This window comes from Medicago sativa, chromosome 3 (genome assembly GCF_051527215.1).
Source record: "Medicago sativa cultivar Bolivia chromosome 3, Bolivia_mono, whole genome shotgun sequence".
NCBI classification, from domain to species: domain Eukaryota; kingdom Viridiplantae; phylum Streptophyta; class Magnoliopsida; order Fabales; family Fabaceae; genus Medicago; species Medicago sativa.
Window position 1 is genome coordinate 96,801,923 of NC_140751.1, and position 51,633 is coordinate 96,853,555.

At 33.7% G+C, this 51,633-nt stretch overlaps 7 protein-coding genes across 12 annotated transcripts in view; 4 read left to right on the forward strand and 3 right to left on the reverse strand.

Moving 5' to 3' along the window:
• Positions 1-866: 866 nt before the first annotated feature.
• On the reverse strand, positions 867-5,778 carry RDR6 (RNA-dependent RNA polymerase 6). Its single transcript, XM_085756456.1, has 3 exons — positions 5,627-5,778; positions 2,379-5,108; positions 867-1,928 (listed from the first exon to the last, which is right to left on the reverse strand). Exons 2-3 carry the CDS (start codon positions 5,094-5,096, stop codon positions 1,035-1,037), a joined length of 3,612 nt encoding a protein of 1,203 aa, XP_085612582.1. The 5' UTR covers positions 5,097-5,108; positions 5,627-5,778; the 3' UTR covers positions 867-1,034.
• A 5,683-nt stretch (positions 5,779-11,461) lies between these two features.
• Positions 11,462-12,973, forward strand: LOC146942496 (SPX domain-containing protein 2-like). The gene is made up of 4 exons (XM_085756458.1): positions 11,462-11,851; positions 11,957-12,086; positions 12,227-12,561; positions 12,653-12,973. The coding sequence occupies exons 1-4, from the start codon at positions 11,609-11,611 to the stop codon at positions 12,710-12,712; spliced, it is 768 nt and encodes a 255-aa protein (XP_085612584.1). The 5' UTR covers positions 11,462-11,608; the 3' UTR covers positions 12,713-12,973.
• On the reverse strand, positions 12,872-14,193 carry LOC146942497 (protein BUNDLE SHEATH DEFECTIVE 2, chloroplastic-like). Its single transcript, XM_085756460.1, has 4 exons — positions 13,894-14,193; positions 13,735-13,801; positions 13,431-13,527; positions 12,872-13,224 (listed from the first exon to the last, which is right to left on the reverse strand). Exons 1-4 carry the CDS (start codon positions 14,071-14,073, stop codon positions 13,146-13,148), a joined length of 423 nt encoding a protein of 140 aa, XP_085612586.1. The 5' UTR covers positions 14,074-14,193; the 3' UTR covers positions 12,872-13,145.
• Positions 14,194-19,640: 5,447 nt separating this feature from the next.
• LOC146942498 (uncharacterized) lies at positions 19,641-20,920 on the forward strand. Its single transcript, XM_085756459.1, has 2 exons — positions 19,641-20,287; positions 20,785-20,920. Exons 1-2 carry the CDS (start codon positions 19,764-19,766, stop codon positions 20,786-20,788), a joined length of 528 nt encoding a protein of 175 aa, XP_085612585.1. The 5' UTR covers positions 19,641-19,763; the 3' UTR covers positions 20,789-20,920.
• Positions 20,921-24,671: 3,751 nt separating this feature from the next.
• LOC146942499 (uncharacterized) lies at positions 24,672-28,431 on the reverse strand. Its single transcript, XM_085750039.1, has 3 exons — positions 28,294-28,431; positions 25,903-26,229; positions 24,672-25,824 (listed from the first exon to the last, which is right to left on the reverse strand). Exons 1-3 carry the CDS (start codon positions 28,429-28,431, stop codon positions 24,796-24,798), a joined length of 1,494 nt encoding a protein of 497 aa, XP_085606165.1. The 3' UTR covers positions 24,672-24,795.
• Positions 28,432-37,522: 9,091 nt separating this feature from the next.
• On the forward strand, positions 37,523-38,504 carry LOC146942500 (uncharacterized). Its single transcript, XM_085758049.1, has one exon. The coding sequence runs from the start codon at positions 37,524-37,526 to the stop codon at positions 38,379-38,381; it is 858 nt and encodes a 285-aa protein (XP_085614175.1). The 5' UTR covers position 37,523; the 3' UTR covers positions 38,382-38,504.
• Positions 38,505-47,919: 9,415 nt separating this feature from the next.
• Positions 47,920-51,633, forward strand: part of LOC146942501 (DEAD-box ATP-dependent RNA helicase 15-like) — a 5,877-nt gene continuing 2,163 nt past the window's right edge. For 2 of the 6 annotated variants that reach the window (XM_085756479.1, XM_085756477.1), the window contains exons 1-8: positions 47,920-48,102; positions 48,232-48,347; positions 48,470-48,570; positions 49,770-49,942; positions 50,031-50,262; positions 50,363-50,481; positions 51,096-51,152; positions 51,258-51,442. In XM_085756479.1, coding sequence (XP_085612605.1) covers positions 48,235-48,347; positions 48,470-48,570; positions 49,770-49,942; positions 50,031-50,262; positions 50,363-50,481; positions 51,096-51,152; positions 51,258-51,442 — 980 coding nt within the window. In that variant the 5' untranslated portion in view covers positions 47,920-48,102; positions 48,232-48,234. Of the gene's footprint in view, positions 48,103-48,231; positions 48,348-48,469; positions 48,571-49,635; positions 49,943-50,030; positions 50,263-50,362; positions 50,482-51,095; positions 51,153-51,257; positions 51,443-51,633 lie in introns of all 6 variants that reach the window. The other 4 variants (XM_085756480.1, XM_085756478.1, XM_085756475.1 and 1 more) reach the window with 3 other exon arrangements.

Genomic DNA, 51,633 nt, shown 5'->3' on the forward strand with positions numbered 1-51,633 from the left:
GTATATCATGCTATATGTCCTAACATCCTTCATTTATGATTGTGGAAATGATACAAGGTCATCTCAACAATGTCTTTCTCTATGTACTTTTGTGGGGAACTAGTACAATTTTTGGAATAATTGATTTGTACAAATTTCGTTGATGGCTATACATAATACATCAGTCTGTATGAAGCTTTCACTCTAAACTGTTATATCAGTCAACGGGAAGGAGTGAGTTTTCTTCAAAAAGAGCAGTAGTTACCAATTAATGTAGGTTTTCACTCTAAGCCGTTGGCACACACACATAGGCAAAGTACATCTTAACATATAAAAAAGTTCAAACTAAAGTCATTTAAGAAAGGAAGCAAAAATTTAAATCGAACGGTGAAATTACCTGTTATGTGACTCGGATTGTTTGCCATTAGAACGAGGGAACATAACGCTAAACCGGTCCACTTTATGCACAAACATGAGTCATGAAAATATCACATTTATATCAAGAGTAGTAGCTATTAACTCTTCAAGATGAGGTATAGCTGAATTACAATGGAGATATCATATCCAAGTTCACAAAAATACCATTTTCATTTCATATATACATTAAAGCAATATAACTGAATTACAATACAACTTCAATTATGTTTTTTAATGGAGGTCTTAAGGATTTGTTGAGGGAATGGAATAAACTGGGCTGTTGAAAGTCTTGATACTTATTGGGGAATAGGAATAGAACTTGGTTCGAATGATTTGACCTTTGTAAATTGCAAGGAAATTGTATGCAACTAGGCTTCAAGGTAACTGTAATAAACTTATTTTACATACTGAAAGTTTCACAACATTATACTTTCTACAATCTATATAATCACAAGCACAACAGGGCCAGATTACAATTAAAAGCACTGATTACTATATGCAGTCTCAAAAACAAATGAGGGTTTTTTAAGTCAAAATATAAAAAACTCGTTACAACCGAAGTAGCTTAACTAAATGCCAAAAGGAAAACTATTGACGGTGGCAGAGCGGCCTTGTGGCCATGATCAAGCACAAAACAACTATAACCTTTCGGATAGATACTTCGCCAGAGAATCAACTTGCTTGGTTGAGTCAAAATCTTTAACTCTCCTATGCCTTGTCTTTGTGCAAGCAAGGTAATCAACTGCAATCCATGGAAAACTCAACATCACCATATTCCCCAAACTATCTGCACTCTGGTTATCTGAGGATTTAGGCTGCAAATCAAGGGATTTCTTCACCCATTTAGGATGATATGTCACCTGATACCAGGCTGAAGCTTTTTGTTCATACAACAAATTTTTTTCTTTATCGCTTAATTCTCCAACATCTGATTTCAGTTTCTCAAAAATTTGTCTAAATTCTTTTTTCAGTGCACTGTAGGAGTGCTTCAGCCTCTCCTTAAGTTCCCCTTGCTTCCTGCTGTTGTATTTTGGCATGGACCAGATCTGTCCAGTGACAACTTCTTCTTCTGTTTTCACTTTGTATTGACCCAGTAATCCACTTAACTGGCCATCATAAGAGCACTTTTGCTCCCATGCATCAGCAATGAATTCAGAAGATCCTGGAACCTCAAGATCTGTATCATAAAGTATATCACTGGACACACAGTTAAACTCAGGAGCATCAATATCTTTATCATAGGCATCTTTGATCCGCCGGTAAAGTCTCCCCAGGATTTTCTTGGACTTGTAAGATTGGTGGTGCTCTTTCCCCATAAAATCAGGGTACAATTTCGGTTTCAAATTTGGAGGCATGGTGACAAGCTTGCCGGTCTTTGGAAAATCAACTGCAGTAGCTGCTAACTCAGCTAAGTGTACGCATTTCTCATCCAAGGCACCGTGGTCACTGGAATCAGCATGTACCACATGTGCATTGCAAATTGACCCCAACTGCTCATTCACCATGTTTCTGACAAAAAAATCTATAATGTCCTGCAGTGTGGAAGACAAAACAACTTAATACAGCTGACTCATTTTCACAACACATACTCAACAAGAAAATTCACTACTGAAGTTTGGTACATCAAGACAAGTTAAAAAAAACAATGTGCTGCAGAGTATATACGAAAACATGAGCAACATAACACAGTCACAACATTTAACTCAGATGTTATAATTGTATGTGTAGAAACAGTTCCTAATATAATCAAGTTAATGCGCAGAATTAGAAACAGTTCCTAGCATACTCAAATTGTATGCTCAATCAGAAGAAATGTTTGGCAAGTCCTTGTAGTAAACATATTGCTAATCAAAGGCATAATGCTATGAATAATTCATGCGAAAATCAACAGTCCTATATTGTTATTACCCATTTACATTCATATACAAAGCATATAGGCATTAAGTATGGAGCTACATAGATGACATTCAAAAAGCACACACCTGGACAGTGACTTGCCGTGTTTGAAGCCGGCTTTCTTGAGCAGCGTACTCCATAGGTGGCCAGCTCCTTTTACTTGGTGGAATGAGATTTCCATCCCAAGTGACAAAATATAAATCCCCGTCAAGGTCACTTCCAGAAGCTTCATCGGTATGGGGTCTATCACCCTTTTGAGGGAAAACAAGACAGTCATATAAATGATGCAAATCCGGGACATCAACTGCCTCCAAAACTCTCACATCTCCAGGGTGAAGACATGGATTTTTGGCTATAACCACTATACCTTTAATCACATGCACAGTTTTGGTCTCTGAAAATCTTGAGCCGTGCTTTGAGAAACAATTTTCAAGAGAAGGAGTAGACACTTGAACAAAGCATTGCCCTTGTTCAAGCACACCCAACTCATCTAAGACACCCATCAACCATCTGCCTGATGAAACAAAAATCCTAGACTTTTCTCTAAGGCCCCAAAGCTGTGCAGCACGTATAGAGTTTAGCATGCCTCTAAGATGAGGTTCTGTTTTGGGACTGAAGCCACAACTTAACATTATTGCTGCAGCATTTCCATGCTCGGCACAAGACTTGGTTAGAACATCATAGGCCACGTCTCGATCAACCAGCATTTGATTTAAACTTGAAAGCATTCCCTCCTGCATTTTCCAGAATATTTCATCAGGCACATCCAGAGCTGAAAGCAATGTTATAATCTGCCTGTTAAGAAAACCAGGTTGAAACCTAGTCCAGGCACAGATCTCCAAGGTAGTATGAGTGGATTGAAACTTGTTCATGCTGGGTCTCAAAGAAAGCTTTATTCCATCCCCTTTAGCAGGCCAACAGGCTACAACCCCTTTAAAACCAGCATACCTGATCTGGTAAGCCGAGGGTGCCTTATCCAATTTCAATTTTTCAGCAACTTCAACTGCAAGATCCGTAGTGATAATACCAATGCCATCAGAGAAAACATAATTATTCCTCTCCACATCAGGGAGCATCGAGTTAACTTCATTCGCAGGAACTTCTACTGATGCATATGTGGATGAGAAGCATTGCCCCATCCTAGCCGCACACTTTGCAACATTCTTCTGATTAAACCTACCCATCCAATTTCTTATAACATCACAAGTTATGTCCTTGTCCTCAGCAAAAAACCAAGCAGAACGATCTCTAAGTTGATTGGATGAAAAGGCTAAAAATGAATATTTTCGGCCACAAAAGTAAAACCCGTCTTCCAGGATTGTCTTCACCCTTTTATATATTCTCGTCTTCTGTGGGAAGGAGTTTGATGTGATTTCCTTCACAATGGGAGCAACATAATAGTTAAGAGCATAATTATTAAGTGTTTGCTGTCCTTCATCCATAAAGGTGACTCTCAAGAATCGGTCTGAAACGTCTCTAAATCTTCTGAGGACTCTATTGGACAATTCAACTTCTGGTGATATACAATAGGCTTTTGTTGGAGTAACAACTAGCCTTCTAACCTCCATAACATCATCGAGCTGCTTGGAGATCTGATAAAACTTTGGATTTCTGAGCAACCATTTTTGGACTGCTTCTAGTCTCTTAGCTGCATCAAACAGTGGGTGCTTGTAAGTACATATGTGCTTCAGAGCAGCCACATTGACATCCTTAGGTTGGTTTTTCAGCAATTCAAAAAACTTGTTTGATAAACTATACTGATTGAATATTCCTCTGTGTACAATTGCATTAATCAAGAACATTATATCAAAAGAAATGTCCTTCTGAGAATCTATGTAGAAGAAAGCATCTGACATGGGAACCCCAAAATCAGGTTCATTTTGTATCTTAGGTGGCCGGTTAAGCGGAATCTGTGGCACTCTTTGGCATCTCAAATATTCCAAGGCCTTGGTCAGTTTGGCACCATGACGAGGTGGGATTGATATTCTATAATAATTGCATCGTCCAATGGCTGCACTGGGGGTAAAGTCTGTGGTCCTGATCCAAGGATCGTCATCGTCTAACAAATCAATTATGACCGATTCATCAATGTCGTCATCGGCAGTTCTGTACCAAACCAACGGTGATGAAGCTAGACGTAATAAAACAACAAGATGGGATGTATCATCATATCTTTGGATCTCCTCTATGTCTCTAATCAAGAATCCCACCTTAAAATCACATTTTATCACTGCTTGTTTACCTATTCCTTTGAATGAGAACGCAGTATCCCTATTGAAACAAATCTTGCACATTTTGTCAAAAGGGTCCACAAGAAAGTTTACCCCTTTATCGCACCCTCTCCAAGCAACAGTAAAGTCTGCTAGGCTAACCAAAGTCCCAATTTCGACGATTACATCCGACATCTTAAAAGGAGCTTCAGTTCGCCTCCTTTGGTTCAGGAAGTTTGGATTTTGTGGCCCACTGATGACCTTTAACACCTTACCATTCAAAATTAGGTCACAGCGACCTGCAGCATTGAGGGCCTCAGTGGCAGAATCCGGCAAAGTAAAATGCACAAAGGCATGAGGCGCCACCTTCTTATAGTCATCTGTAATTTCTATCTGTGTAGTATCAGTCATAGTAAATTCTGGATATGACTCCGGAGGAGTACAAGAAGTCTTCAGACGACATCTATCAACATATCTGATCTGGGATTCCAAGTATGACACCAAATCAGAAGCTTTGACATCAGAGTCAAATCCACCTATGCTGACTTGAGTAGTAGTAAGCACTGAATCTTTTACAGTTCCTTCTAAATCCATGTTACCAATAGTCTGTAAATTCAAAATCACACAAATTGAGATTTCCACTATAAACCATACTTAATATAAAACAAAAAAATTAGGTACTGGAAAGGGAATATATTTCCATCTTGCAAAGAAAATTCAACAAATCAGTCATAAAACATTGTAAAATTGACAAAGACTATTGAGAGAAAGAGACCCAGGGAGACTGCAAATTAATTTTTGTCTTAAAAAAAAACCTAGAAATGAAAATCATGTTCCTGAGACAATCACGGCGAATTCTAACTACACAGAAACAAATTGATACCCAGAAAGGGGGAACACAAAAACATTGATGTTCTTTCATTTGAACAATATTTTATACATTGTTAGGGTTATTCATCGTAATAAACATAATGATAGGTAAGAAATAACAAAGAATCTAGAAACAATTTGACAAAGACAAGAAAGAAACCTAGAGTTTTCTTGGCGAAATCAAAGACTGTTAACCAAAATAGCAAATAGCCAAAATTGAAAACAGAACAAAGTAGCAAATTTAACACCCTTACCAATTCTCAGAAAAAGAGCGGAGGAAGGAAGTTGGGAATTGACTGATGGGTCAATGAACGAGCGAAGTGTAGTTTGTTTCGGATTCTGTTCACTTCTCTTCCTTCACACGCGGTTTGAGTGAGTGTCAATTTTAGTGTGTGACTTTCAATGTGAGGTGATCGGTTTCAGAATGTATGTACTTCCTTCATACATAACTTTACCTTTCATCTAGTATTTTTTATTTCCTTCAACAAAAAATCTATTTTTATAGGTTGTTCTCAAAAACAAAACAAAACAAAACAAAAAGTTATAGGTTTTTTTTAGGGAATTTAGTATAGCTATTTTAAAAAAATAAATATTTCAAAATTATTTTATTGCGAATAATTGTTTTTCTACCCAAAAAAATGAATATTTTTCTAGAACAAAACTTAATGCTGTTTCACAAATTTGTTTTTGTTGTTTCTCTCGTAAAAGATAGTTTTAATCTTTTAAAATAAGTATAAAAAAAATTGTCTTTTAAAAATTAAAAAACAATTTTGCGAGACAAACAACAAAAACATCACGTGTAAAATTGTGTATAAGTTTTGTCCTTCTTTTATTTTATTTTTAGAATACAAAATACTGAAACTCAAAAGTCGAAATATTTCCTTTCACTCGGAACAATTGAATCTAATAAATTGTAACCTATATTTTATGAATTGATTACATGAATTTTCAAAAAAAAACTAACATTTCAAGGTCTTAAAAAGTGTCTGGAGGCACTCGTTAACATTTTCCCTTAATATTTTCTATAAATTAGTTGCGATCATAGAAGACTTACTCGTGTTGATCCTAACTATTCATTCTTTTGGCGAGTTATGACCAAATCTAATATTGGATTGCCTCCAGTTTTGGAACACAACCCAAAAATGTTTTAATAATTGGGGGTACTCTATGTCTTTTTCTTTTTTTTACAAAATTGGGGTCATAGTTTTAAAACTTGAACTGGTTCAAACGGGAACCGATGGGGTAACCAGTTCGAAAGTGCTTGTTGGATTAGGCATGGCAACAGAGCGGGTTTAAGTATCCCCGCCCCCGCTTCCATGCACCCCCCGGTCCCCAAACCATATTGAGGGTAAAAATTGAACACTCAACCCCGCCCCCACCTCCACCCGCGGAAACTCTATTTTTATAAAATATTTAAAAAATGCATATTTTTTTCATAGCAACAAAAAATAAATTATATTAATAATTATATCTAATAAACTTTTTCAAAAGAGCAAAATAATTATAATAAACATGTTTCTAAAGAGTAATAATATATTAAAATAGGTTGGTGCTTATGGAAATAAGATTATAAAATTTAGTAAAGTAAATTTCAAAAAGCGGATGCGGAGCGGAGGTGGGTGCGGGGCGGGTATAAGCATCCCCCGCCCCTGTACTAAAAACCCAAATTTCCCCCACACCCGCACCCGCACCTAATTAAATCGGCTTTTCCCAGTTAAATTTGGGGCGGGGCGGCCGGGTGTGGGTTTTGTTGTCATGTCTATATTGGATCGATTATGTTGTCAAACCGGTGAGAACCAAACAAACCTGGTAAAAACCGACGACCAAGCAGTTTTTGCAAACCGAACAAGTCAATGCTTCAATTTGACCGTGTTTCTAATTATTTTTCAAAAAAAAAACATGTTAGTTGGCATCAGAGGGAGTCAAACACGCGACCAACGATTAAAGCAAAGGCATAAGCTTTAACCAATACAATCCAAAGAAGTTTTATGATTATTTCTACTTTTTATCTATTATATTCAAGTGTAGAAGCAAACTTTTTCACTTTGTATTTTATTATTCAAGTATTTTTTTATATATTATTGTTTTTTGGAAGCGAGTACACTATTCATGTATGCTTCAATTCTCTTTTGACTAAATGTATATGCTTCGAGTTGTTCATTTATTTTGGTCAAAAAAAAGTTGTAATTTATTTTATTTTTGATAAAAAAAATATTTAAAAAAATTCCACCATAACAACACAACCAGTGGATCATTGCTCGTATTAAAATTAAAATCATTTTTTAATATTTATTTAAATATGTATGATTTTGTATAGTATAAAATGCACATATTATGATTAATTTTGATGAGTTTTGACAATTCGTAGGTTTTATGAGTTTTTTATTTTTCGAGACTAGGTGATCTAGTTTAATCTGATTCAACACAATTTAATACATGTGTAGACCGAGTTTTACAACCGAGTTATTTGGTTTAATCCGATTCAGCCATGCGGGTCAATCAATAACACAGCGATTTAGTAAAGTAAATTTCAAAAAGCGGATGCGGGGCAGAGGTGGGTGCGGGGAGGGTATAAGCATCCCCCGCCCCTGTACTAAAAACCCAAAATTCCCCCACACCCGCACCCGCACCTAATTAAATCGGCTTTTCCCCGTTAAATTTGGGGCGGGGCGGCCGGGTGTGGGTTTTGTTGTCATGTCTATATTGGATCGGTTATGTTGTCAAACCGGTGAGAACCAGACAAACCTGGTAAAAACCGACGACCAAGCAGTTTTTGCAAACCGAACAAGTCAATGCTTCAATTTGACCGCGTTTCTAATTATTTTTCAAAAAAAAAAAACATGTTAGTTGGCACCAGAGGGAGTCAAACACGCGACCAACGATTAAAGCAAAGGCATAAGCTTTAACCAATACAATCCAAAGCAGTTTTATGATTATTTCTACTTTTTATCTATTATATTCAAGTGTAGAAGCAAACTTTTTCACTTTGTATTTTATTATTCAAGTATTTTTTTTATATATTATTGTTTTTTGGAAGCGAGTACACTGTTCATGTATGCTTCAATTCTCTTTTGACTAAATGTATATGCTTCGAGTTGTTCATTTATTTTGGTCAAAAAAAGTTGTAATTTATTTTATTTTTGATAAAAAAAATATTTAAAAAAATTCCACCATAACAACACAACCAGTGGATCATTGCTCATATTAAAATTAAAATCATTTTTTAATATTTATTTAAATATGTATGATTTTGTATAGTATAAAATGCACATATTATGATTAATTTTGATGAGTTTTGACAATTCGTAGGTTTTATGAGTTTTTTATTTTTCGAGACTAGCTGATCTAGTTTAATGTGATTCAACACAATTTAATACATGTGTAGACCGAGTTTTACAACCGAGTTATTTGGTTTAATCCGATTCAGCCATGCGGGTCAATCAATAACACAGTGATTTAGTAAAGTAAATTTCAAAAAGCGGATGCGGGGCGGAGGTGGGTGCGGGGAGGGTATAAGCATCCCCCGCCCCTGTACTAAAAACCCAAATTTCCCCCACACCCGCACCCGCACCTAATTAAATCGGCTTTTCCCCGTTAAATTTGGGGTGGGGCGGCCGGGTGTGCGTTTTGTTGTCATGTCTATATTGGATCGGTTATGTTGTCAAACCGGTGAGAACCGGACAAACCTGGTAAAAACCGACGACCAAGCAGTTTTTGCAAACTGAACAAGTCAATGCTTCAATTTGACCGCGTTTCTAATTATTTTTCAAAAAAAAAAAACATGTTTGTTGGATCAGAGGGAGTCAAACACGCGACCAACGATTAAAGCAAAGGCATAAGCTTTAACCAATACAATCCAAAGCAGTTTTATGATTATTTCTACTTTTTATCTACTATATTCAAGTGTAGAAGCAAACTTTTTCACTTTGTATTTTATTATTCAAGTATTTTTTTTATATATTATTGTTTTTTGGAAGCGAGTACACTGTTCATGTATGCTTCAATTCTCTTTTGACTAAATGTATATGCTTCGAGTTGTTCATTTATTTTGGTCAAAAAAAGTTGTAATTTATTTTATTTTTGATAAAAAAAATATTTAAAAAAATTCCACCAGAACAACACAACCAGTGTATCATTGCTCATATTAAAATTAAAATCATTTTTTAATATTTATTTAAATATGTATGATTTTGTATAGTATGAAATGCACATATTATGATTAATTTTGATGAGTTTTGACAATTCGTAGGTTTTATGAGCTTTTTATTTTTCGAGACTAGCTGATCTAGTTTAATGTGATTCAACACAATTTAATACATGTGTAGACCGAGTTTTACAACCGAGTTATTTGGTTTAATCCGATTCAGCCATGCGGGTCAATCAATAACACAGTGATTTAGTAAAGTAAATTTCAAAAAGCGGATGCGGGGCGGAGGTGGGTGCGGGGAGGGTATAAGCATCCCCCGCCCCTGTACTAAAAACCCAAATTTCCCCCACACCCGCACCCGCACCTAATTAAATCGGCTTTTCCCCGTTAAATTTGGGGCGGGGCGGCCGGGTGTGCGTTTTGTTGTCATGTCTATATTGGATCGGTTATGTTGTCAAACCGGTGAGAACCAGACAAACCTGGTAAAAACCGACGACCAAGCAGTTTTTGCAAACTGGACAAGTCAATGCTTCAATTTGACCGCGTTTCTAATTATTTTTCAAAAAAAAAAAACATGTTTGTTGGATCAGAGGGAGTCAAACACGCGACCAACGATTAAAGCAAAGGCATAAGATTTAGCCAATACAATCCAAAGCAGTTTTATGATTATTTCTACTTTTTATCTACTATATTCAAGTGTAGAAGCAAACTTTTTCACTTTGTATTTTATTATTCAAGTATTTTTTTATATATTATTGTTTTTTGGAAGCGAGTACACTATTCATGTATGCTTCAATTCTCTTTTGACTAAATGTATATGCTTCGAGTTGTTCATTTATTTTGGTCAAAAAAAGTTGTAATTTATTTTATTTTTGATAAAAAAAATATTTAAAAAAATTCCACCAGAACAACACAACCAGTGGATCATTGCTCATATTAAAATTAAAATCATTTTTTAATATTTATTTAAATATGTATGATTTTGTATAGTATAAAATGCACATATTATGATTAATTTTGATGAGTTTTGACAATTCGTAGGTTTTATGAGTTTTTTATTTTTCGATACTAGGTGATCTAGTTTAATCTGATTCAACGCAATTTAATACATGTGTAGACCGAGTTTTACAACTGAGTTATTTGGTTTAATCCGATTCAGTCATGCGGGTCAATCAATAACACAGTGGTTGAACCAATGATACAGTGACCTTACGGAGTCGATGATCAATCCGGTTTTTAAAACTATGATTGGGATACCACTATAATATTCCGATTAATTCTATATTTTTTTTATATTTCCCTCATAAGTTACAAGTATATATGTGTCATGATTTTTTAAAAAGAAGTATCAAGTGTATAATATAAACTTTAAGTTTACCATTAATATGAATTTACAATACATTTTGTGTGTATTAAAAACTTCAAATTTACAATATAAGTACATTTTTTACAAAGGGGTGTTTTTGTATAGAACAGAAAAATATAGGATACACTCCCAATTTGTTGAGTTACATTTAACGATTCTCTTTCTTTTATTTCACCTTCGATTGGTCCAAAATGAATACATATGGTGCCATTGCATATTCTATTATTTATTTAAGATTTTTCAAATTCTGACTGCGTCAAAATAAAAAAATCAATAATTCTGATTATTATAGTTTTTAGATAATTTATTCAAGATTTTTCAAATTCTGACCGCGTCAAAATAAAAAAATCAATAATTCTGATTATTATAGTTTTTAGATAATGTGAGTCCAAATATAGCTTCTGGACAATTCACTACGTTGCATCCTATGACCGTGGAATTATCCAAAAGTACCATGGAATAGCACTAGGTTGCCCAAGGCCAAGAGAATATTCTAAATCTAACAAGACAAGAAGAGTAACACATATAATAGAATTATACTGTTATATACCCGCATTGTATTTTTATATAGGGAAAAACCGGCCAAACCAATGCAAATGTTGAACATGGAACATAATTTAATACTAATTCATCAGTTTAAATACACTTGAATCATCTCCATTTGAACACTCCCTTTGATCACTCCCTTGTGCAAAAAGTGAGCAAAGGATCCTTAACATTGTCATGAAGTTCTGGAAGATCTTGAAGAGCCAAATCGAGCAGACCCTGCCTGAATGGCGTGACCAGTTCTTGTCCTACAAAATCTTGAAGAAACAGTTGAAGGCTATGTGTCCCAAAGATGCTCACACCCCTCCCAAATGGGATGCTCACCAGGTCAGCCACTTCCTTTGCCTATTGGAGGTTGAGATTGACAAGTTCAACACTTTCTTTGTTAACAAGGAAGAAGAATACATCATCAAATGGAAGGTAACATAAACATAGATAGCCTTATTTTTAAATTTGTCTTATGCCTCAATATGTATTGGTCTGGCCCTGACATATGTTGTATGTTTCGCAATTTTCTTTATGCAGGAGTTGCAAGACAGAGTTGACAGAGTCATGGATTATTCAGATGTTGAGTTGATGTCATTATGGAGGGAAATAGTTGACTTCCATGGAGAGATGGTTCTGTTGGAGAACTATAGTGCACTTAACTACACAGGCATGATCTAAATTCTAATCTAAGATTTGATATAGTCATATATGCATGAATAATGTAACTGTTGACTTATGTGTAGTGTACGTTTTTAATTCATTTGAAAGAGAAATTTATTAGATTATATATCATGAATGTTTATGCAGGTTTAGTGAAGATAATAAAGAAACACGATAAGCGAACTGGTGGACTACTTCGCTTGCCGTTTATCCAAGAGGTTCTGAACCAGCCCTTTTTCGAAACTGATGTGCTTAACAACCTCGTTAAGGAGTGTGAGGTGCTACTGAACATTCTTTTTACCAACAATGATGGCCCTTCTTGCCCTTGCACATCAACTAGTGAGGAAAATGAAGAAAATAAAGAGAAGTTGATGCAGGTTCCTGAAGAAATTGCTGAAATTGAAAATATGGAGAATGTGCTCATCAAGCTAACTTTATCAGCATTGCGTACCTTGGAAGAAATTCGCGGTCAAAGCTCAACAGTAAGTGTTTTCTATTTAGTCTTTGTAATTATGAAAGGTGATACAACTAGTATATGTATGAGTTTTGCTCATGTATGCGGAGTTTTTGCAGAAGCAAGGGGTAAAAACTAAAACGTCAGGTGAAGCTTGTGGAGACAAAAGGAAAATGTAGCACATGATTCATAGAATGGATCCTGAAGCTACTCGTCTTGGTCAAAATAATATGAACCGTCTTTAAGAGATATCTTACTATTAGCATCAATTATGGTTGTGAATTGTGATGACCTGAATATTTATTTATACTGTTATAGATGAATAACTAAATAAGTAGTTTATAGAAGGAAATCAAGGCTGTTTTGCCATTCAATGAAGTATGTAATAATGGGATTAATATTTGATATACATTAGAACATCTATGTTTCCTTGAGCATCAGTATGATAGTGTCCTGCATTTTTTTATTTTTTTTTTAGCAACCACTATGGCTACAAGTGAACTGAGATAGCTAAACACAGTTTAAAGAGTGAAAAGTATTTGAAGCAAAACAATTAATATATATATGCTTGTATGTACTGAACTTGTTCGCAGTCGTTGGATCTGTCCCTCCCTACTGGTCATATGTGCTCAAGAAGCCACCGATAAATCCAGCTCCATTGCAATTCCCACATAACATCTCCTTCCTGCCTCTGGAGTAAAAAACGATGAACAATAATAATATAAGGCACATTGTGGAATTCAATATGAACAATATCGTTCCTCCCTACTGATCATAAGGCTTCATTGTATTCTAGAGGACTCAACATTCAAAAATTTGCATTTAACAATTAGGTTTTCTTTTCTGTATCAGATCATAGAATGCACATAAAATAGAATGATTTTACTAATTAGGTACCCGCAAAGCCAACAGGAGGCACCAGCTTTAAACAGTCCATCGAAAATATCAACAGAGTTCACTCCGCTACCTTTGCATTGAGAGCAGACAATAGCTCCTGTTAATTACACAAAATATAAGTAAACTTTCAAGCCGTAGATGTATATTTTCTCTTGTTTTCGCCTTCAACAACCACAAATACATTACAAGAAGCACTGTTGTTCAATATCAACGATTTACATGCTCATAACGGAAAAAAAAAAAAAAAAGTAAATTAAAATTGAATATTTACTAGCTAACCTTATAAAATCATATGTCATCTTACCATTTCCATCACAATCAGCACAGATGACACTATTTGGTTTTGTGTTTTGTTGGTTGTCATTTGTAGCCTACATAATAAATAAATAATTAAAAGCTTAATAATACAAACATTGCTAACTATTTTACATTGAAGTATACAAGTATATGCCCATAAATGTACCTTTGCAGTGACAAGGCAATATTTATCTGTGGGAGGGCCTTGGAACCCATAATTGACCCTGAAATGTTTTCGGTTCGTATTTGTATTGCTTATTATGTTGAGACCTGAACATTCAGAAGTTTGAACACAGAAAATTTTAGTGCCAAGACATGAAGGTGTTAGGCAAAGAGCAGATACCATTGGAAAATTAAAAGGATAAAGAGATATTTTGTTGGTAATGGACGTTGGACACTACCGTTAAGGGGAAGAATGGATGATTGAGATATTATTGTAGTTCAGATAAGATATTTTTCGACTAAACCACCATATATATATTAGTCGCTTCTTTATAAACCACACTCTCAAATTAATCCCTATTGGGAAAAACCCAAGTCCCACATCGGATAGATAAGACTCTTATATAGAGGAGGCAATCCTCACCTTATAAGCCGGTTTTGTATGGATGAGTTAGGCCTCGATATTCGCTACAATCCCGACTCTATGTTAATATTTTAAAAAAAGTTCATGTCTTTGTTAAAAAAAATCAAGTTCATGTCTTTGTTAAAAAAAATCAATTAAGTCTCTTGTTATATGTGTCAAAGACTAATTGAGAAAATTTTGACAAACACAATAACTCGTTTGAAATATTAATAGAATCATGAACTAATTTGAGAGTTATTTATAAAGACAGAGATCAAATTAATGGTTTACTCAATATTTTTCTTTTGACAAACACAATAACTAGTTTGAAATATTAATAGAATCATGAACTAATTTGAGAGTTATTTATAAAGACAAAGATCAAATTAATGGTTTACTCAATATTTTTCTTTTCAGATAAGAATAAAATTGTTTTAAGAGTGCTAGGGATATCTATTTCAACAATCACCTATACATTCACTTTTTTATCGAATTAAATCTATACGAAACATATTATTAAAGTATCAACCTTATATTGGTTTCACTCAATGATAACAAAAAAAATTATAAGTACAATTCATTCGGTTGTCATCAGTGTTAGGAAGATTGTATAGCTTAACTTATTGTATCGAGTTTTGGGATTCACTATCCACCAATCTTTAAAAAAAAATGTATATATGTTTTTTTTTTCTGACATCAAATGCTCATATATTAAAGCAACGCTACAAGATTATGTTCTTCAATTAAAAAAATAATCTCAAAGTAAAACAAACGTGCAGAAATATAAGCAAGTTTCTCGCATGATTAATTAGAAAGGAAGAAAATAAACTACGAATATGATAACGATCATTTTTTTTTGTTTTGCGCAGATAAAATACATAAAATTTACAATGGGTGCGATTTAAACGATGTTTTGCATATAAAATTGAAAGTTATTTAATAGAAACATTACATTAATTTTGATATTTTGAAAATAATCACGAGTTTTAAAAAATTTATTTTATTGACTTTCTCATATATGTATATAAAAAATTGTTTTCACGTTGTTAGCCAATATATTTTACTAGCTGTAATAAATGTGGTCAAAGTATAGTTGACCTAGATTCACAGAAGATTCGAACAGAGTGTTGTGTTGAAAGCAAATATGGGTTCGAAGATGGCAGAAGACTTCGATAAAGCAGTTTTCGAAGGTGGTTATCAGCAGTTATTCTTTAAGTCAGTTTTTATTTTAAGTTTGTTTTCAAATAAGGAAAACTGTCGACTTGTGGCAGTTGTAGTTTTAGTTTCAAAGAAATGTAGTTATTTCTAGACTTAGTATAAATAGTAGTTTTTCATAGGAAAAACAGGTCACAATTCCGTCATACAAACTTACACTCAAAGTATCCGTATGGAAGCGAGAAACGAGTCACAAGTTGCAATGTATGAATCTGTGTACCAACTTTTGTTTAATCAATGCAATTTACCCTTTGTTCTTTAAGTGTTCTTGCACTTTACTTTATCAAGTTCGATTGAGTTCAAGTGGATTGAATTCGATTGTTTTTTGTCATATTTCTTACATTTTTGACACCAAAAACACAGAATTTCTAACAACAAGAACAAACACAATATGTCCTAAGATTTACTGGTTGATCTTGCAAGTTACCATTTGTAAACCAGCGGTTGTTTACGAAAATCCAACGTAAACAAATTGGCACGCCCAGTGGGACCGTTTGTGTTTTTGTTTATAGTTTTGTTAGAGTTTCTTTTAATTCTGGTTTGTTTTGTTGTGTATGCAATTAAGAAACAAGAAATTGCTTCTTAATATGACACGCGCTAACAACCAAAAGAAAACAAATCCAACATCTTCAAATGAAGATGTGGATCAAGTGACGGTTGAAGATGATGTTTCATCCCCAGGGAATGTTAGAACATCACAGGCTGTTCCAACTAGTAATACAGTCACTCAAATATCGTCTCAGGCCATGCCTTCGATGGCCACAGTAATTTCTCAAGCCATGCCTTCGATGGTTACCCAAACTTCCCATGATTATCCAAATAATACTTCTATTCAAGGGGTTTGGGATCATAGATCAATGCCGTATGGTATGCCATCATCATTGATGCAAGGCTTACAAACTAGTGGTAATATGTTTTCAGAGAATTTAAATGTTTCATTACCACAACTTTTTGGTCCTGGGGTATCTACAACATATAGAAGTCCCCAACAAAATTTAACCAACGCTTCTATGGCTGCCATTAGGCAAACTATGGAAGAAACTAATCATGATATGGTTAATATGATGACCCAACAAATTGGTACTGTCATAAATCCTTTGATTCGAGATACCAACACTAGTTATCAACGGTTGTCTGATCAAATGGAAAGAATTGCCAATTTCTTTGGCGCTCCACCAATCCAAAATAACCCATTGCCTCAAAATCGAAATGTGAGGGCAATTGAAATAATTGCTGATGAACCAGTGGTTCGAAATCATGAAAATTTTGTCCAACCACAAGTAGTACAACCACAAGTTCAGGCAGAACCTGAAAGACAACCCATTTTGGTTAACAGAAACCAAGATGCCGATCAAGTGGTTTTACAAGCCCGTCGGAACAATTTCGATGGTCAGAATAATATAGCGGGTATTGTCGAGGCTTTGTTAGCCCAAAATGGTTTTAATATGGGTTTACGTAGACCAAATTTTGCGTCTCCTTTGTCTGAGTATGTTTTAGACGCTGAATTGCCTAGAAATTGGAAAATTCCAAAGTTTACCAAATTTGCTGGAGAAACTAATGAATCTACTGTCGAACACATTGCTAGGTTTCTCATGGAAGCAGGAAATATTGCAGAAAATGAAAATTTGAGAATGAAATATTTCCCAAGTTCTTTGACAAAAAATGCTTTTACTTGGTTTACAACTTTACCTCCTCATTCAATTTATAGTTGGAACCAATTAGAAAAAGCCTTTCATGAACAATTTTACATGGGTCAATCTAAGATTAGTTTGAAAGAATTGGCCAGTGTTCGACGTAAAAGTCATGAGTCAATCGATGATTATCTCAATAGGTTTCGTCTCCTTAAGGCTAGATGTTTTACTTCTGTTCCAGAATATGAATTAGTCGAAATGGCTGCTGGTGGCCTCGATTATTCTGTTCGGAAGAAATTAGATACCCAGTACTTAAGAGACATGGCCCAATTGGCAGACAGAGTTCGACAAGTTGAAAGACTTAAAGCTGAAAAAACTAGAACTCATAACAAATTTCCCAAAAAAGAAAAAATTGCCTATATAGAAACAGGAGATAGTGAACCCGAATTCGATTGGGGTTTAGATATCATTGAAGACAATGATATAAACCTGGCAGAATTAAAAGATGGACCTCCATATGCTTGTAAAATGTTGAGGCCATCCAATGGAAAGAATCCTGAAGATCCCAAGAATGATAAATATCCTTCTAAAACTTATACTTTTGATATTACTAAAAGTGAAGAAATTTTTGATCTTTTAGTTAATGATGGCATAATATTAGTGCCACCTAATATGAAGTTACCTCCTTTGGAACAAAGGAAGAAAAGAGGATTTTGTAAATTCCATGGTTTTTTAGGTCATAACCTATCTCGATGTACTCGTTTCAGGGATTCTGTACAAAAAGCTCTTGATGAAGGGAGGCTGAAATTTGGAGAGAAATCAAAACAACAAGTGGATGGAGATCCTATGAAAAAGGCAGAGTCCATGTTTGCTGATGTGTCTACCAATGTGGTAGAATCCATGTTTGCTGGTATTTCTATCAATATGGTGGAAATTTCAGATAATATTGATGTAGAAATGGTTACTGAGGACCATCGAATTGAAGAGCCAGTGGTTACTGAAGATCAATTGGCCAAGGAAATGGAGAAAGCATATCCAAAGGCTGAAGAAGATTTGGTTGATTTTTTAAATCGATGTAAAATATCTAACACCCATGCTATGCTTTGTCCTCGATGCAGTGCAGTGTTCGATAAAGAAGCTGCGAAATCAGTTGAAGGATATCAACCTCAAACAAAACGTAAAGGAGGGTGGTTCGAGAACCGTTCTAAGTTTGGCTTTAACAAAAGAGGTGTTCCTTACAAGATGAAAACTTCAGAGAAGTATCAAGTGAAGAACCATAAGAAGACGTTCGTTCCTTCATCGAAGTCTCCTATTGATACTTGGGTTTTCTCTGGAGGCAAGAAAACTGGTCATTCTGCGCCTCCAGCACCACCAACAAAATGGGTAAAAAGAGTTGTCAAAGTTCCAGACCAACCAGAGAGTTCTAATCCTAACAAGTATGCTTACAAAAATAACTATAAAGGTAAGAATCCTATGACTAGAACTCAATGGCGCCGTTTTCAACGCCAGAAAAAGGAAGGAGTTTTGAAAGACGTCACTAATGGTGACAAAAGTAAGGGAAAACAACCAATAGTTTTCGAAATGGTTAAAAAACCAGCTACTGAAAGAATTTTCCCTCCATTATCTTCTGCTTTAAACATCCCTAAAGGGGATGATGATATTCTAACTTCTACTTTTTCAGATTCTGAACCAAGTCTTGACATTATATGTGTGGTTTCTGTACTACCAATTAAATATGCACATGATGTATCTTCGAAGGCCAATCATGATGATGAATGTGATTTCACTGAGGAAATGGCTCGTCATAGGCCTCTATGTTATTATGTTATGAATAATGGCTGTATCGAAGATCAACATGCAGTGTTCGAGAAACCTGATGATAGCATGAAGCTTCATTTAAAGCCTTTGTTTATTCAAGCTAAATTAAATGGTGTTGGAATTAACAAAGTATTAGTAGATGGTGGTGCTACTGTTAATCTCCTACCACAATCTTTTCTAAGGAAACTTGGTATTTCTGAATGTGATTTGAAACCACATAATGTAGTGCTCACTAATTATGAGGGATCTACTGGACAATCTCTTGGTGCCATCGAACTAGAATTGGTAGTAGGAAGCATAACCAGAGCAACTGTGTTTTTGGTAGTTCCTTCTAAAGCCAATTTCAATGCATTATTAGGAAGGGAGTGGATCCATGCTGTAGGTGCAGTTCCTTCTACAATGCATCAAAGGATTGTGATTTGGAGGAAAGATGGTTTGGTAGAGAATATTGAGGCTGATCAGAGTTATTATTTCAAAGCTGAAGTTGATAATCAAGATATTAACAAAAAGAACTTTGACAAACAACTTCAATTTATTGCACCATTCATGGAAAATGATGCATCAAGTTCTATGACTAAAGAAGAAAAATTCTTTGTAAAACTTGCTCCAGAATGGGGTTTTCGTTGGAAAACTGCATTCGACGATGACTTCGTAGTGGTGAACAACGAAGATTGCCATGAGAAAATACCTGTAAAGGAGAAAGATTTGCTGAAGACAAGAAGTACTTCGTACAAGAGGGTTACTGATGACCAAGGATGTTCAGCAAAGGGAATCTCACCAACCAGGTGGGATATCAATAATTGATCAATGGTTGAGCCCAGCATATGGGAAAAGATTACGGCTTATGTAGCCGAGAAAAACTTCGATTTGGCTGAAACAGCCAAAGAAGAAGAGGTCTTCGATGCTTCAGTAGGAAATAATTCTGATGACCTCATTGATGATAAAAAATTAGACTGTATTTATGATGATGAACCTTTGGGTTTTGAAGAAGATCCAATGGGATCTACAATAAAAATGAAGGCCCAAGATCCTCTTGAAGAAGTGGATATAGGAGATGGTTCTGTAAAAAGACCAACATACATAAGTTCAAAGATTCCTAAGAGCTTCAAAGATCGAATTGTGGCGCTTTTGAAAAATTACAAGGATTGCTTTGCTTGGGATTATCATGAAATGCCTGGTTTGAGTAGAAAGGTAGTAGAGTTGCAATTGCCAATCAGGACAGACAAGAAACCAGTGAAGCAAATTCCAAGAAGGTTTGCACCAGAGATTCTACCAAAAATAAAAGAAGAGATCGAAAGACTCCTCAAATGTGGCTTCATCAGACCTGCAAGGTATGTTGATTGGTTAGCTAATGTAGTTCCTGTTAAAAAGAAAAATGGTAGTATAAGAGTTTGTATTGATTTTAGAGATTTAAATCTCGCTACTCCCAAAGATGAATATCCTATGCCAGTAGCAGAAATGTTGGTAGATTCTGCAGCAGGTTTCGAATATTTGAGTATGCTTGATGGTTATTCAGGTTATAATCAAATATTTATTGCTGAAGAAGATGTTTCTAAAACAGCATTTCGATGCCCAGGAGCATTAGGATGTTATGAGTGGATAGTAATGCCATTTGGTCTTAAAAATGCTGGTGCTATATATCAAAGAGCAATGAATTCAATGTTTCATGATTTTATTGAAGATTTTATGCAAATTTACATTGATGATATTGTTGTGAAATCATCTTCCGAAAACAAACACTTAGAACATTTACGTTTATCATTCGAAAGGATGAGACAATATGGATTGAAAATGAATCCATTAAAATGTGCGTTTGGTGTTTGTGCAGGTGATTTTTTAGGATTTGTTGTCCATAAAAAGGGCATCGAAATCAATCAAAATAAGACTAAAGCTATAATGGAGGCTAAAGCACCCTCTACCAAAAAAGAGTTGCAGTCTTTATTAGGCAAAATAAATTTCCTCAGAAGATTTATCTCTAATCTCAGTGGCAGAGCGCAAGCATTCTCGTCATTACTTCGATTAAAGAAAGAGGAAATTTTTAGATGGGAGCCTGAACACCAAAAGGCATTTGAAGACATAAAGTCATATTTATCTAATCCTCCTATTCTTTCACCTTTGTTGAAAAACAAGAAGATGAAGTTATATATAGCATCATCTGAAAGAACTATAGGGAGTATGTTAGCACAAGAGGATGAAAATGGTATAGAAATAGCCATTTATTATCTTAGTAGAGTTTTAAGTGATGTTGAAACAAGATATCATCCTAGTGAGAAACTATGTCTTTGTTTATATTTCTCATGTATGAAACTTAAACATTATATAAAGCCTTTTGATGTTTATGTTTATTCCCATTTCGATATTATTAAGCACATGTTATCTAAACCTATTCTACATAGTAGAGTTGGTAAATGGGCTTTGGCACTCACAGAATATTCTTTAACTTATCAATCTTTGAAAACTGTGAAAGGCCAAATAGTGGCTGATTTTATTGCTGATCATTCCATTGAAGAACCTGTGACTGGGGGCATCGAAACATTTCCATGGACATTGTATTTCGATGGGTCTAGTCATAAAAATGGTTCTGGAATAGGTATAGTTATAGTTTCACCAACAAATGAAGTAACCAAATATAAATTTCGAATTAGCCAATATTGTTCGAATAATGAGGCAGAATATGAAGCCTTAATAAATGGTTTAGAGATTTTGCTCGAACTGGGGGCAAAATGTTTAATTATTAGAGGTGATTCTGAATTAGTAATAAAGCAAATAACAAAAGAATATAAATGCCTCAAAGAAACTTTGATAATGTATTACACTATAGTTAATACATTACTTAAACATTTTGTTCAAATTGAAGTTCAACATGTTCCTAGAACAGAAAATCAAGAAGCTAATGATTTAGCTCAATTGGCTTCTGGGTACAAACTTTCGAAGGGACAAGAGCAAGAGGTAATTGAAATTAAAACAAAGCGTAATTCGATAGACATTGTGCCTAACAAATTGTTAAGACCAAAACTTGGGGGCATGGAAGCATCTCAAGGATACCTTCAGAGTGCAAAATTTTCTGAAATTTTGGTCATTAACAATTTGGATGATGATGATTGGCGAAAACCCATAGTCAATTTTTTGGAAAATCCAGATGGCACAACTTGTAGGAAAGTCAAATATAGAGCCTTGAGTTATATGATAATAGGCAATGAATTATTTAAAAAGACTCCAGAAGGAGTTTTACTCAAATGCCTTAGTGAAGCAGAAGCATATTTGGCTGTATCGAATACTCATAGTGGTGCTTGTGGTACACATCAAGCAGGCCATAAAATAAAATGGCTTTTGTTTCGACAAGGTGTTTATTGGCCAACCATGTTAAAAGATTGCATAAACTTTGCTAAAGGTTGTAAAGAGTGTCAAGAACATGCTGGAATTCAAAAAGTACCAGCTAGTGAATTACATTCAATAGTAAAACCTTGGCCATTTAGAGGATGGGCTTTAGATGTAATTGGGGAAATCAAACCTAAGTCATCCAAAGGCTACAAATATATTTTGGTTGGAATAGATTATTTCACTAAATGGATAGAAGCTGTTCCACTAAAAGATGTGACTCAAGATGAAGTTATAAACTTCATTCAAAAATTTATTATTTATAGATTTGGCATACCAGAAACTATTACTACAGATCAAGGATCTGTATTTACTGGTCGAAAGATGGCAAAATTTGCTGAAGAAATGGGATATAAATTGTTGACTTCAACACCATATTATGCTCAAGCAAATGGTCAGGTAGAAGCAGCAAATAAGAATTTGATTACTATAATCAAAAGAAAAGCTAGCCAAAAGAAAAAACCCAAAGAATGGCATGAGTTTCTTTATGAAGCTTTATGGGCAGTTCGAACTTCTCCTAAAGAATCCATAAATACTACTCCTTTTCGATTAACATATGGCCATGATGCTGTATTGCCAACAGAAATCTTACTTCAATCTACTCGAATTCAAAGACAAATCGAAATCCCAACAAATCAATATTTGGATATGATGTTGGATGAATTAGTAGATATTGATGAAGAAAGATTAATGGCTTTAGAAGTGCTTACAAAGCAAAAAGAAAGAATAGCAAAAGCCTATAACAAAAGAGTTAAATCGAAATTATTCCTGCAAGGAGACTTAGTTTGGAAAGTTATTTTGCCTATGGATAAAAAGGATCGATGTTTAGGAAAATGGTCTCCTAGTTGGGAAGGACCATGGAAAATTCTAAGAGTTTTCTCGAATAATGCGTATGAGATCGAGGAACTGCAAGAAGATCAGAGAATTCTACGCATAAACGGTAAATATTTGAAAAAATATAAACCGATGTTACAAGAAATTAAAATTACACAAGAGTAATTTGATTCGAAATAAAAACTTGGCATTAATTTTTTTTTTTTTTTTAAAAAAAAAAATGCCAACTGATGGGCAGGTTACATCGAAATGCTTAAAATGGAAAAACCATTACAAAAGAAAACACAAAGTACTTAAAGACAAAAAAGCATTTAGAAATGGTTTTCACCATTCAGTTACAATCCCAAAACGATCGAGAAACCAGCGAATTTCTGTATCGAGACGACATCTGAAGCAAGCATTGACCAGGTAGTAGTCATGATCTGGCCCAGGTAGAAGTGAATACCAGCCTCCAATTCTCCCATCTCCTGCACAGTTGTGGTAGTTGTTGCAAAAACGACGCCTAGTAAGCCAAATAGGCATGGGCCTATTCCACCAAGGACAGCGAAATCGATAAGTTGAAGTTTCCCCCAAAATGTCGCTTCGAAATTCTGCCAATCGATGTGTCCATGCAAGATCTTTGAAGTCTTCGAGGATGTTTTCTGGCATAGGCATAGAGAGCGCATTGATGAGAAGAAGGTAGTACCTTGCACTCAGAGAGCCAGTGGCATTGATAGCAGTAGTAAGGAGGCGTTTCATTTCTTCAATGTTTGGATTAGCATCCAACATGTGTTGAGTGCTTCGAAGAATACAGAACATGGCGTTGCCATGATTCCAGAGTCTAAGTTTAAAAGCAAACTTAGAATGAGCCACCATAGCATTGTTGTACCATTCATTGGGGTCGTAGAGGAAGTAGAGGACATCATCTCCAAAAGCCTTAGAAACTTCAGAATCCTCACTGACGCGCCAATGCCTGCTATTGGTATGGCGAAAGGCGAAAAGATCTTTCCTGCTTTGAGCAGCAATCTTTGTAGCAATCTTGACTAAAAGATCATCACTCAGATTATCAATGGTGGTCATGATGATTTAAGAAAGAAAAGCTTTGAGTAAGAAGGATTTTTTCGGACGAAGACGAAACAAAGAAAAGAATGATTTTTATAAAAGGGAAAATCATATTTATAATGGAGGGAAGTTGAAAGAAGTGGCTCAATCAAACGGTTCTTCTTGCTTTGAAGATGATGACACGTGGGAGCAGTTATTCTGATGGCCAATGGTTACTTAACTTTGTAATCTGAGGGAAGTTTTAAAGGTTTTATTTTAAAAAAGGATTAATTCATGATTAAAAGGTCATTTATTTGTTTTATTTCTTTTCAACTTCCTAGGCAAGTTTAACTTGTTGGGTTAAACAAAAAGTTACTTTTTTGTTTCCTCATCATTAAAATGTCTTGGAAATTGTTCCAATCTTATTTGGATTTAAATAAAATTTAAATTCGATACAAGAAAATAAGAAAGGAATTTCGATGATTGAAAAGAAATTGTCGTTCGAAATAGAAAATGGTCCACAGATTGTTATAAAGACATTACAGACCAAGGTATTCGATAAGGCTGAAACAAAATAAAAGTCTTAGAGAATAAAATAGAAACAGAACTAAATCTCAAATGATGAGATGAGTTTCTCAATTTGGCTTTTGTATTCAGCCAGTTGGGTATCGAGAGTATGGTTGTCATTTGCAAGTTGAGCAATGGTAGACTCTAGTTCCTTGGAGAGCTTGAATTTGTTAACAGCTTCATTGGCTTCTCGATTTCTGGCTTCATCCTTAGCCAAAATTTCAGCTTTCTGAGCTTCCAGTTCTTTAATTTTGGCATCGATGTCAACCACTTGCTGTTTCGCATTGTTTCTTTCTTGCTGAAGAGTTTTAAATTTCTCTTGGAAGGATGACAGTTCGATCACAATTTGATCATGATGCGCTTTCTTCTCTGCCATTTGAGCTTGACCAGTTTTCCTCTTCTGGAAATTTTGATTAGCACTCTCCAACATTGGTTCAAGGTAATTAAACAGGTTTCGAAATTTCCAACCAGTTGGGAGAGCATCAAGTTTTTCAAATAAACTCTTGATTTCAGCGAGAGCTCCAGCATCCTTTTCAATCAACTCTAGCAAGTTGGCTTCGATGATCTTCTTTTGAAATTCTGCTAGCAGGTTGTTTTTTGAAGTCTCAGAGGGATTTCCCTTGGATGAATCAGAAGTTTGGCCAGTGCTAGTTGAGAAAAGAGTATTACTCTTAGCTATCAAAGCAAAGGCATTGAAAGGATCATCTTTGGCCAATCGATCGATTTCTTCCAGATCGATCATAGGGGCATCTTGTTGAGCAATCATCTCTGCATCACCAGGAGCATCTTGTCGAGTAGTTATGTTTGTATCTTCAGTAACAAAGTTCGATACATTATCTCCAAGGGTGGGTGCAGAATGAGATTGGTCATTGTTGAGTGATTCATCATTTACCAAGTCATCAGTGGGTGTTTCTGCCTGTTGATGTTGAGGAGGATCCACTTTAAGACCTTCTGGACTGCTAGCATCATCATGCTCATCCTCTTTATCTTCAGCAATTGGTGAAGTGGTCTTCGAAGAAGGAAGAACTTGCCCATGTTGTGATGGATTAGTTTGTTCTTGTTCGATACCCTAAAAAGAATAAGATAGATGCTTAAAAAACAGGACATTTAGAGATATTTTGTATAAAATATGGTTTCGATAAAATACCTTCGAACCATTATCACCAACATGTGAATGAGCACTAGAATGAGAAGTCTTTCGACGACGTTTGAGTGGTTTAGATGGCGAGATGGGGGGAGAACTTTCAGAAGCTTCCACTTCGACTTCTTTTTCTTGGACAAGTGATATTTGTTCTTGTTTTCTTTTCCTTCTTCCTTCAGTATGGACTTTGGGAAGTGTTACTTTGGAAGCTTCGATCTGTTCTTTAGTTATCTCCACCTCACTATCATCATCAGAGAGATCAACAGTCGCTTGTTCTTTCTTGCTCTTCGATCTAGAATGTCCTTTTGATGAAGTTGTTTTCACTTTGGGTTCCTTTGATTTAGGAGGTTCCTTCGATGCAGCCTCAGATTTCTTCGATTCAACTTCTTTAGTTTGGGAAGCTTTCTTTTTCTTCTTGTCAGACTTGCTTTTCGAAGTGTTCTGGGTGCTGGCATCATCAAGCTTTGCTTCTCCTGGAGTTAAAGGCAAAGCTGAAATATGTGATCATACAGATAAGTACTATTTCTTTTAACAATAGTATTAATGTGTTTTAGCGAAAGAAAAAATCATACCCATGATACTGGGAGTTTCGATTCGAACTTGGGACAATTCATAGCCAAGTTCACCATTATATTGGTATAAATTGCATTTAGCATAGGTTACTAAATTATTTTGTGGGAATTTGAAATTATAAAGTAACCATTTTGGGTATGGTGGCCTGAAGGCCAAAGCAAGATTACAAGATGGAAGTCTTGCTAGTCTCATTTTCTTTTCTAAAACATAAAGATATTTATTGGGTGTTCCAGGGGGAAAAATTGTCTCTGAAATTTTCTCTCGAACTTTATCTCTCAGAGTTTGAGCAGCATAGTATACTGTCCTCTTTGGATGTAAAGGGTCATATGTTGTTTGATAATATCTTTGAAATTGCTGAATTTCTTTAATGTGCGTACCTCTAGTCTTCTTGTCTTTGTTCTGCAAAGTGTGGAAAGTACTGATCAGTTGAGGCAGCAATTCATCAGGATTCCCTCGATTGGATTGGCGTATGTAATAATTTCGCCACCATCGAAAGAATGCTTCAGAGCATGCAAATGATGTTGAGAAATATGTAGGCTCGAACACAGTTGTTCTCTTGGCTTGAATTATGGATTTCCATACAGGTTCGATCAGAGGAATTTTCCATTCACTTATACTTTTGAACAAAGAGTTGGGTTTTGATTGAACCATACCAAACTGTCTAGCTACATGGTTAGGTTGATAACCATATACTCCATAAGGGCTACTAGGTGTAAGTCTGCTAGATAGATAGGTAGGGGTCAAATAAGCTTCCCATATAGCATTGATTTCTGTTTTATTGGTTTTTTTCGAAGTGGTGGGAAAGTCTTCTTTGAACCAGTTAGGTCCATATTTCCTAGTGGTAAATGGTGCCATCATAGGGGTGAAAATGGGACAATCAAGCAGGGTTTCATAAGCATTTGCAAAAAGTTGTTGTGAAGACTTGTTCCCATCGGGGTGAAACATAGCTAAGCCTATACCTTCAGTGGTCTTGTCTGAGTATGCTGATGTGTAAAAGGAAGGTAGGATCGAAGCAAGTTTTGATCCAAAAATGGCTAAAAGCCATAGTTGGAACAACCATATGGGTCCTGATACAACTAAATTTCCACCAGTTTGGGGATAATCTCTAAGATTATTAGTTGTTTGGTTAAGGGTTTCATATAAAGAACCTAGAATCAGTTTGCTTAAACAGATATCTGTTCCTTCATGTAACTGACTAGCTAGACACATGAATTTCTTAGGGACTTGGACTGACCTTGAGCAAAAAACATGCATAGATAACCAGTAGGTCAAAAAAGCTACATGTTCATCTGCAGATACTTCAGCACATTCGGTATCATGGTTGTTAGCTATAAACATACCATAAGCAGGGCTATCGAAATTGACTGAGTATTGAGAGGTGGTAACATCTGGATTAAAGGTGTATCCAGTTGGTTTTAAGCTAGTAAGGCCAGCCACATCTAAAAGAGTAGGAGTGAGCATTCCACATTTCAAGTGAAGGCTGTTGTTCGATGGGTTCCAAAAATGTAAAGCAGCAAATATCAATTCATTATGGTATTTTGGACCATATCGAGATATTTGGATGAGATCAAAAAGCCCTTTCTCCTTCCAAAATTGGCCCTTTTGTTTTTGAACTTTGTCTAACCAAGCAATATATTCGGGATAAGTTTTTGGTTCAGTCCTAATTTTGGATTTTACAAAACTTAGGTCAAAAGGACCTTTTGTGAAAATTAAAGGAGGTTGAGTTTCAATGCATGGGAAAAGAGAATTAATTTCTGGAGTTTCAGGTTCTAGAGAAATGGGGCCTAAAAATGCATGTGGAGTATCAGTACAAGGGATGATTACCTGGGTTTTCCAGATAGCTTTTTCAGCTTCATTGATTTCTGGTTCGTTCATAAAAGCAGGAGCAGCACTGGCGATTTCTTTGGTAAAATCAATGGGTTCTTCGCGATTCACATGAGAAGTTCCTGCTGCGTTCGTCATTGTTTAAGTGTTTTGGTGAGAATTTGATGAATAGTTCGTGTTTAAAGATAGGAGTTGCAGAAAATTCAAAGTTTTTCTTCGGGAGAACTTTTGGCGGAGAAGAGGAACAGTGAAAGTGAAAATGAAATGGTGAAAAGTGAAAAGAGTAAAGGTGAGTTTGCTTCTATATGGACCTTTGATCATGACACATGTCAAGATCTTATTTTGACAATTTTACCATTAAAGTGTTGTCTTTTCCAATGTTAGAGAACGTGGCCCACTAACTAAGATTGTGGGGTCAGTATTTAAAGGGAATTTGAATTAGTTTTGAATTAAATACTGACATCATTCATTTCGATGGAGAATGTTAGTTTTTTCTTTCAAAAACGTCTTTTTCTTCTTCAGAGAAATCGAAAATGGCGTTTCTGGGGGGCAATTTGTTAGCCAATATATTTTACTAGCTGTAATAAATGTGGTCAAAGTATAGTTGACCTAGATTCACAGAAGATTCGAACAGAGTGTTGTGTTGAAAGCAAATATGGGTTCGAAGATGGCAGAAGACTTCGATAAAGCAGTTTTCGAAGGTGGTTATCAGCAGTTATTCTTTAAGTCAGTTTTTATTTTAAGTTTGTTTTCAAATAAGGAAAACTGTCGACTTGTGGCAGTTGTAGTTTTAGTTTCAAAGAAATGTAGTTATTTCTAGACTTAGTATAAATAGTAGTTTTTCATAGGAAAAACAGGTCACAATTCCGTCATACAAACTTACACTCAAAGTATCCGTATGGAAGCGAGAAACGAGTCACAAGTTGCAATGTATGAATCTGTGTACCAACTTTTGTTTAATCAATGCAATTTACCCTTTGTTCTTTAAGTGTTCTTGCACTTTACTTTATCAAGTTCGATTGAGTTCAAGTGGATTGAATTCGATTGTTTTTTGTCATATTTCTTACATTTTTGACACCAAAAACACAGAATTTCTAACAACAAGAACAAACACAATATGTCCTAAGATTTACTGGTTGACCTTGCAAGTTACCATTTGTAAACCAGCGGTTGTTTACGAAAATCCAACGTAAACACACGTACATAAGAAAATAAAATTCACAACATACTTGATTCAAATATTTAACATATTTTTCTATATATTAAAAAAATATTCAATAGAAACATTATATTAATGTTGATAATTTTCATTTAATATTTTTAAACACTTGACAGTATTAACAATATAATTATTTGTTATATGATTACCGCAATGTTGTGCGACTTGTGCGGAAGCACGGTCTATGAGTACTAGTTCAATTAAAAAAAATAATCTCAAAGTAAAACAAACGTAACTGAACAATGAGCAGAAATATAAACAAGTTTCTCGCATGATTAATTAGAAAGGAAGAAAATAAACTACAAATATGATAACGATCATTTTTTTCGTTAACGATCATTGATTATTATCTCAAAATAGGATTAGTAGGGGTTTTGTTGGCAAGCGGACTAGGGTTTGAAGATAAGAATTTTTTAAATATATATCTTCAATGATTACTTTTTGGTGAAATTGTAAGCTTATAAAAGAATAAGTAACATTGCTAAAAAAAAAAAAAGGGTTAAATAAGTTTCTTGTTCTTAAAAATATAGCAAATTTTATTTTGGTCTCTAAAAAATAAATACATGATGGTTTCATCATCAAAAAAAAAAAAAAAGTTTTGCTTTTTATCTAATGGCCAGTTTATGTTCAAAATTATCATTTTTTTATGTTCAAAATGTGTTCATGTTATGTTTATATATTATGTTAAACCATTGTATTATTGTGTTAAAAGAATGTCAAAGATATGTCAAAATTATATCTACTAGGGATGGAAAAACAAAACAAAACTTTTTATGATGATGAAAACAAAACAAAAACATGTCAAAACATCTCGTTTTATTTTTTATGGACTAAAATCAAAATTCGTTATATTTAGGGACGAAAAACTTATTTAACACAATAATAAATAAGAGGTTTCGTGCAAAAATAAAAAAGAGGCAGAAGGAATTAATTATAACTAACAAGGATGTGAATGACAACTTTTTTATGATGGAGTCTTATTAAGAAAATTTGACTACTTTTGAGTTTGAATTATCTAAGATTTGTCAAATTTATCATGTAGCAAGTGCGTGAATGTGTTGGCCAATATTGGTTATTTGCTTAATCATGGTTCTTCGTTGATGATATTATGGGTGTCTATTTCCTCCGTCTTGTAGCTTTGTAGATTTTCTTTTCTTAGGCTTCAAACCCGTTGAATCCCAAAAAAAAGAATGCATAACAGCTCACATATAATAAAGAAAGAGCGTTCCAATTCAAAGGAGTCCAAAATAAACTGTAAATTGATCAAAAAAGAGCATAAAACTGAATATGATTGAACGTTTTTGAATGTCTTTTTATGAAGATAGCTTGAATTAGATCGAATTTCAGATTCATTTTTCAAACCAAAATTGAATCATACTACATACATAATTTTAATACTTATTTAATTTTTATTAGTTTGATATGTTTACTTTATTTATTATTGGTTGACTTTTAATTTTTCAATAATACTAATTTGTTTAATTTAAGAATTTTTATTTCATATGTTTCAAATCATACCCGTTATTAGGTAATGTTAACTTTTAATATATTATTATATGTTATATTATGAACCAGACTTTTTATTTTACCTTGTCCTTGTAATATTAATCCTAATAGATATTCTACAACGGTAATTTGAATACAAAAAATCAATTATTTTATCTTTGGATTAGATAATTTTTTGCCTCAAAAGTCATAGGGTGTGTTTGGTAAAAAGAAGCTATAAGCTAGCTGATAGCTGATAAGCTAGCTGATAGCTGAAAAGCTAGCTGGTAGCTGATGGCTGATAGCTTATAGCTGAAAAGTTAGCTTATTAAAATAAAAAGTGTTTGGTAAAATTAGCTGTTCAAGTGGCTGATAAATATAAAATGACGTAAAAGGACAATCTTTTTTTTATAAATCATATATACAATTTTTGTTAATTAATGTATTTCTTTTTAAATGTTTAAATTTATTTCAAAATATTTTCATCTCCCAAATGATAAATGTATTTATGAATTCAATTGAAATTTTTTATTTAACAAAACTTTCTTTTAATGAATTTTACTCTAAACTTTTATTGTAAATTTTATATAAAATTATTTATTATTGAATTAAGAGTATGTAAAAAAGAAAGTGAACAAGAAAATTTGAAAAAGATTGTGGGTAGTTTTTTTTTTAAACGTGGGCAATTGAATAAGAATGTGGGTAGTTTTTTTAATTAAAATTAAATTAAACTATATTAATAAAAGGTTAAAATTGGAAGAAAATATAAAAAGCTACCAGCTATAAGCTAAAAAGCTACTTGAAATAGCTTCTCAAAAAACGCTATAAGCTCATGAGAAAAGCTTGTTACCAAACACATCACGTTTTCATCTAACAAGCTTATAAGCTAATCCAAGAAGCTATAAGCTAGCTTTTTTGTGTTACCAAACACAGCCATAGCCGATTCAAATGGTACCTCGAATGCTCTAAGTAAAGGATCAAAAAGTAAGTTTACTCCTCTTGTAGGCTACATATAATATGATGGTTATGGTGTATTCAAAATTCTAACAATGATATAGATTATTTAGGGTTAAATAAGTTTTTTTCCCAAAAAAAATATTAAATTTTATTTTTCTTACCCATAAAATTGCATGTTTACGCCCCTAAAAAAAAAATTGCACACAGTTTTAATTCTTAGTGTTTTTCTTAATTGTTTAAATATCGTTAAATTTTTTAATAAATGTTTAGAACATTCTAAATTGTTATTTTACAAAAATTTATATTTTTCTAAATTTCAAATCTTTATTATAACCCTAATCTCGTCCTTTTTGGCGGGGCTTATTAATTTTTATGAAAAGAAAGGGATTATAGGAAATCGAACTGTGTAGCACATGACAACACTTCACAACTTTCACTGCTAAGTCTAAGCCACTCCCGTTTTTACAGAATTATTGTTGCTTTTAAAATAAATATACAGTACTAAAACCTTTTTTTAAATAGATATACAATACTAAAATCTTTTTTTAAGCCACTAACACCTTAGCGGTTTCTTTTTTGATATCAATTCCTTTTTTATGGCAAATTCCTTTTCATTATTTTTTTCTTTCGATTGCCACATAAAAGTTCCTTTTCATTTCTTTCTTTCGGTTACCACATAACAATTCCTTTTTATTTTTATAGATTTAGCAGCCTTGCGGTTATGATCGGTTTCTAGGTGCACGTTTACTGAGTGTTAGGATATTTAAGTTGAATTTTTAAGAATGTTGATAATTTGACTGATTCATATGATAATTTTATCACTAGAAACTTCACTTTTTAGTGTAATTTTGTCTGTCTCTTTGTGTCTCATATATTATATTGCCCAAAGTTATTTATTCTGCCTTTTTATTTGCAGGATTCACTACACTAGATTATAACATTACTTTGTTTTCTAACTTTGACTTTTGAAACATGTTTACTATTTTCAATTTGATTATTTTAATTGTTATTTTAACATGAATGTAATCAAATATGAAGGTTGAGAAAGAAGGAATTTGGGAACACAACCTGGTGATATTATTTGATTTTTTTTATAGGCCAAGAGAAAAGTTAGGTATCATGACGAGTCTGAAGCATCCCAACTAGGTTGACACCCAACAGAAACTTCATTCCTTTACCGCCATCCCAACTAGCAATATTATTAAAATAAAATAAAAAAGGGAAAAGGTATGTACAAGAGGGGGGACTGGGCCAAACCCTCAAAAAACATAAAAGAAAGGACAAGAAAAAACTACGGAAATCTAATAATTAGGCAGCCCATTTTTGTCCCTAGCAAAATCAGCCGACAGAGAGAAAGGCATATTATTATTTGATAAAAAAATAAAGTTAATAACTTAAATTGGTGTAATTTTGCAGTTGTTTCATTGTATAGTACTGAATGTATCTCTGCAAATATAAATATAGTCATTTTAATACTTATATATGAAATTTTACAAAACCTGTGAATCGCACGGGGTTAGTGTCTAGTTTCAAGATAAAAGTAACAAAATCTCGAACTTGAAATCAAATTTTTGAACTTTTTTTAAGGAACTTTTATGATGTTCTAAACATGACTAAAATATATATTTACTCGACAACATAGACTAAAATTGCATGCACGAAAATTGTATAGTAACGAAAACGTGTCACTTCATTTTTGGGGAAAAAAAATCAAAATTTAACGATTTTTAAATACGAAAAATTTATTTAACCCAATTGTTTATTTTGTTGAATTATTCTTGTTTTGTCTTCAAAATATTATTGTTTACTCCTTATCCCCCCACTCCTCTTTCTTTTCTCCTTTATGAAATTTTGAATCAAAGGACCTTAACAAAATAGTTAGCTTTTTTAAAATATATATATATATATATATGAGGAATGCTAATTGCAGTCGCGGTAACAATCGCTTTTGGACACTTACTGTATCATTGGTCCCCGTCACTGCTTTACCCAAAATTTATAACCGGCAACCGGCTCTTTGATTCAATCTATTTTAAAAAAAAAATATTATAATTATTGACTTCATCTTCCACAGAGAGCTTCTCTTCAATAACTCAATCCCCCAAAATCAATTTTCTCAAGACCTTCTTTCTCAAGAGCTTGCAGTTCAAATCCAACGTCTTTGAATTAGAAAAATATGTAGGTGAATTACCAACAGAGAAGAGCCAACGATATAATTGATGGGGTGGGTTACTGGAGATGTGATAAAGAGAAATGCAGAAAAAATCAAAGAACCGCTAAGAAATCAAGGAACCCATTTTTTTAATTAAAGAAATAACTCATGTTTACCATGTAGAAAAGAGCAAATATTTAACTTGTTGAGCTTTAATAGTGTGTTTAAGCAGAATTCTTTTTGATGATTATTAAAATAGGTTTCCAATTCGATAGGCAGGGTGAAGAAGAAGGTGACTTTTCATTTTCTTAAGTTTGAACAGAAAGGAAATGTATGTTTTTTTTATTTGATATATATTAAATAAAAAGCCTGTGTATGTAAACCAGGAGAACCGGTTATCATGTACAAGGTTTATAAAAAATGATGATGTGGACCAATGAATGAAAGAGTGTTTAAGAGAGAGTGTAAGAGAGATTGTCCTTAGCATCCCTCATATATATATATATAGAGGGCATATCAAGTGAGAGGACTTTTTAAATGAGAGGATGAGAGGAGTAAATAATAGCCCTTGGATCTAAATCAATGATTGTAAATGAGTTTAAGTTTTCTAACTGCACCTCATAATATAATTTCTCGCTCGCTCACTCACTTGTTCCCAACTAATGGTATTTTTTTTTTGTACGATTCTAATGCAAACATGAAGAACCCTAAATTAATACATTGGGATGTAAGGATTGTGTTCCATCATGGACAATCAACAAGCAACTAACGGATCTTTTTGCTAATCTTTCATTCAATGGTTTGTGGTTTTACTCATCCCATGGTCAAGTCTTGAATTACAGAAGTCTTCTCTGTTGAAAGGAAAAATTTTCATCGATTTTTTCTTTTAATCATTTTGTTTTACATGATTGTGAGTTCATTTGTATTTGTAGCACTGGATCAATTTCTGATTTTTTTTTAATTTAATCAAATTCTGGGTATTAGGAGCAATGGATTCAATCAATTTTTGGTTTTTTAATCAATTCAATAAATTTTCAGATTTTAGTTTTTACGCCTCAAGCTTCAATATACTTCAATTCCTTTGGAAAAAAATCTGCATATTAACAAGAATAGGATAGAATGAATTGCATAGCTTCAGCAATAAAAAATGTCACAGAGATGCAAATAAGGGGCAACTAATTGATTGGTTGTAAGATAGAGGTCGGAGACTCGTCAGCACTATTGAATCTGTGATTGTTTTTCAACAGGCAAGGAAGAGTGATGCAGAGAGGAAGATGAAAGAAGAAAGGTTTCAGGAAGAGAGAGATAGGCGTTAGTTACAAGTAAGTAAAAGAATTATGACTCATTAAAAGGAAATTTAATCACAACCATTCATTTTAATCCAAAGGCTATTATTTCCTCCTCTCATCCTCTCATTATAAAATGTGCTCTCATTTGATATGTCCTATATATATATATATATATATATATATATATATATATATATATATATATATATATATATATAGTAGCTATAAATTTTGCATGCCTCGTTGTTTTTTCATCACTCATTCTTATAGATTTTTTTGTTGAACGTTGTGTTGTTTATTCATAGAAGTGAAAAGTCTACTTCCTTAACACCTTTTTTAACACTTATTTATGTAAAAGGATGCTCACAACTTTTTTCTCGTGTTTTCTCAGGTCTTTGATCTTAATTCTTAACCAATTTTTCTCCATTTTTTTTTAAAATTTCAAAATTCTCTCATTTTATATTTTAAAGGTTTGGGTCTAATATTTCTTTAAGTTATTTCTCGTTTGAGAGGATCATAAATACGTCTATTGCAATCCCGTTTTGGAGAACCAACGTAATTTGGTAACACTACTAAATTATAATTGTTATAGTATATTATTTTGCAGGCCTTTGATATTATCAAGGTTGATCTGATATTTGATTATCCTTTTAAATATAAACATATTTGACAATTAGATAGTCAGAAAATACCTCACTCTCAAAAGATCAAAGGAAAAATATTGTAAACAACATAACTCATAATCACTCAACGGCTAACCGCGTATATATTAAAAAAATGTAGGGAATGGAAAAAAAAAACTAAAACTTAGCCATAAATTTTTCGATTTTATCATGCAAGGATGTATTATTTGATTATTATTTTCTAAGAAATATTGTTAAAAAAATTGTGGATAAATGAAATGTTGCTAGAGTAAGACACTAAAATCTCCAATAATAATGTTTTCATCAAAACTTTATCTTGATTTGAATGTAACCGTTAATCTTTTCCATGATACATCAAAATTTACAATTATTTAGTATAAAAATTAACAAAACTTTCACATGAATGAAATAATGTTATAATATTTTTTATGAATACTTTTTATTATTATCATGTATTTAAAATGCTAATTATTTATTGTTATCATAATTTTATTAATATAATAATAATATGAAAATAAAGAAGGATATTCAATAATATATATTCTTTCAAAAACATATACACACATGTGTGCAGGTATAAAAAAACATTGGTTAATAAAAAGGAAGGACATTAAACATGGTTAATTATTTTTAAAATAGTAAGTAGATGTTTTAAAAAATAAATATCTTTATTGACCAAAAATTTAATATATAACATTCTAAGACTGATAATTTACAAAATTATATACTTAAGTTTTGTCAAAAAAAATTTATACACTTTAGTAAATGTTTTTCTTTTTCATCTTTTAAGTAGTACTTTATCCATACCTGTTAAAATTTTCGCATATATAGGCAATCTTTTATTTTTATTTCAATAAAGGTCAACAACTAATTTACCTTTGCAATTAATCCCACATTTTTAATTTATTTAAAACATGATGGGAATATCTAGTTTTAGATTTGTAAATCTTTAAGGAGGTTTTGGTCTAGTGTAGCACCTCTTTTTTTGTGTTTTGTTTCCTTTCTTTGGTTTAATGTATTTTGGGTAGTTATAGCTTCTTGCTATTCTGCCAGTTTAAAAAAATATTGAGTGTTACTTTGTATATTTTACATGGTTTAAATAAATTAAAAATGTAAAATATTCAATAATTTTTTTTATCAACCATTGCGTGTAATATACTTAAGAGTGATATGATGCACTGTCGATTATGATGAACCTATAAGTAATGTGCATAATATTAATTTAAAAGTATAATAATTATAATAAAAAAAATAAATGTTAAGTTAAAAAAATAATGAATCAATACTTATTGTATGACATTTTTCTTTTCCTAATTCAATAATTATTACATATAAATTATTATATTTTGAATGTTTACTTTGCTAGTATTCTATGTGCTTTGAAATTTACCAAATATGCACAAAAAATTATGTTTTTATACCACTGATTGGTTCTTATTTTCCTCATAAACCAAACTTTGTTTGCATTTGTATTTCTTAAAATTATGGCTCCTATTTCCTTTGAACAGTTGTGTCTGTTTCACCAAATGGATCGTGAAATTTTCTCATGCCTGGTCATCCATTGGGCCCGTAACCCATCACAATCTCTTTTGATCATGGCCTTGTGGCTTTGGCTAGAAAACATTGGTTATGTGAGTATAATTTCAAAATTGGCTGGTCTTCATCCTGCAATAATCAATGATGTGGCCCAAGAAGCTGGATCTTGCTTGATGTGTTTGGAGCAAGAAGAATTTCCCATCCCAAATGGTGGTGGTTTGCTTCGAACCACAATTGTAGTGGAAAGAAAGATATCTCTCCAAGTTTTCAAGCAAAACAGATTCACTATCATAGCTGGTATAAAAAATGTTTTAAATAAAACATGTTCTATAATTTTCAATGATATATTAGTGCAAGTTTTGGGTAAAAGTTGTGCTAGTAGATTACTACTACCTCACCCTTATAGACCCATTATTGTTCCTGGCTTCCCTCATCCAGTATTTGGTGAATTCAACATACCACCGACAAATTTTAAGGTACTTGATTTAACTAGTTTTGAGATATGGACTAATATGAGGTTATTTGATGATGTGTTGGATATAGATAAAACTGTATTCTTAACATTTTCAAGAGGCTTCCCTGTTACAAAAGGAGAAGTGGTGTATTTTTTTACAAATACTTTTGGGGTCGACTGTATAAAGACTATTCGTATGGGGAATGCAAAATCAAGTCATCAAGTTATGTTTGCAACTATGGTCTTGAACTATGTGGAAACACTTGATAGAATTTTGAATGGGGGACGTATTGCAAAGTATTGCGTCAATGGAAAGCAATTATGGGCTCGCAAGTATGAGCGACGAGAATAAATTTTGTTACATCCGAAAAGAAAAATAAAGAGAGAATTACAATTCACAAGGGAAAGTTATAGGTAGGTAGAACTAAAACACACATTTTCCTTGTTTTCTTGATTTGTCTGGTCAAATCATTTTTGTACTTTTGTGCGTGCTGCATTAAAGTAATAAAGCAATTAAGTTCTCTCTATTTTTAAATGATGCAAAAAACAAGCCGATGGTGTAGAATGATGTAGATTAATTACTTATTTACATATCATTAATTATATTATAAAAATGAATAGTTTATGACGTTGAAGCTTTTGGGGATGCTTCTTGCAATTTCACGAGCCTCAATCATTTTAAATCATCAAATTGTGTGCCACGTTATTCAAAATATGTCACATCATGTTTTTTGAGTCCAAAAATTTGAAGTAGAGGCCAAAATTTAAGTGATTTAAAATGGGGGAACGAGTTTCGTGAACATGTAAAAATGGAGGGACCAAAATTGATTAAGCGCGTTAAATATTATTTGTGTTCAAATGTAGGACACCAGGACTTCGTGGATCAAATTTTTGAGATTAACAAATGTTTGTAAATAAAGATGTTGTTTTTCTAATTCAATGCTTAGAGATTACGATATTTATATCTTCCATGACAAAACTTATTGCTTACTTGCAGGGGTGTAACGGTTCGGTTTAGATTGGTTTTCAGTCAAAAAAGTATTCAAACCGATGAAACCTTCATCGGTTTGGATTGATTCGGTTTTCTCTATTTTTCAAAAAACAAACCAAATCAAACTAATCGGTTTGGTTTGGTTTGGTTCGGTTCGGTTGATCGGTTTATTTAAAAATACAATTAAAAAAATCATATTTTCACAAAATATTTCATAGAACTTTGTATAATTGTATTTCATACTTTGTTTTTTTTTTCATGTTCTCTATTTTTCAAACAACTTTTTATAACTAACCTTATTCAATATTTCATACATATGATCCAAGATTCATTCATCCATCATTTTTCAAAAACAACTTCATCAAACTCAAATATTTCAATAACACAAAAATCAGTTTAGAATTGACTAGTGTTAATCACTAATATTTTTAAATCTCTAAAACTTATAAAATTATTTCTGAACCAACAAATAAAAAGTTGTGAAATTTTCTAGGGATGCACTTTTTATTGAGTAGTATATATATTTTATAGTTTTATTTCAATTTTTATCAATGCACATCAGTGACATCACACACGATCAAAATTTTACGCAAATCGCAAATGCTTTTTTTTTAATGGCTTTTTTCTAATATGCACTAAACAATGACATATAAATCAATGGAATATAAAATGAACATGGAAAACAACGAAATATAATGAGTATAAATCAATGGCATAAACATGATAAAATTAACCAAGAGATGAACGATATCAACAGTGACCGGTGGCGATGAACAATGGATTTGGTGTGATTGACGACTAGGGTTTCTTTTTTAGTAGAAATGAAAGAGTCTGACTGATGAGATGAGATGAATATGAGAGAAAGTGAATGGATTAAAAATTATTTTATGTTTAATTTTGGGTCTAACCATAAGTTTGTGTGAGGTAGGATAATATTAGTAAAATAAGGAATGTGGTTATCATCGGATTGGTTCATCGGTTTCACAGATCTCGAAATGAAAAACCATGAACCAAACCAAACTAGATCGGTTTCGAATTGTTCGGATTGGTTTCAAACCGAATCAAACATGGTCGGATATTTTTTCGGTTTGGTTCGGTTTAGACTTTCGGTTTCATTGGTTTTGTCCGAACCACTTACACCCCTGCTTGTTGGCAACAGAAAATGAGGTAGTGTAATTAGAGGTACTGTCCTAAATAAATACTTAATTCAATTAAAAAATTGAAGGAGTATTGTAAAATACAAATGACAAATTCTCAAGAGGGTGTTATATTTATATAATATTGTATGTAACAAGGAATCCTATATGTGAACGACAAATTCTTAAGAGGGTCTTCTTTTGTATATTTACAATATGTGTTCCTCCACTTAAGGTATCATCTGAGCCGTTTCCGGTAGACTCAATTCTCATGGGTAATTTCTGAACCTTTTAAATAAGTGATTAGAAGTTTTTCAAAGTCTATCGTGTGAATGGAAAAAAATATATTACAATAATTCATATGCATGCATCTTTTTTTTTTTTTTTTTGAAGGAGTGCATGCATCTTATATTCTTCAAGTTCTTCGATAATGATTATTTATTATTGAGGATTATTTAATATTAAACAACAAATGATAGTCGCGCGTTCCCTAAAAAAAAACAAATGATAGTCGCGCATATCACATTAGTATATAATTTATTTTTTTGGTAACTATTTGTATATTTAGTAAAAGTAAAAGTCAAATGTTTACGTTATTATAAAATACGTCTTTTTATTTATTGTGTTTCAATATATATAAACGTAAAAGTCAACTTTTGTTTTAGTTTGCCTAGAATGTTGTTTAATTTTTAGTCTTGCAAAAGTTTTCAATCACCACTTATGATCATTACTTTGAAGTCAACTCATGTGTATCATTCAAAATTTTGATTTTTCTCGCATACATGTTTAGAGTATTATAAGAATCTCTCCCCAAAAAAAATTGATTTTGTTAAAAAAATAAATTAAATATAAATGTTTATGCTTTTGGTGCTTAAAAATTCATATTTAATTCATGATTTGCTAAAATTTCAATATTTTAGAGATATTCTTATGATAATCTAAACATTCATCCAAAAATATGATGGATGGACATAGTCTGACTTAAAATCCAACACCAAAAATATGGACAGAAAAAAAATAGGAACTAAAAGTTGGAAAAAAATAATTAGGGAGCAATGGCTTATGGGAAATGTTAATCAGTGTCCCCCAGGGCACGAGTTAAGGAATTAGAAAAGGAAATATTTTCTTAAAAATTGTGTATTTTATTTTTTAAAAGTTGAAATATTGCTCTTTTCAATGTAAATCATGACTTTTATTTCTACTTTTAACTTCTTAACAAGAGTGCCCCGAGGACACTGGTTAACAAGACTCATAACTTATTAAACCATGCATATACATGTGGAGGGGGGATATTGACATGCCGTTTAATGAAATATGACAAGTTATAGTTGTGAAGGACAAAGAAAATAGACTATGACATTTATAAAAGTAGGTACTTTTAAACTTTCGCAAGACACAGTTTTATTAAAAAAAATCCCTCAAATATTCTATGATACACAAGACATTGTTTCCAATATGTATTTACCTTTGATGAGAACGACAAACAACCAAAATTTAGGGTCGGAAAAATCCTATATAATGAATGAAGGTTAATCAAGTGCAAAAAATTCGAATGCGAGACAACCAAGTCTTTCTCAAGTCCACAAAGGAAGGTTAACAAAGTTTGTGAAAGTGACAAAAATGGTCAAATTTAAGTGGAACTTGACAATTTGGTGTTTTACTTGTGGTTCGTGTTTACAATGCCACTAACTGAAACAACTATTTTCAAAGAGACATGTTCCAATGAAATAATACATGCATTGATAGAGGAAACAAAAACACCATGAAGTATGGAAGATCAAACCAAACTTGAGGCACTTGGATTCCCTACAACATAAAGAATCATGCTTACCCGCAAAATAGTTGGGCGGGGCTTAAATTTGTCGACCACAATATTTTAGACAATATAACTAATGTTGTCGACAAACACCACACTTGTACATTTCATTGAATATAATCAATTAAACTAGTCACTCTTCGCAATTTATCCCTTTATCTTTCTGCTTTGACTTTTATTTATGCATTAGTTAGTTCGGTTTCAATAGCTGATAAAAAAATGAACGTCACACTCAACACTCTTTAAAAGAGTTAAGAAATCCACAACGAAGCGACAAAGTTCCTTACTCAACATAATTGTTTGAAGTACAAAGGGAATCACAATTCATAACTATTATTCGATGTCTCGTCTAATTTTCAAGTTCGACAGCAAAAGAGTTAAACGGTATCATGGCCATGCATACATTGCAGTCCAAAGTCATCCCATTGCTGCAAGATAGAGCCTTCACGTGTTTAGACAAAGCTTATGCATCATGAACCTTTAATTCTTTCAAATTCTCGCCCTAGTACTTTTGTCAGGACTAACCCTGGAGGAATATAGCGGCATACTATACATTTAGCCACATGGCAAGGGGGCCGCCTGATGTGGTGGGACAAATTTTCATGCAACAAGTTTTACCTTACGACAACACTTTGCAGGCAAAAAATATGGAGTATTACTTTTCCCACCCTGTGCCTTTCCTCGCGCGCCCTATTTTTTTCCAATTTTACCTCTGGTCCGGATTTCGTTTTCCGGAATAAATTGTTAGAGTTTTGCAGATGTTTCCGGATTATACAATCTGGAATAGTGTTTTACCATAACTTTTGCAGTTTTAAGCTTTACAATTCGTAAAATAAAATGCGAATAAAATTAAAAACAGAAATAAAAAGACACAAACATAAAAACAACTCATTTTATTAATATATGAACAATACATTACAATAATTTTCAAGCTTTTTAAGCTTATTACATCCTAAAACTATTTCTAATCTTATCTTATTACATAAGTTATACCAGTGGCTCCAGCTCCAACCACTGGTGGAGAGGAAAGAGGGTGGGAGGAAAGAAGATGGCGGGGAAGAAGAAATGTTGTTGGTGGGGAAACAGAGGGGGCACAAGGGCCTCTAGGGAACAAGAGACCATGATGGTCAACATGACACCAAGGCAAACCAACCTCACACTCAGACTGACCCCTTCCCTATTGACCGATCATATGACCCCTGATGGATTTCCAAAGAGGCCGCTTTCTATGAAAGGCCAACGATGGAAACACACCGTTGTAGAAGAGGAGAAAGAAGAAGGTGTGACTTGCATTGAGAAAATGAAGCATATTTATAGGGGAAGGATGGTTAAAAAACGTATGGGAGGCCATAATTACTGTCAAAAAACGTGTAAAAACACGTTTTTCAACTTGACCACCGCCCAAAACGTTTGAAAAACGTTTTCTTTGTGGTGCAGACTACCGACCAAAAGCTTCTGGTGCACTTCGGAATATATAATCCGGATTACACATATATTCCGGATTATATATTCCGGAAAGATACGATCATGGCGTGAACCAAAGGAGGACTTGGGACTGTGTATGGTGATGCTTGATTCGGATTTTAAAATCCGGATTGCTTCAGCATTGGATTCTTTTGTGTGTCCCACATTGCACCGACAATTTTCGTGGTCCACAGCGCCCATATACCTCTATAAATAAGGGTCCCTGTTTTCATTACAAGTAAACTACAACGCCGAGATACCTCTGCAGCATGGAATTCCCTGGCTTTGATCCGAACACCAAGCTAGCGGCAGTCTACTACAACGGTGGAACACCACCCCCACCTGTTTAGGATTCGCGACGATGTCACCCTCTCCGGGCTGAAGGATGAGCTGGATCAAATCAACCGTCAACTCAACCGCAGAGACGCGAGGAGGGTGGTCGGTGTTGAATATCGATTTCCATTGTCCAACTCAGCCAGATCTCTTCGCTTCAGCCGGATGAAACTCACAAACGACGATGACGTGAGAACCATGTTCTCTGTCTTTGGTCAGCACAGCGCTAGAGGACCGATCGAGTTGGACGCTTCGTTGGTTAGATCTGCTGAACACATTCTGAAAAGTTTGCACCGGCCCAGGAACTACAAAGAGATCAGGGCTCTGCTGGAGGGACCAGAGGAGGAAGAAGTTAGTTTAGATGTCCATGATAATGTGTTATGTTTTAATTAATCACGTGTTTTATGTTGTTTTAATTGCGTGTTAGTTACGTGTTGTTGAATTAAGTTGTTGCATTATGTTTTGAATAATATATATATATATATATATATATATATATATATATATATATTATTTAAACTTTCATTATGTTTTAATTTACGACAAAGATGTTCATTTAATCGATAAAATAACCAAAGTTATGCTTTTGGGATTACGAAATCCAGAATAACATAGGGCGTAAGTGTATTCCGAAAAACAAAATCCGAAATGCCTCAGCATAAGATTCTTTTGTATGGACCACATTGCACTAAGATTTTATGTGGTCCACAACATCCAAGGACCTCTATAAATACATCCTCTCGGGTTTTCACCTTCAATACCATCAAAACACAAAAACACACCAAAGAAAACCATGCAAACTTTTGTCATTAAGCTGAGGATCTTTCTCATGTTGTTGCAAATGGATGAGTTAGCTCTCTATTTGACGGCATGATGAAGATCTTCATGCTTCCTTCATGCCTCCTTCATGCCTCCTTGATACATGCTTAAGTCAAAAATATCAAGAGGTTGCTGTGAGTTAGATCTTGCTGCCTGCCAAATGAATATGTCATTTGGCAAGGCAGTAGGATCTAACTCAAAGAAACCCTCTTGAAACTCCCTGCCCTTCTTCATTATGTTGCAGATCTAACTCCAAAATAATAGGTTCTTATGAACTCGATAATGTCGGCCTGCCGATCGTAACATGTCAGTTGGCAGGCCGACATGATCGAGTTCAAAAGCTCCTCTTCGAACCACCTTCCCAAAAGATCCATCATCTATGTTATTATGGTTTTTTTTAACTGTTTATTTGTCTTATGTTGTTTCTATTTATGTTATGTATCTTTGACCAATTTTTTCCAAGGCATTCGCAACGAAAACAATCCAAATAAAGTGTCTGGTGCAATTCAGACTTTATAATCCGGAAATACTTCATGCATTCCGGATTATAAAATCCGGTAACACTCAGTAACAATTTGGCCGGTGACGTTTCACCAAAGGTTTGGCCGGTTAGTGGAGTTTTAACACGTTTTTTGACGGTTTAGAATGAAAAACACATTTTCTTTGACTTCCAAATGACCTAGGACTTGTTTTAGGCTATAAAAATGCTTGGATCTTCAACATTTTCCTTCATTCTTCTTCACCTTCTTTCTTACATTTTCTTCAAAAAATTTAAGTTTTTTAGGTAGCTTTTAGGAGTGTTTGTGGTGTCATGGTCATTGTTGACCGCTCATACGACCCCTGCAATTGCATTGCAGCTTATGCGAGGGTCGTATAACGGTCAACAGAGACCCTTGACATCAAAGAAAGACACAAATATTCATAGCGTATGCGTCAGAATTATATTTTCCGGAAACACTAACAATTTGGTTCGGAAAACGTAACCCGGACTATGGGTATTTTTGGAATTTTTGCAAGGCGCGCGAGAAGGCAGAATGGTGGGAAAAGTAATGCTCAAAAATATGTCAATTGTTGGACGACAAGCCTTTGGCCCATTAGCAAGATTATTGGATAGTTGGATTTATCAACGAGACTGTTGCTCACCCGTATTGAGGAAGTTATGCCCCACACCGGTACATTTATACTTTCACCCTAATATTTGACACAAACTACCAAATTTACCCTTCATATAAAACAAAACACAATTACCCTTTCACTTTTCACCCCTACCTTTCCTGAGAAAAACGCGGCTACTGAGAAAAACGCTTTCTGTGTTCTCTTAATCCATGTTGTGTTTTTTCGCTTAATCTTTTCCAATGTTTATTCTCTTAATTGTTTACTGGATTCATTGATTGAGGTTTGAGGTTTGACGTGTTCTAGGTTTGCCGAGGTATTATGGGCTAGTGGGTCACCGGAATTATGTTATGGAATACTGGAATCGATCCCAGAAAACACGTGTAAAATGTTCTTGTTGATTATACAATAAGAAAATACAGAATTAATAGTATTTGTGCTCTGCACCGAACCACCGAATAAGAAAAGCAAAACGAACCAGGACAGAATTAATGTTATTGTTCAGAATTAATAGTGTTTGTTATTGTTATAGTATTTGTGGTTCGTTTTGCCCTATATGCGTAATAGTGGTTCGTTTCTTATTGTAGAATCACGACATAACAGTGTTTATGCTACAGAATTGAAGATAACCTGATTAATAGTATTTGTGCTCTTATTAGAAAACTAAACCTTAAAATAAAAAGCAACTATGTTACCTATTTCAACATGAAATAAGCTGTGTGCATACAAGTATATTCTGTGATATGAACTCAACAAGAAAAGGCATCTTCCTCTATTAAAAATCACTATCAAATAGACTTAAATATTTGAATATGTTCAAAAAAGTTAATTTTTTCCCGTGGATCCTTAGGATGTAATATAGTTATTAAGCTAGTTTTTTGTGTTACAAGTTACTAAGCTAGTTGTGAATTGACAGCTTTTCTTTAAAAAAAAATAAGAAAACAAAAGAACTTTAAAAAAAATGTGTACCGGAACTTGATATAAGGTTTCCGGTAGAAAATTTCGGAAAGGATATGCAAAGTATCCCGATATACATATCAGAAAAATAATGATGACTTTTCCGGAAAAAATTCGGAAACATATTATAGGAGGTTCTGGAAAAATTTCAGAATGGGTATGCAGAAATACATAAAGAATATCATGTTGGGGTGAATTTATTCTAAATGGAAAATGTTGAAAGTGAGGGTGAGAAATTAATGTGATTAAATAGTAAAAAGGGCAAAATTGGATTTTTCAAAGATTTGTAGGGGTGAAAGTATATGTGTTGGGGTATAGGGTAAAATTTCCCCGTATTGATTGGTTGGAAAATGGAGACCTTAATACGAAGTTCACTCACTTATATTCCACAGTTAGAAATAAAGTTAAATAAGTGAACAAGTTGTTAAAGGAAGATGATAACTAATTGACTAGTCACGAGTCCGGGTGTTCAAAATAAGTGAATTGGTTATCCTTAACCAAACCATTAACCAGACTGCATCCGATCATTAAAGCCCGAACCATTTAACTTAAAACCATAAACAATTGTTTTTACTGAAATTAAAACAAAACAAAAATTTGTGAGTAAGATTGACAATAAACTAAACTAAATCGAACATAGTTCAAATGAAGAAGTATTTTTTAAGACATTCTCATCTTTATTACAGTCCTTTGGAATTTTGTTGGTTTTTGTCTACTAGTTGTATTAATTTTGACGTGTTTTATTATTTTTCGTTTGGACGTTGTAAGTGACTATGTTTTTTCCTTTTCAATATTCATATGCATATTTTCTTTTGGAGTGTCTATAAGTGGCTATCGTTTATCCTTAAAAAAAGTGGTTATGGTTTTCATGTTCTATATCTATATGCATATCTAAACTTTATATTTGTGTTTGCCATTTGAACATGTTATAGTCATGATAACTTTTATTTTAATTATCATTATGATACAAAAATTATTTGAATTTAATCTATGTTTTTCTTTTTTAAAGAAAATGTCAAACTTGCAAATATTTTTAACTTTGTGACAAAAAAATTTGATTTTTGATTTATCTTACTCAAACAAACAAATCAAATTGTTTGTGAATTTCAAATGAGTGGAACTTAAATTAAAAAGAAGATTTATATCAAATTCAAGTTGAAATTACATGATTCGACTAATTTTAATATTTAAAAAAAAAATATATAAAAACATGGCGGTGGTGGTGACATAATATAAAGTGCTTCCTTTATATCCATTAGCCAATTATCAATTTTTTGTCATTGTAGTTCACTCACTTCACCCACCGGCATCGTATCGTATCATCGCGGAGGTTTTTATTTCCCCCAAATTCTTTTTCGTCTAACAAATTTTACCTTGCAGTCTCTCGAAACCCTAACCCTAATTCCTCAATTCACAACCTTCCTTTCACTCTTTCATTTCGCAGGTACTCTCTCTCATCCCTTCTTCTAAAACCCTAGAATACTCTCTATCTCTAAATCTCTATTAATTTTAGGGTTAATTAATTTGCTTGATTGAATGATTAATTAATTCAATTAACACCATCTATTGCCAGATAATGGGAGAACCAAAGGACGAAACTTACGAGGAAGAGCTTCTCGATTACGAGGAGGAAGAAGACAAAGCTCCCGATACCAACGGAGCTAAAGTCAACGGTGAAGCTACCAAGAAGTAAGTTGTTTCTTGTTTCATGCCACTGATTTTACTTATTACAAATTTCGAGTTTATTACATAGATAGATCCATGATGTTTCTTCTATGTAGTTAATGTATCTTTGTTCTTTTTTATGGTAGGGGCTATGTTGGAATTCACAGTTCAGGATTCAGAGACTTTCTTCTCAAACCAGAGCTTCTTCGGGCTATCGTCGATTCCGGATTTGAACATCCTTCTGAAGGCAAATTTTCCATCTTTATTTATATATATATTTATTAAGTTTAGCTGTACTTTTCTACAATTTTGGATACTTGAGAGTTGAGAAGTTTAAAATCTGTATTTCATGATTAATCAACTCTTATGATGATTCCTCTAGTATGGAGTAATTTGTTTCTTTCTAATATCCTTAAATTCTCATTGGAGGTTTTTGATAAATGTGGGATATGAAATTATTTTTTGAATTTGATTAAGTTACAACTTTTGATAAAATTTAAATTGTAATATTAACAGATGTGATTTGGGTTTGAAGATGGACTAAATTGTGAATTGTGAAATTTCTTAAAAGAATAGGGTAGCAGTGGAGGGATTTAATTTTAAAATTGGAGGACTGTAATCATTCAAAAATTTGTCGAAGGACCAAATTAGCACCTCACATATAGTGGATGGACTACAGGCCTGTTTGGATAAATAAGCTTATTTTCAGCTAATAGCATAAGCGCTTGTCTTGATAAGCACTTGCGTAACTATTTTTATAGCTAAAGATAAAATGATGTTAAATTGTTTTTGTATATGCTTTAAGTTGTTTTTATAGGCTATATTGGAGGACTTATGAAAATAAGTTGAAAGAAGCTTATGAAAATTGTCATAAGCTGTTTTCATAAATTCTCTCAAAGACTCAAACAGTCTCACAAAACTTATGCAACTAGATAAGCTCAGATAAGCCAATCCAAACAGGCCCTATGATTAAGTCTTGTTCACTCTCATTTTAGGCTCTGCAGATAATGTGATAGTTATTGTCTTCAAGCCTGTTTTTTTCATTCGTTCATTCCTTTATAATATTATGTTGAATTACTATGGTTTAATCTTCTAAATATTACCTTTTCGCTCCCTTTCCCCTTACTCCCTTTCTCTTTATTTTTTCCTTTGCGAAATTTTTGTATATAGGTGGCTTTTTAACTACACATCTTGCAAGCCCGACTGTTTTTTCATTCGTTTATTCCTTTATAATTTTTGTTTAATGTTATGTTGTATTTTCATATAAATGACAAGGTAACTAAAATCACTTTTTTTTTTTAACACTTAACAGGTAATACATCTATCACAATACTGTTCTGGAGAACTAACATGCTTTGGTAACGCTATCAAATTAAAAGCGTCAGAAATGGTTTATTTTACTTACCGTTGGTTCCTTCGGGCCTTTTTTCTTTGCTTCATCATCAGTGCAACATGAGTGCATACCTCAAGCAATCCTCGGAATGGATGTAATTTGTCAAGCTAAATCTGGAATGGGAAAGACCGCTGTCTTTGTTCTCTCGACTTTGCAGCAGATTGATCCTGTTCCAGGCCAAGTTTCTGCACTTGTTCTGTGTCACACAAGAGAACTAGCTTACCAGGTATTTATTGGGGCATTGGTTTAAGAAAGTTATGAAATTTGTTATGCTAGAATCTTCTGATTTAAGATATGCAACCTTTTCCTTTCAGATATGCCATGAGTTTGAGAGGTTTAGTACCTACTTACCCGATCTGAAGGTTGCTGTCTTTTATGGTGGGGTCAATATCAAAGTTCACAAGGATCTATTGAAAAATGAGTGCCCTCAAATTGTTGTTGGAACGCCTGGAAGAATACTAGCATTGGCTAGGGAGAAGAATCTTTCATTGAAGAATGTTCGTCATTTCGTTTTAGATGAGTGTGATAAGATGCTTGAATCACTGGGTATGTGCTGAATAGTCCTTCTGTTTAGTTTGAATATTACCACTGGTCTTCTCTTATTTTCCATGTGGTTTTTATTGTTCTTATGATGTTTTTTTTGCAGACATGAGGAAAGACGTTCAAGACATTTTCAAGTTGACTCCCCACGATAAGCAAGTTATGATGTTTTCAGCAACACTCAGCAAGGAAATCCGCCCAGTCTGCAAAAAATTTATGCAAGATGTAATTTCTCATGGCTAGTACTACTTGATTAGAAGTCTCTTTTTCATACTTCCCACATTCCCTGAGGTTTTTAGTTGTTTGAATGCTGTGGTTTCATCAATCTTTACTTCTGATAGGGTTTCTGTTTATGTACTGCTTTTCCTTTGTCCAATTTTACTTAACAACCTGCTGGTGAGTTGGAGTGGGGTTGGCACTGGATTGGAGTAGAAGATGTGGATGGGATTTTTAGTAATGCTCCTGACTGTGGGGTTATGTACTTTTGTCCGTCTCTTGTTGTTCATGCTGGGAGTTTGTTTTCTCTCTAATATTTGCTAGTGTTGGGTATGGGTTTTTTTCATTGTGTTGGGTGCACTTTTTCTTTGAAGAGGAGGGGTGTGTGTGGGTGGGTTGGTTGGGTTGAGATATTTTGGGTTTGTTCCTGTCATTTTTCTTTGGGTGCAAGTATCCAATGTCCGTGGCACTTGTCGGTGACAAAAAAGTTTCTGCAAGGAGACAAAACACGTGGACAAGAACTGTGGTTCAAGGGATCTGCATCCATCATTCATTTCGTTGTGGATTCCATTAGCTTGAGGACGGACCCTAACATGATTTACTGTCAAATTTGTTCCTTTCAGCCTATGGAAATTTATGTTGATGATGAAGCCAAGTTAACCCTTCATGGACTGGTGCAGGTAGGCCTTTTCAAGTTGTTTGCTTATATTTTTTTTTTTTAAATAAAACTTTCCCCTCTTAAAATGTCTTATCTGTATACCTTACCTTCTTGTCTGCCGTGACAGCACTACATCAAATTGAAAGAGGAAGAGAAAAACCGCAAGTTGAATGATCTTCTTGATGCCCTAGACTTCAACCAAGTTGTTATCTTTGTGAAAAGTGTTAGTAGAGCAGCTGAGCTGGACAGACTACTTATAGAGTGCAATTTTCCATCTATATGCATTCACTCTGGCATGTCCCAAGAAGAAAGGTTTGTTTTATGAGATGTCCGCAGATGCTGGGAATCATTTTCTTTCATGTTTTGCAATTCTATTGGACAATATTTTTTTTTGCTGTGTACTTTTTTCAAACATTTTTGGGGATTTTGTGTGGATGCCATGCCACTTAAATGTATTAACACTAATCTGTAGCTCACAATAATGGTGCCAAAAGGAGGTGTAG

Excerpts from the sequence above, each read along its gene's own strand:
- RDR6 (XM_085756456.1), bottom strand. The coding sequence starts at position 5,096 with ATGGATTTAGAAGGAACTGTAAAAGATTCAGTGCTTACTACTACTCAA. Across the intron at positions 1,929-2,378 it reads CACGGCAAGTCACTGTCCAG|GACATTATAGATTTTTTTGT; the intron begins GTGTGTGCTTTT and ends TCCACACTGCAG.
- LOC146942496 (XM_085756458.1), top strand. The coding sequence starts at position 11,609 with ATGAAGTTCTGGAAGATCTTGAAGAGCCAAATCGAGCAGACCCTGCCT. Across the intron at positions 11,852-11,956 it reads AATACATCATCAAATGGAAG|GAGTTGCAAGACAGAGTTGA; the intron begins GTAACATAAACA and ends TTCTTTATGCAG. Across the intron at positions 12,562-12,652 it reads TTCGCGGTCAAAGCTCAACA|AAGCAAGGGGTAAAAACTAA; the intron begins GTAAGTGTTTTC and ends GAGTTTTTGCAG.
- LOC146942497 (XM_085756460.1), bottom strand. The coding sequence starts at position 14,073 with ATGGTATCTGCTCTTTGCCTAACACCTTCATGTCTTGGCACTAAAATT. Across the intron at positions 13,528-13,734 it reads TGCTGATTGTGATGGAAATG|GAGCTATTGTCTGCTCTCAA; the intron begins GTAAGATGACAT and ends TGTAATTAACAG. Across the intron at positions 13,225-13,430 it reads GCCTCCTGTTGGCTTTGCGG|AGGCAGGAAGGAGATGTTAT; the intron begins GTACCTAATTAG and ends TTTTTACTCCAG.
- LOC146942498 (XM_085756459.1), top strand. The coding sequence starts at position 19,764 with ATGGTTGAGCCCAGCATATGGGAAAAGATTACGGCTTATGTAGCCGAG.
- LOC146942499 (XM_085750039.1), bottom strand. The coding sequence starts at position 28,431 with ATGACGAACGCAGCAGGAACTTCTCATGTGAATCGCGAAGAACCCATT. Across the intron at positions 26,230-28,293 it reads AAGCTATCTGGAAAACCCAG|GAACCCAAAGTGAAAACAAC; the intron begins GTAATCATCCCT and ends CCTAAATCAAAG. Across the intron at positions 25,825-25,902 it reads TTGGTGATAATGGTTCGAAG|GGTATCGAACAAGAACAAAC; the intron begins GTATTTTATCGA and ends TATTCTTTTTAG.
- LOC146942500 (XM_085758049.1), top strand. The coding sequence starts at position 37,524 with ATGGCTCCTATTTCCTTTGAACAGTTGTGTCTGTTTCACCAAATGGAT.